The sequence below is a fragment of the Sparus aurata genome, chromosome 9 (genome assembly GCF_900880675.1).
Source record: "Sparus aurata chromosome 9, fSpaAur1.1, whole genome shotgun sequence".
In the NCBI taxonomy this organism is placed as follows: Eukaryota; Metazoa; Chordata; class Actinopteri; order Spariformes; family Sparidae; genus Sparus; species Sparus aurata.
In genome coordinates, this window is record NC_044195.1 from 22,637,610 (window position 1) to 22,709,698 (window position 72,089).

At 41.4% G+C, this 72,089-nt stretch overlaps 2 protein-coding genes across 4 annotated transcripts in view; both read left to right on the forward strand.

Moving 5' to 3' along the window:
• Positions 1–19,864: 19,864 nt before the first annotated feature.
• On the forward strand, positions 19,865–48,891 carry ikzf2 (IKAROS family zinc finger 2). The gene is made up of 9 exons (XM_030429315.1): positions 19,865–20,111; positions 21,594–21,706; positions 23,098–23,145; positions 31,078–31,179; positions 33,972–34,163; positions 35,279–35,446; positions 40,191–40,328; positions 41,165–41,296; positions 42,325–48,891. The coding sequence occupies exons 3-9, from the start codon at positions 23,118–23,120 to the stop codon at positions 43,122–43,124; spliced, it is 1,560 nt and encodes a 519-aa protein (XP_030285175.1). The 5' UTR covers positions 19,865–20,111; positions 21,594–21,706; positions 23,098–23,117; the 3' UTR covers positions 43,125–48,891.
• Positions 48,892–68,050: 19,159 nt separating this feature from the next.
• Positions 68,051–72,089, forward strand: part of erbb4b (erb-b2 receptor tyrosine kinase 4b) — a 362,141-nt gene continuing 358,102 nt past the window's right edge. For all 3 annotated transcript variants that reach the window (XM_030428316.1, XM_030428318.1, XM_030428317.1), the window contains exon 1: positions 68,051–68,478. In XM_030428316.1, coding sequence (XP_030284176.1) covers positions 68,400–68,478 — 79 coding nt within the window. In that variant the 5' untranslated portion in view covers positions 68,051–68,399. The remainder of the gene's footprint in view (positions 68,479–72,089) is intronic.

The following is a 72,089-nucleotide window of genomic DNA, read 5'->3' on the forward strand; positions in this document are numbered from 1 at the left end:
TTAGGTGATTAAATTTGTACTTGGATATGTGAACCATATTATGCAGACCTATTGTGTTTCCTAGCTATTAAGGGCCATTGCAGCTCATCTGCAGGCATATTTTTGCATTAAAACATTAAAACGAGAAAAATAAATTAATAATTCAGTGTGTTCAAACTCCAATAGCACTTACAGAGCTTTTGACAGCTTGGGGAAACATTTCATCTTATAACCTTTCAAAAGAATGCACTACCATGTCTGTACTCCAAATGGTTAAACACCAGCTTTTTGGGAACAGGTAACCAAAATGAGTCAGCTGCTTTATGGGTCATGTTATTGGTTCCTTGCTCAGCTGTAGTGCGAGGGGAAACGTATGTCTTGGCATTCATGAGTGTGTGGGTTTTGTTTAGTGTAACAGTTGTATGGTTTGAGGAGGTGGATAGGAAACAATCAAACATAAACATTAAGGTCACAATGACTAAGTGATGAAACCCTCTCAGCAGCTTCCCTAACCATAACAGGGGTTTCATGCCTAACCCAAATTTCACTATATACGGTTCTCGTCCTGTGCGTGTCGTGATTGTATGTCGAGCTATTTTAGCTCTCGGGCAAATTTTTTAACAAAACAGAAAAGAAAAAAAAAGTGCTGATTAGCATGCTGCAGTCCAGGAATTATCTCACCGGGAATACGATTAGCGGCATGTAATGAAAAAGATTACCCGAGCACCTGGATTTTTTGAAACCATTAATGAGATTATCCGTGTACAAATCAGTATTTCTTCGCTAATCCGTCAGAGCCCAGCAGTACAGAAGAAAATCTATCTTGGAGCTGCACACAGCGAAATGTCTCATCGTCTTTTCAGTTTCCCCCCTTGGTAGAAAGCTCTCTAAACAGGCTACGGTAAAAAAGAGCGTGACGTGATTTCAGTGTAAGGTTCAAACTGATTTTAAACAGATTTTTCTTAAAAATGGCCAAAACAATATTATCTCAAAAACGGTCGATTTAAGGTGCCACATATTTGTGCATTTCTTGCTTTTAATGTACAAATAAACAGTTATTGAGAACATTTTGGTGATATTGAAGAGTCAGGGATCAAATGACATACCTGTACATAGTAACCACCACAATTACACTTTAGCACTAAAGCTGAGGATGCTATTTATTTTGAAAAACAACAAGAATACACTTCTGCACGCTGTAAAACTAACCCCCCCCCCCCTCCACACAACATGTACTGCCTGCAGACCACAATATCTCTTTTATGTCGGGGTGCTGCTCTCACAAGATTTCCAGATAAAGCTGTCATGCTGCAGAAGCCACTGTGGGTATGCAAAGGGAGTTGAGAGAACGTGAGAAGGTTTCACTTGTCATCAGCGTCTCCCGGTCGCGCGGTAGGGAAAAATAGTCACATACTGTATGGGAAATGGTGGTCCACAGATTGTAAACACCCCCACTTGACAGAATTTCCAGTCTGGTTTTTGTGGTTCATTGAATGCGTAAGTGTCAGTGTGAGTTCTCTAAACACGGATGCACAGACACCTTATCAACCTTTCAAACCCCCGAGCGTAACCCCATCTCATTTTCTGACGCCTACACGGTGCAAAGTGGCGACAGTGTCAAACAAAGGCATTAGTACCTGGTTTACAACTCAGAAGGGGGCAGAAAAGATTAATTATATATCAAGTAATTGCCCAGTAGCTTGACAAAAATAATGGGTAAGATAAAAGTAACAGTTTGGGATTTATTGCAACCATCAATTTAACTGTTATCAGTTCTAACCAATTCAGGAATAATATTGTCATTTTAAAGGATAGAGGACTGAAATTCTGTCTCTCTTTTATTGTTTCTATAAAGTTTTTTAGTATTGGTAGAGGTTTTTAAATTAAACCTTGGATTATATTAGATGTTTTTACAGACAGCAAGTTTTAGCCCTCTGCATCATCTGCAGCCATGCTCAGAAACACTTCTATCTTCTCAGTTACTAATGTATGATCATTCATTTCCAAAATAAAAGCATTTAGATATGATACATGCATGTACTTGGCTTACGAACAAAAACTTGCTTCCCTCAGCTGCAGTTTGATTTTAGCAAAATGGCAAATGTTGGCCTGGTAATGTCTTAAACTGAAATTCTGCATTTCCTAAACTTTATAATAACTTAATGTCAGCATGTTAAAGATGAACTATGTAGTTTGGGTGATTTGTTTTATGCCCAAACAAACTAAATGAACTGAAAGAAAATAAATCTGAGTTTGTATTATAACGTCATTAAAATTCAGAGTTTTAATTTCTTCTCCAAAACAACTTGCTTTTTAAAAATACAATCATACATCTCAAACTCTCAAAAATACTGGTTACAATATTAATATCAGAGTTTGATTTTCTTCTCCAGAGCTGCAGAGCGCCCCTCAAAATCATCAGGATCATCATGACATCATCATCACAGGTTTTTGAGTCCTTTCAATAAAACATATTTAAAAATATAAGCATTAACCGATAACAATTGCTGTTGCTTTTGTTTTTTTTTGTTTCCCCCCCACCCAAAAAATGACTGCTCTAAACAAACCCAGTATCCGCAGTATGGCTGTTACATGCACTGTCAGTGACATTGCAGCCTGCTGCTACACAATAGCATGTTATCCCCTTGGTAATTTCCTCATTTAAAGAAGTCATTGATCTCATTTAGCTCCACTACAAACCAGTCAAGCACTCTGAGGTCGTTTTACCACATATGAGCTGTGACCAATCGGATTCACAATGCCAATGTAATGACATCGCTCATCCTGAGCCCTTGAGCTACTGTGGCTGACTTGTGCCTGAGATTCCTCTCGAACGTCTCCGAAACACATTTTTCCTTCGCTGCGACCCAAATCTGATAACGCTGGAGAATTAAAATTATCTCAAACGCTTGATGGTACAAAGTGAAAACCTCTTTTCATGAAGACGACGGATTTTTGGCCTGTTGTTTTTCCGCTTACAATGGAATAAAAGTCTGTTGTACACTTAGATCCGAGCTTTAAATGCACATTTTGCTACATAACGAAACCTCGACTTTACATGTGATAAGATCTAGTGGTTAATTGGTCGCTCTCGTCCGATCAGTGTGACAGAGCGCAGTGCTATGTCTTATACTACTGCAGAACCCTGACACAGTGGAAGGTAATAGTGGAGTGCCAGGCTGCTGGAGGGCCATTACAGCCCCATACTCTCTGAGGTGGAAAAGCAGTGATCAACAGAAATGAAATGGTCTTACTGTCATCTGAGAGTGCAGATCAGTCCGGGGCAAAGTAATGAAAACTGCTCCAGCCGCCTGACAAGGAGGTGATGGGAAACTCCACTATGGCCGGACTCCAAGGCCTCGCCAACAAACAAAAAGAGTACTTTGAAAGCGGTCGTGACAAAATAGTGGGCGGACACACATTTTCATGTTTTTTTACAAATTGGAGCGCTTCTTGACCTTGGCCATGATGAACCGTCTGCCGCCAGCCCCTGCATGGTAATTTGGTTTGTTTGCCATCTAAGCCTCGAGCAGGATCTGCTGAGCCCTTGTGGGGCACTGAAGTCATGATTATAAATCCTGGGTAAACAGTAAGCATCAAAACGCCATAACAAATCCAGAGAATTATTGGGCCTGCTTCTACGAGGCCATGTGTGATTGGAGTCTGATGTAGTACAGAGTCAGGTGATATGTCATGCCTTTCGAAACCCCTTTCTCTAATCTGTAAAGCATATTTCCACAAGGTCAAGGATGACTGACTGATGTCTGCGCATGTGTGCATGCACAAAAGGCTCCCCTGAACAAAATAGAGGCTCGCGCATAAAGGCACGTATTTGCACATTTTTTCTGCGCGCACACATGCACAACAACAAACAGCATAAATGAAAGGGGCAAGAGTGGTGCGGGTTTGCTCTGCAGGCAGATGTGCTCCCCGAATGTTTTCAAAGTCTCTGTATTGCCTCGGTTGCTGTTCTGCAATTTCACAGCTCAGGGTGTGCAGACATGGTGAGAATAAATTAAAGTCTATTGACCTTACTTTGTCTGCATCCAACTTTAAAATGAATTGCTCCCAATGAAAAATTAATCAACGAGCAGTAAATAAATGTCAAAGGGGGACCGGGAGATTTTTTATTTGCAGAAGTTGAAGGAGATGGACAGGTGTACAAAATTGAAGACTAAACATACAAATATTTCTGTGAGGAACCTGCTGAACCCACCTTTTCCTCTCTCTCAAGCTACTCCAAGGAAAGAGAGAAAAGAGAAACATATCACAAGAATAATGCTGTTTGCTAGATAGCTCAGTTAGCCATGCAGCTAGAAGCCATGAGCTGACTCTGGGAATCTGGAGCATCTGGGGTCTGTTTGCATTTGTACTGGAGCTTTGGATATCTGGGAGAGCGAGGTTTCTTAGGCTAGGCTACTTGAGGTACAAAGTTGTATTACAAAAAAAACAGGCTAGGGCTCGCTGGTTGCTAACTTCAGTATGTCTCTGCAACACAATACAAATACTACACACTTTGACATGACTTCAAAACTGTTAATTATTTACTTTCTTTACTTTTAGTTGATTTAGTTTTAAAAGGTGCATTATTTAAGAAATAACAACCTGGCAAATTCATACTACAAACAAATTGGGAGCAGCATATCTCTGCTAACTACTGCTAACTGCAGCTGCAGTCAGCTAGTTAGCCCAGTTAGCCATGCAGCTTGCTGTCTAGACTGGAAGCTAGCACAGGAGCTTTGGACTGGACAGGCCAGGAATAGCCAGTTAGCATGCTAACTTCAGTGGATATCTCTGTAATACGTAACATCATAACATCATAGCATCAAACTATAATTTCATAGCATTATGTTGACCATTTTAGCTAAATTTTGACTAATCTTCGACCAAAATTCTTACATATTGCACGTTTAAACAATTTGCATAGATTTTAGATTTGATCTTTGATTTTATATATTTTGAAAAGTCACACAAAAATAGCAAAGATTAGAGATTCAATCCTGGGCAAACTAAAGCAAATTATGTCTTATTAACTTTGGCTGAATATACCAACATAATAAGTGTCCTTTTTCTTGTCCTTCTGCCTGTCTGTGAACAGAGATGAAGATGTGTTAGACAACAATAAATCTATATAATATATTGACTATTGTTTCCGTTGGCTTCCTGGATGCGGGGGGAAACCTGGTGTGTTAGAGAGGCTGGAATATCTGACCCCGTATTGAATTCCAGTTGAATCAGACGGAAAACATAAATCACAATCAGCCTCTGTATACAATGTGTTGCTAAAATAACAGATGTAGCTGAGTTGTTATTGTACTGCAGCGGTCTGTTGAGCACTCGACTGTATATCGACCTCTTGTTTTCAGTTAATAGATTCAGTAAAAAGCCTGGCGGGGCTTTGAGAGGTGTTGGTGTTATATGGGGTTGAGTTGCTGTCGGTGACTGGGAACAGTTAGTCAGTCACCCATGCAGGTGTTGCCACCGGGACTAAGGCCTCACGGACGACCCAGCCATTGTCGGAGGGTAACGGCAACATCTTCTCAGCCTGCATGTCTTGATCGTTCTGTCCGAGCATTTATCCCTGTGCGATGTTCGTACATATAGCATACATTCATCGCTGTTGGCAGTATTTAATGCCATGTTGTGAGGATTGTATCAGCTGTTGTTTTCTGCTGTCGCAATATGCTGCACAATTTGCCTTTGTTGCGTCCGTGTTGTCGCCGCCCAATAAACACTACAGAGTGATTTGGAAGTTGGATCGTGACACTCTAAACAGAGATAAGTATCTAAAGAGTTGATGGCAGAGATAAAAACACTGTTGCCAGGATCCTGCCGTCTGCTCAAACTAGAGCTAAAAAAAAAGAAAATGAAACAGCTGCGGAGCCAGTTGAGAAGCTGTGTCTGTTCTTACAAAATGGAAGAAGCACTCAGAGGAAACATTAAAAGGACAGCAGGCCACGTGGCCCTAGGGAGGGCAATGTCGGTCAGTTCACCACTTTGGTCCAGGCTGCTGTACCTCAACGACTACGGTATGGATTGCTTATATATTCAAGATGCTAAGAATAACTCCTGACTCTGCGTTGCATATCCATTCCATTGCTGCTCTGGCAATCCGGACCCTTACGAAGCAGATACTCAAAGCTTATATTTCTGCTGAAAGCCGGGACAGGGAGCATCAGTTCAGCCAAATTCAGCAGAGAGCAGACAGGAAGTCACACAAACAACAACAGCAACAACATCACATCAACATTGTGGTCATTTATAAATGTTAGCATGCTAACAAGTCAAACTAGGATGTTGAACATGGTAGCTTTGGCAGGTGCTAACATGTCCCTGTAAGTATATATGCATCTGCCTAATTTCAGTTAAAAAAAAAAACCCTGCTTATACCCACTAACGTCTGGCTTTTGTGTGTTGAAGTTCAGCCTGCTGGCTTGTTAATATTTTTCCTCCTGCCACCATTCAGTCAGCGCTGAGTTTGAAAGAGAAACTGAAGATAAATATATTGAAAGAGTTACCGTTGCTTGTGGCTTCCGTGTGGTCGGAGCCTCGACAGCTGCCTGATCGGTACTGCGCATGAACAACTCTCAGTAAAGTCTCACTCTTCAGCAACTTCAGTTATCAAATCCAACAAATTGACGTGTTTAATTCAGAGTATTATTGATAAAGAATTGTTTTTATTTTTATTTTAATAACCTTTATTTATACAGGTAAAATCTCATTGAGACCCAGGGTCTCATTTACAAGAGAGACCTGTTCCAGGCAGGCAGCAGCAAAACACAAAGTTACAGACCAGCTGAACATACAGGAGACACAACACAGAACACACACAAAAAAAAACAAAAAAAAAACATTGCAGTAGTATAGTGCAAACTACAAAGTGCAAGGAAGAATAGAATAGGACTGTTATGTACATGTGCAGACCCCCACAGACTGTCTCATCAGCCTTCCTACAAGCAATTTGAAGTCCCCTAAAGGAATAAAGCTGGACAGCTTCAGCCTCTGCTGGAGGAAGTTCCAGGTTGCAGGCGCAGCGTAGGAGAATGCCTTTTTGCCAAGTTCAGTACGAACTGACGGGGTGGCAAATAAGATGAAATCCAGGGACCGGAGGCTGCGATCGGACTGTTTCCGTGTCAAATAAGTGGACAAATAGGAGGGAAGCAGTCCGATAATGGATTTATAGATAAATAGATACCAGTGAGTGGGTTCTGCGCATGGAAAGTGAAGACCAGTTTGTAAGAGAGTACAATGTACAGTGATGTGTGAGGGGTTTACAACCAGTTATGAATCTCAAGGCCCCGTGATACACGGCATCCAGCAGTTGCAGGGAGTGGGCAGAGGCATTCATATATACAACATCACCATAATCCAGTAGTGGAAAGAAAGTAGCCGCAACAATATGTTTTCTGGCTTTAAAAGAGAAACAGGCTCTATTTCTGAAGAAAAACAAGTTTAGCCTCTTATGGATGTATTCTGGCGAGGAATATGATCTGCTGCTTCCTACCCTTCCCTTTTTCTCTGGGGAAAAAAACTCAGAGAGGCCAGCTCGTCTACTCGCAATGTGAAAGGAATTAATTACCGATTATTGTCGGGTTTATACATACATACACTGTCAACGTCGGCTTTGTATACATTGCATTATACATGCCAATTTCTGTCTAAAACTGGTGTTGCACAGTTGCTTGCATGGCTGTAGACTCTTGTTTGAAACCAAATTATAGATAAAATGTCCTACTGGTTCTAACAGAAACAGACATAAGACCTTTTCATAACATTGTTTAACAAATAACAAATGCATGTTTCTTGAAAAGTGTCCTGTTTCAAGTATTACTTGTACATACATTGGTTTGTCATAACAAATGAATAACCAATGCTGATGCTTGTCAGCAGTGTTGTTTTTGGCAGCCATTTTAGATTTAGTCTTAGTCTTAGTCTTTTGGACTAACACGCTTTTTAGTTTTAGTCAAATTTTAGTCATCTTAGTTTCTTTATGTGATAGTTTTAGTCCAGATCTAGTCGATGAAAACTCAAGCAGGTTTTAGTCTAGTTTTTGTCAGTTTTTGTTAAAAAAAACAAAAGAAGTATAGTCTTTTAGCAAATTAATTTAGGTCAATAAGTACATAAGATCTACAAGCTCACACTGTGTTGCAATGTGTTGAACTTGTAGATCTGCTATTTTCACAACTTATGTGTGACACTCTTGTATGATGAAGTAGGGCATCAATTCATGAAAAAAAACAGTTGAAATATGTTGGAAAAAAAGTTGAAATAGGGAGATAAAAGTTTTCTGTCCAACAGCACTCTCCAATACTTATGGATTATATGTAAAATACATCCATATATCTGGGGGTAGGCGTTAACATGTGACGTGACGTGAAGCTCGAAGTTGGGCAGTGAACAGTGACGAATTTGTCTTCAAAATAAGAGCTTCACATTGCACCCCATTGGAGTTTAGAACTGGGATATTAGTGGGGGGCTTTTAATTTGAAAGTAGCGACCGTTCCTAGCTTGCCGCAACAACAAGTGGACAATGAAGACAGCAGAAATGTCATGCATTTTGAACGTCTGACAGACCACCCACTAGCATTTACGTCCATTCTCGTCTCGTCAACGAAAACTCACACACTTCTCGTCATGTTTTAGTCATCAAAGAGCCATGTTTATCTCATCTCCGTCTCGTTATCATCATGAGAAAAAGGGGCGTCAACAAAATAATTTCATCATCGTCATCATTGACGAAAATAACACTGCTTTTCAGGTACAGTCATTCTTGGGTTTTAAGTTTTAAAGGTGCAATATGTAAGAATTTAATGGAAAACATCAAAACGTTTATGCATGCTAACCAGCTAGCCCTGGCCCATCCAGGTCTAAAGCTCCAATGTCTGGACTGCTAGCTGCACGGCTATCGAGCTAAAAGCTAAGTACAGTAAGCAGCATTTAACAGTTACTCTGCTGATATGCCTCCCCCTCATGAATTTGACAGGACACCAATTCCTACATACTGCGCCTTTAAACTGACAAAGTATCCATAACTCCACCACTGAGTACAAACCACCTAGATGAGGTGGTGCCATGCTATGACCTAGAGGCTTTTAATAAAGGCTTGCCTGCCTCACGTTGAAAGATTAATTAACTTATGATTGACACAAAGCTAGACAAGGAGCAATGAGTGCTGCAATACAGCCACCTACTGAAATACTGCAGCGTTGATATTTGCATCAAGGTGATGAAAATTCTATGTGCATAATATTAGTTCCAACATGGGTTGCTTACCTGTCAAAACGTGCCAACTCTGAATCATAATATTTAAATTTTTAATGCATCCGAAGCTCTCTCCTCCTTTGAAATGCTGCGCTGAGGTTCATGCAGAATGAAGTGCACAGAGCACGGCGGGTAGTTCAGGGGGGCCTGGGTGATTAGAGCGCTCACAACAAAAACAGGACTGGACTGGGTTTTTTCCTGTTTAGAATTTCTCAGTGGTCATTAAGTAAACAGAGCATTGGCCAGCCTTGATCAGCACCATTATCACTGGTTGCATCTTTAAATTCTGGCATAAAATAATCTGTGTGGGCAGCTTAAACAACCGCCTACCCTCCACCTGCAAGCATCTATACACGAACACCGCCCCCTCATCATGATCACCACCACCATACATCCATGTGCAGTGTTTAAAATGCGCAATTGGGAGCGCCCTTTAAAGATCACTGTTGATTTTAATGATCCGATCCGTAGCACGTGCACGTGGCAGACATGCTGGGTGCCCTCCCAATCCGAAGTGATCGTCCATCAGTTTGAGATATGAGGCTTTGAACTACAGTCACTTTTATGTTCTTTCCACAAGCTTCAGCTTCGGCACATTATCCTTTTGAAAAGCATGCACCATTCAAAGCTTGTTTCACCGGTTCTGAAGGTATAAATAGAGACACCGCGGGCCTTTTAGTGCTCTATTGTTAATGTGCTTGCGGCCGCTGTTATATTACTTTATATTACAGGTTACTTCTGAGCTGTTATATCAGCTGTCTGGAAAACATATCTTAATGGGTTTTGCAGAGCTAAATTGCCTTTTGTGTGGAATATTTGATAGAACACCAGTGCCCTCTGTCAGCCCCGACTGCATATCACATGTTCAATGTTTTTTTCCTTCTGTTGGCTGTTTTGGATTCTGTTCTTGTGTTTGAGGAGTCTTGCTGCTTTACTGTTTATGAGAGTTTGATTTTACTGTAGATTTACTGCAACGTTTCAAGTTTCATGATGAAAGTATGACTTATTTTTCTGCAAGTGATTGTATTTTTTCCTCAAAAATAATCTTTTATATAATTGATTATATATGAGGTTCTGTACGTTGTTTGCTATGCAGTAAAATTGCCAACAAGTTACCCCATTTGACAATTAATGTTTGATATTTTTGCTTTTCATAGCCCTATCTCAATTTATACATTGTGGTTTTATTGTCTATGTATGCATGGAGGCCTAATACATGTATATTTTGCATATGTACCATGTTTCTGAGTATACAATTCCCCTGTTAGCCACAAAACAACACGTGTCTGAATTACGCTGACCTGTTAGTATTTGTATTTTAAAGGTACACTCTGTAGTTTCTGAAAATTAAATCAGAAACTCAAAAAGAAACTTTCAAAATATTAATATGGTAAAAGAAAAATAAAAAAAACGAAAAATAAATATTTATTTATAAAAAAAAGCTGTTCTCAGAGGAAAATAAGGTCCCCAGAACACTGTTTGAAGCTAGAAAGGTGGCAGGGTCCGCCACATGGAAACAAGGTTAAATAGAATGAAATTAAGTTGTCCTTAAAGGTCAGTTTGTTTGTTCAGTTTATTCCATCATGAAACCAAATATAACTTATTTAGTTTGTTTAAGCATGAAGAAAACTAAATAAACAAGCATCACAAGACAAGACGTTTCATTCCAAAAACTACATAGTGCACGTTTGATGATGGATTATGTATGTATATACATATATATATATATATATATATATATATATATATATATATATATATATATATATATATATATATATATATATATATATATATATATATATATATATATATATATATATATATATATATATATGAGGGGAGAAATGCAGGAGCATGCCAAGTAAAATAAAATAAAATAATTATTTCTTATCAGAGACAGAGCATGTTGAACCAGGATGTGACATGTCACCACAGAGTCGTGCTATCACAGAACCTGTGGTTGTATAGGCATAGTTATTTATCGCCTCATTTTGAGGTGAAAGGGTCCCTAGGCAGTTATCGGTGTTTCTTCACATGTGTGAAACTGAGAATTAATTGTGGGCAAGAACCCGAGCACTCTCTGCTTCAGACTCGATGATATCTTTATCTGCTGAAGACAACGCTAGACATTTTCCAGTCTGAGTCTCTCTGTGTTATCTTTTCTTTCCATAACACAAAAACAAAGACAAGCAAATATCATTGTGGGCTGTTAGCAGCAAAATCGCCCACTTTAATCTATATCTTATGAAAAGAAGAAGAGCGGGTCCCCACTGGGGACGTTAATAAATAAAAGGCAGAGGCTGCATCTTTCATCGAGGTGAATCCATCAAAACGTTTGATGTTTCCTTGAGTTGTAGCACTGTTTGATACTATATATCAAATAACATTTCTGCTCTGAAACAGTGGTGTTTTGTCAAATCTAGAGAGTCTAGAGTGGATGACTTGTCATAGATCATTGTCAAGCGAATCGATAATAAGAAGCAGATAACATAATAGTGCAACAGTACCAAGATAGCTCCAAACTCCAAACCATTTAGAGCATGCATCATCCACAGTTAAAGGTAAATTATTGATATTACACTGTTTTTGATAGACCTTTTTAATGGTGGACATGTTGACTAGTCAACTGCAGGTGTAACTAATAACAGTAATGATGTGCCCCATTTCACCTCGGTGCATTTCAGCTCACTGGAGTGGCTTACACCCAAATAGAATAGAGCAATCGCTGATGATGTAAGCTACAAATGTGCTTTCCCTCTAATTGATGACAAATGTGTATTCCACTACTTGCATATACTAGTAGGTCCTTCATTGTGGCATTTTAAGGTGAAATGTGTTTTCTGCCTGATCACAACGCGGGACTATGCGAATTAGAAGTAGTCATCTCTCTCATTGCTGTGATGCTTTCAGGGAAATGCAACATGCTGGTAACTGTCAGATATGGATCAAATAAATGGAGAATTAAAGAAGCGAGCCTCCTTTTTTGCACCGCAGGTACGATTTGTAATTAAGATTTTAAAAATTTGGCCAGTAAAAGGCTGAAAAATAATTTCCATTTAGCGTTGATCATAAATAATATTTTTACATGGATGCGACAGTTTAAGAAAATGTACAAAAAGTCAGAGCCGTTGCCTGTGGTTAGTATCGGTGGTGTGTGTGGGTGGACGCATGAGAGCGAGAGAGAGAGAGAGAGGGTAATTAGAGAGGTTTAGCTCTTGCTTTGCCCTAAATAAGAAGAAAACTAAAATCTGAACGCTTTATCTGTAATATCTGTAACAGTGTCACAGTTCATGACTCTCACACTCTCTTTGCTCTGGAAGAGATATTTCTGGAATGTTTCAGACTTTGAGTAAGTATCTCTCCACAGAGGAACATCTTAACTTAATGTGTGAATAGATGAGCAGCTATGTGTTTTTTTAAAGGAGACAGCTGCACTGTCACCAGGTTCTGAGTCCTCGTCGGTGCACCGACACCAGGTGGAGCCAATCAGCTGATCAGCGCCTTTTGCTTGAGTTTACACAGATAGAAAACAAAAAAACAAAAAAAAAAACATCTGAATACATTTTAGAGATATCAGGGGCTTCTTACAGCAGCGGACTATGCAGCACAGGATCATTATAAAGGCTTGTATACTACATGGAAATGTAGTATACAAAGAAAATGGCATTTGGCTTGAACTGATGTTATGCCTTCATTTAACCACATGGGGGAGCTGCAGGAGAAGAGAGCTGATCTGCACCTACACACGCTGCTTCTATGTACAGTGCTGCTTCTGCTTTTATTACTTCTACCGTCCCTTTTGTACAGTTTCATAGCTACAACAGACTACATGAAATACCGCAAACTACTACCATAACAGTATTTCCACTGTTGCAACTCCTACTTAATAAGCAGCAGAACCTTAATTTAGGTTAATGTAGAAATACCACGGTGTATTAATGATCCATTATGAGTTAAAGTTCTAAATTTAAACTGTCATTTATGTGAAAAAGCAGTGATGGAATGTAACAAAGCACATTTACTTAAGTCTTGTACTCAAATACAGCTTTGAGATACTTGTACTTTCCTTGGATTTCAGTATAATGCTACTTTATAGCATAAAAGTAGCATTATACTATATCACTACATTTGGAGGCAAATATTGTGCTTTGTACTCTTCTACATCACTGTAGTTGCCAGTTACTTTACACATTACATGCTGCATCGGAGCCAAAGCAGCGTGCTTTATCACTTTAAAAAAAACAACAAAAAAAACAGATTCTGATAACCAGAAAAATGCTGAAGATCAGATCCGATAACCGGCCAGGTCGATTATGCCACACCAACACCAGGTCAACACTAAGTATACAGTCCACCCATAAATGTAAGTTTGATTTACTTTTAGACAGTAGTACATTTATTTCCAGAGAATTACTATTAATACTTAAGTAAATGCTATATTATATATGCATTGTATTTTAACACGTTATATTCACTTTTTACTCACGTTTTTTTTATTTTCGTGTACTTTTTACAACAATGTTAAAAGTACAGAAGTCTTATTATCATCATTTTCTTGAAGTGTCAAAAGTAAAAGTACACATTATTCGGAAGGGCTCCTTTCACAGCATCATTACTATTACTATTACTGTTTTTTTTTTTATCACTAACAAAATACAGATACATGTAAGAGTATTTTAGTGTTGTTGGTGGTCAATTACTGGGTAGATAACGAGTGTACCGCGGCAACATTTCATGTAAGAATATCAGGTTTATATGTTCGAAGTTGGAAAATGAATGTAGTTGCATTCAAGTACAGCTCTTAAATAAATGGACTAACTATAACTTATACCACAACTGTGTTAAAGACGTGCTCTGCCACCAATCCACCTGACACACTCTTGAATATTGGAGTGTACTTTATGTCTTTGACCGTCTGCCCTCAGTGGGATTAACCATTGTTATTTTATTCTAAGAACCTCGAAGGATGATCGAAGAGAGTTTAGACTGTTTTGCTGTTCAGCTTATAGAGTGCACCGTCGTCGCAGCAGAACTTCAAAAAGGACGAAGGACAACAGACTTGAACATGTTTAGATGACACATTTCATCTTCCCCTCAGTGCTCCATAGACGGGTAATCTGATCAGCAGGGTCACTGTTGCGACAAGAAAACCCGCTAAATGACTAGTCACTGTGTGACAGCTGAAACCAGCATAAGAGGAACCTCATAGATACAAAAAGCTGATATTTTATGTCCAGCTCTCTTTGCTGCAAGATAAAAACTATACAGATAAAAAAACAAAAAAAAAAAACAAATGAAGGCTCTTGAGGTAAGATATGCAGGGTAATTTAAATCTTCTACTTATCAGTTTCTATATTGTTTAATTTAACTTCATTGTATTTAGATTTTTATGATAAATATATGACCTTTATGAATGTTAGCAGATTCTGCAGGCAGGCTTCATGTAGGCAGAATCATTCCCATAAATATGTGTAAACTGTTGCCCTAAATTAATGCAGATCACTGTGACATGCATTTGAGAGTCAGGTGGTAAAGTGCATCTCTGTTGCATGAAAGCATTCGGACGCACACTGAAGCTCGCTGTAACACAAAGATTTAGTTTTCATTTGTTTATTGTAACCCACCAAAGAGTGAAAGGTCACTTGATGCTCCTTCATACTGTGCGCTGTCTTAACGTGATGAGTCTATAATGGGTGGCCGTAACAAAGAGGAAATATTGTGTTTCTACTGTGATCTTGTTTTTGTCTTTATCTCCCTTTTGTCTTTATTCAAGGTTTCTTACAGAGAAAGACTTTGGATATTTGTTTTGGGACTTTCTATACCTGCCGCAACTTCATATTTTTCACTCTACTCAAAAAGGTCTGCAGAAGCATGGAGTACCTACCATTGCAATATGGTACTCTCTGTTATGTATATTTGATAGTAGTTACACTTAAAATTGATATTTTACAGCATACAATAAACTTATCAAATACATTACACACTCCTTTTTGTGCTTGTGAGCCTTTACAAAAAGCATAGTGTGTTTTAGGGATCTGCTCAGGTGTTTTTATTTAACTCTTAAAATAACCAACATTTGGCAATTTTTTTTTATATCAGGTTAAAAACCAAAAAACACCAAAATAAATAAAAGCAGAACTTTGCTTTTTCTACTTTCTTATCCCATTAATAATCTCACAACTGACTATCTTATGACAATTTGGCGCTTAGACATGTTTGATAATAGGTTGGGTACCACTGGATTAAACTTACTAACTGTATATAAAGTAGTTACAACTAGCTCGACTGAAACCTGCTACAAATACAAAAAGATAATATAGTGTATTATTATACTGTACAGCAACCACAATCAAAACAATCTTACTTAGTAGAAGTAGTTACAGTCATTTACAGTCAAATGACACCATTTGACTGTAGAACAAGAAGTTTTACTTTTGACAAAAGTACATTTTGTACTTTTACTAAGTAAGGTTTTGAAGATCTATTACTTTTATATATCTCACAGTTTGATATTGGTTTTATTACATCAAGGGATCTGACTGGTTCTTCCTCTGACCTCTAAAATCATCGAACTTAGTACTTGTTCTAAACCTATCCACCAGAATCAGCGTATAAGTACGTATGAAGAGAAAAAAATAGGCCATGCAGTTGCAGAAACTTGTGTCTCTGCTTGGGTCGGTGGAAATGAGTAGCTGTTTTCAGACACAGACATAGCATATATATATATATATAAATAGACAGAAAGATGCTTATCAGGTAAAATGAGGACATCTGCACTCAGGCATCAATCTCCTTAAAAGGCTAACTCTAATTTTTACACATTAAAGTGTGTTTTCAGGTCTCGGGGAGCCTTACTGCATATGTGAAAAAAAGGAGTTTAAAACTTTTTGAGGCTCCAGAGGAAGCTCATAAATTGCCTCCAGTGATGTCACTCAGTGCCTTAGTTGCATTATGGGTAATGAAGGAAAAGCAGTGCACTAGGTACCGTTAGACTCATTCTGGACAGTCTAAAAAGAAAAAATCTAAAGTTGATCAAGCACAATCAACACATTCTACTTCCTTTTCAAAACCTACACTACCCACAATGCAACTTAGCCACTGAGTGACATCACTGGAGGTAATTTACTGGATTGTATGCAGCCTCCTCTGGAGCCACAAAAGGCTTCATTCTGCTTTTTCACGCATGTAGTAGTACGTACTTCCCGAGACCTCTAAAAATACTTGTAATGTGTAAAATTGGTGGAATTTCCCTTTTTCTTCCTTCTATGTAAATGCATTTTTAAACCTAATATTTTTCTGCAGGTGTTTGCTCTGCTTTGGTGCCTGCGCTGTCTCTGAGGTTTCTGATCACAGTGGGTCGGCCAACCAGATCTGGAACACCTGGGCCCGGTGCTCTATATGACAGTGTGAGCCCTCCTGTGGTCAGTGTGAAAGCCTCTCCGTCGCCTGTGCCTGCAAACCCCCTCCATGGTTTGGTTTTTACACTTAAAAAACACCCTACACTACATCATTCACACAAAATCCACATTGAAACCGCTGATGTCACCGACGACCGGAACTCGCAACGTAATTTACTTCTTAGATTGTAATAAATAATTCAGATTTGCTTGGCATCAGTGCGCCACAGTGCACAGATCACTTATTTAGAGGTTTATTTTGGATGAAGCTACATTCAAGTCAGTATTAGATCTTTATTTTAGCATCTTTCAGGTCCTGTTGAATCATCATTTGTTGTTTGTTTTTATGTCAGACCCCCTTCAGAAATGAGTTAATCGAGTCTGATTGAAGCAAACTGCTACTGTGGTGACTTTTGTTAGCATGCTACCGTTAGCCTTCTGCTAATAACACAGTTTGGCCTTTCAGGGGCCTTTTTTGGACCACAAATCAGCAACTAAACTTCTCCTTACTATGCGGCTACATATCATACTATCATCATCATTAGTTTTATCTTATTATAGACTCAAGAGTCCGACCGACACATCAACAGGCACGATATAATCTTCTTACTTCAGCTTTTCACAGATGCATCAGTGTATGATACTGATTTTTACTTTGTTTTCAAAGGGGAGAGGAAGTGAGGGGCACAGATAAACAGACATTTATTAAATGGCGAGACTGCCTTGGAGCTGAATGTGCAGCAATACACAGTACGAAGTGTGCAGCGATGTTCGGCTTACAAGTCTCCATGCATAGGTTTATTAACACCGGAGAAACAAAGAGTTCACAAGAGTTCATCAGACGAGTTCAACCAGTCATGACTCATTCTGGATTAAAGAGGCTTTGATTGGACATGAATTAAAGCTGCGCTGTGTCGTTTTGGAGAGGAATTTTTAATCAGAGGACAAATATTTTCATCAACTGCTTATTTATGCCGGAACAAACCAAATAAACAAACTCTCTTCGTTGTCATGACTAGATAAACAAACTGAACTGCAGAGACAACAGAGTTTTTTTTTTTTTTACAGTTTTTACATATATGTGGCGGACCCTGCCACCTCTCTAGCTTCGAACAGTGTTCCTGGGACCTTGAGTTTGTATTATTACCTCATTAATATTGTAAATATTAGAATTCCGAGTTTGAATTTCTTCTCCAAAACCACTTGGCGCCCCTTTAAACGTGATAAGGGCTTTTTTATATTTATATTTATTTATCCATATTAATTTTACAACATACTAAAATCAGTGGTTTGAATTTTTTTAATTAATTCTTTTAAAACGTCACAATATTAATTCAAACATGTTACACAATTAGACTAAAGCAACACCCCTGTAACCCTCCTCCACTAGGGGCCGCCACAGGAGAGTCAATCCCGGAAAGGTACACAAGGCTAGCCTCATTTACAGCAACTGCCAGAAGTCCAAGAGGAAAAGAGGAGGACACCACTGAAACAATGTCAAACAACACTGTGCTGCAAGTCACTATCTTAAAGTGAAAATCTCACCAAAAAGCAACTGAAGCTTTATTTGTGATTGAATATGAGACAAACCTTCGTGTAAAAGCATAATTACGACAAAAGAGGCACTTTTACAGGCAGGAGAGTAATGGTGGACCGCTCCTCAAGCTTTCCTGTTAGGTCGCACTCTGGGATCGCCACTTTTGGTCTGCCATGATGACGGCAGCGCGCCAGAGATACAGCTACTAACATGAGTTGTTAAAAATTTTTCCATTTTCTCAATGCTCGTGTTCATGTGTAGAGACCCTGGTGACACTACGAGCAAAGTTTCATGTTGTGTCGAGCCTTCTTAGTGTTTTAAAAATAGCTATTTTTATGCTAGCGTAAAAGTGCCCCTGCACAGCGAAACAACGGTAAATCTTAAAAGCGCCTCTTTCTTCGTAATTATGCTTTAACACGAAGGTTTGACTCATATTCAATCACAAATTAAGCCTTGATTGCTTTTTGGCAAAGTTTCACTTTAATGAAAAACCAGGCAAACACGACAGATTGATCTTAATAGGTCTGCAACCCTTAGTTACAGGAGCTAGCTAATCTACGCTAGCTAATCACTTTATCTAACGATGATGCAGGCTATCTTATTCTGATTTCCCACTTTGTGTTGATCACGTCATTATCTTATGAACAGCGATAGCTTGCCTGCACATGTTGCTGCTGCTTCGGGCCACGTTTTAGGTCCTGGTTACATTTTTGTCCTAATTTCACACCAGCAGCCACTTCTACTGCAGGTGCTGATGGAAAGCAAAGTGTCCTCATTTGTTAGTCAACATTTATCGGTGCAGTTATTTTCCGAGAACAAATTATGTTTTTAAAGGTGACGGGGGCCAAAATAAGACATGAAGACTTGACACAGAGATGACTGACGAGTCTGCGCTACTCATCTCGGTTATAACTTGTTGTAAAAACCATTAAAGGATCCGATCACAATCAGTATGTTAGGGATTCATGTTAAAGGTGCGCAACGTAGTTTTGTGGAAATCTCAGTCAGCAGAGAAAAATCTTCATTGACGTATTGATTTTTTAATGCCTAAACAAACTAAAGAAAGACTGGCTGAATAAATAAACTGACCTTAAAGGACAGCACAATTTTTATACTGTTTTACTTTGTTTATATGTGGCGGACCCTGCCACCTCTCTAGCTTCAGTGTTCTGAGGACCTTGAGTATTATTACCTCATTAATATTGTTAATATTAGAATTCCGAGATTGAATTTCTTCTCCAAAACGACAGTTTGCATCCTTAACACGACTAATCATCAATTGATGATGAAGATGAAAATACAAATTAGCATTTCTGATCAATTCAAACAAACAACTGCATTGAAACTGGAATGATCAGACAGCATCAGCAGCTGCAACATGTGTAGTAAAACAAACAAATAATTAATCTAATAATTAAATAAGTAAAAAAAAGAGGGGTGGTCACTGTACAGACACTAGACTGTGATCCCTGCGGAAACACTTGTAGGCTGTGACAGTCCTGCTGTTGTCTCCACAGGGAGACAACCTGGCGGCATCCCTCCATCCCCAGCTTCATAACCTAATCGATTACCGAGCAGAGAAAGGCAGACCAGGTCCTCACACTCTGGGATCGGTTTCTGTGTGTGTGCGTGAGTGTGTGTGTGTGTGTGTGTGTGTCAGACTAACTTCCCAGAATAGCAACTCGGGCGGGTTGTCTGCTGCTCTGCTGTGCTGTGCTGTGCTGTGTGAGGAGATGGAGGAGGAAGTCAGTGGTGGATTGAACAACTGTTGCTTTTGCTGCTGTTGCTGCTGCTGCGGAACCAAACTACCTTCCAGTCCGCGCTGCATGGCGCACGTCGGGCTAGAATGAAGCGTGTTCGCCAGCCGAGGCGTTTCAGCCGGGATCAATGCGATCAAGTTCACGGGATTATAAAAAAACTCCTGGGTGTTTAAGGTAAATAAAAAATAAATAAAAAATGTAATAAGAGGGTGAGAGAGGTACACACAAGTGCATGACTCGGTTTTTTTCTTTCGCGTTGACTGGCCGTTCGCGTCGCCGCTCTTCTTTTAGTATTATTATTCGACTCTAGCGAGCTTACAGACGCTTTTTTCTTCTCTCTGAGAGGCGCATGTCTGCGGCAAAGGCAGACAAGGAGCGTCTGTCTGATGAATGGAAAAGCCAGACGGAGCTCTGCTGTAGACTGCGGTGATCGGATAACCTGTTGAATTGCAGCCGTCAGTCAGTCAGTCAGCTCACAGACAGAGGAGGAGGAGAAGAAGAAGAAACAAAAAATCACTTAACACGAGACACACAGCACACTGACAAACGTTTTTTTTTCTTTTTCTTTTTTTTTCTGACAGGTTATTCTCAGAGACGCATTGTTTGGCCGATGGGCATAAACGCGCCCCTCGCTGTCTGCACATCTGCACAATAGTTTTTTTTTTATTTATTTTTTTTTATTCCACCACGTTTATGCTGCCGACATGAATCTTTAATCTCGCTAAAGTCACGTTGTGAGACGCACAAGGAAGTACTGTTAAAAAGTCTCCTATAAATTGGAGAAAATAATAAAATATAGATTTTTTATTTTATTTTATTCCTATTGGTTGAGCTGTGTCGAGGCAGGCTGGCCATGCAGCTGTTAATGTGCCACTACATCACATTATTCCCATTCCCCGCAGCGGCGCTTTAAGGAAAAAAAAAAAAAACAAAAAAACGCGCGGTCCGACCTTGAGTCACATTTCCACTGTAGACTCTCAAACATTGCCCACACACACACACACACGCTGACACACCGAGACCTAGGATTTCCAGTCTCTCATGCTCGTCGAGAGCAGTCTCGGGCTGCTCCCTTTACTCTGCCATGGTTAATTCCTTAGGAACCGGTGGATCCAGTTTGATCCATCCCTCTCTTTCTTTCCTTTACCAACTTGTTGAGTCTTCCCTCCTACCCCCCCCTCTTCCCCTCCCCTCTTCCTCCTCCTCCTCCTCCTCGGTGTTCCTACTGTAAGAAAAAAAGAAAGCTGCCTGACACGAGTCTTGTGTGACTTCTGATGAAATGTCGCAAGTTTAGAGTGGAGGTGCGTTGTGGAGCTCGGTGGGACGTCGGCGCCTCCTCCCTTAAAGTGGAAAAGTTGACGGGGACGCGCGCAGAAGAGACTTTGACGCAGCGGCGGTCACCTGTCGGATTCCGTAGATGCGCTCCTTTCCCTAAACTTTTTCAATCAACTGACTGACGCTCAGATTTGTTTTATTTATTATTTATATATATTTTTTTTAAATTTCATCGCGCCTCACTCGGATTGTGACCGAATCATGCCGAACAAAAGCGTTCCTCTTTCATAAGGTTGTGAGAGAGATCGCTGGATGAGATAAGTTAATTTTGACTTTTTTGTGTGTGTTTTTTTGTTGTTGCTTTGTTTGTTTCTTTAAAAGGGAGGTGGAGACGACTTCGCAATCCCCCTCCTCCTCTCCTCTCCTCTCCTCTCCTCCCCTCCGTCCTTGACTGAAATTACCACCACACTCTGCACAGGGGGAGACGATTCAAGGTAATTATGTGGATCCACATTTTGTTTAAAAAGTCGATTTTTCTTCTAACAAAAACTTTCTGTGACTGTAAAAGCGACCAGGGGTTTGCTCCATGTAGCCACAAGAATTGACTCAGACCATCTAGGAAATTGCAGCTGGCTCTACAGTCAAGATTACCATCATCTTGTTTTTTTTTTTTTTTTTTTTTTTTTTTTGTTTTTTTACCACCAACTGCCCTTACAAAACATTAAAATCCAAAGAAAGTGAACAGTGATGTGGGGCATTCCGGCATTGAGCTTGGAGATGTTACACAATTGAAAAAAAAGAAAAAAAAAAAAAGTTTCTTCAGTGGCACTTTGGAGTTATTTTATTTTGTGTGATGAAAAGGATCACGCCTCATGATCTCAAAGGAAGCCAGCGGTTGTGCTCTGGCACGAATTTGCTGTTGCATCTCGACCCAGTATGCATGTAGATGTAAATAAACTTAACACTTTTCTCTAAAGACCGGTGCAGTCCCAAATAAGAACACCCGTAACACTCTTAACTTTGTGTGTGTCTGCTTAACGTGGAGACAGCGATGGCTCGAGAGGATGGAGATGGACCCCAGACATCTGTGAGCTCGCAGTTCATAGAAATTAGAGCCGACTTACAAGGAATTAACTACTTGACTTCCTTAAAAAAAGCCTTTGTCGCACTTCGACAGATGTTGTTTAAGCAGACATCTCTGCCCCGCTGCCTGCCTTTGCTTTCATTTAAATTCACGTCGTTTATGGTGTTGATCGGTCGGTCAGTCTGACACCAGTTTTTGACAAAAAGTCGAATTTAACGACTTAATTCCTCCCCTTTTTAAGACAGTATGGCTTGTACTCTGTCACCTTAGAGATGTCTACATTTATATCTGTTCCTCAGCCTGCTTTAAATAAAAAGACCCTGGCTGAGGCATCATTTGGATCTCATACATGATTATGTACATTCAAGGGAGTCCCTCAGAGACCGTGCCAGCTATAATTTAACTTCTGTTTAGACGGGAACGTTTTCAGAGATAGCATGAAACTAAAACTATTAAAATAGCCCGTAGTGCAGCTTGCTAAATATACGTGACTGCCTCTCTGGTAAGACAACCACACGCACCAGAGTCTCTGCTGTACTGCACCTCTGTAAACTGGAAGCCACGCTCCCTGAAGCTGCGTGACGGCTCGGGCTTTGACGTGATTTTACACTCAATGGTCGTCTTTTACAGGTCCACTGTGTTTTTTTTGTTTGTTTGTTTGTTTTTTTATGAATACTGATCGCTGTTGCATGCTGTTCATTTTGACCCCAGAGCTCAGGCTGCACACTTTGTGTAAAAGTGATGTAAAAAAAAAAAAAAGAAAAAGTCACAGTGATTTTCCCTTTCTTTTAATCCCTGCAGCTCTCCCTGCAGCACTTGAAATGGAGGCTCCTGATGGCTACTCTGCCAGTAAGTCCCCATGTCGCTTGCACCTACATTCATGCACATTAACAGTGTCTGACCAGCGCTTCATACCCAAAGAACAAGGGGGTTTATGCTTTCTGTATCGGAGTGTGTGTCTGTGTTTTGCTGTTCTGAGTATGCTGGAAGTGATGCCGATGGTTGGGTCCCTGTGTCTTTATTGTTGTGCGGCATTATTCACTTATTTCGACTCTAAAGTCTCCTCCAACCTGATACAAAAACACAACAATTTTTGCAATCACAGACCTATAAACACAAGAAGGGATTTTCCCCTAGTGCAGCCCTTTTCCTGTTCACCCCTTAAAGGTAGAGAAGACGATGCATTAGCGACATCCTGTTGAATGCAGCAGATACTGGATATGCACTTTGTGGTGCTCCATTGCCCTTTGCTGGTTTCCTTTGGGCAGGTCGGTTGAATAGCTTCCCTGCCTGTCTTCTGTTTGCTTTGACATGCAGATCTAAAAACAGGTAACGCGTTGTTTATGACCTCAGTGGGGATTTTAAGGTCTCCATCGGGGGTTTGTGCTGATAGGAACACTTGGCAGGCGGGGTAGGGGTGGCGGCGGAAGAAGAACCGGAGGCTCTTCCTTTCCTTGTCCGCCTGTGGGTCGCTTTCAGAAGCAACAGGGTTTGGAACAAAGTCGTCTGTTCCGTCAGCACGAATCTTCGGAAAACACACGTCTTGGAATGCAACCCTTTTTTTGCATCCTCATCCGCTCCCGTGTCTTCAACGATATGCTCGATACATCGGCAAGACGCTGCTGACGATGAGAGAAGATTTAGGTCAGACGCGGCACACCATTGTCACACTTATCATCTTCATCTCACACACCAGTAAAATCACCCTTACATGCAAACATATTTTTCTACACACCATCGACACACAGTGTCCCACAGGCAGTGATGTAAGACGAACCCAAAACTCATACTCATAGATGTCATGCTAAAATATGACTTTTGTAACAGTGAAAGTCACTCATTCAGTTAGGACCTGAGGAAAAGTCAAGTACCTGATGTTAAATGCACTTTAAAAAGTAATTGTCTGGCAATAAGTGTACTTAAGTATTAAACATAGATTCTAAATATCTTTACATGTTTGTATGTACATAGTACAGGTATCGGCTGACTGATTGTTGTGATGGAGGATTATCAGATGCACAAGTCAACATTTTTTCTGATTATCAGAACCAGTGGTTTTTTTTTTGTTTGTTTGTTTTTTTTTTTTTTTATCTGATTGCCAATATAATACATTCAAAATGAGAATTGGCTCCTGCCATCTGCAAAGTAACTAGTAACTAAATGTGTTAGATGGTGGAGTAAGACAATGTCTGCCTCCAGAGGGAAGTACATGTACCTCAAAATCATACTCAGGTACTTGAGTAAATGCACTGAGTTACATTCCATGTCTGCCCGTATGGTGGTCTCTCCTTCGTATGTAACTCAGCTCTTCAGGGCTGCAACTAATGAATATTTTCATTGTTAATTGATCTGTTGATTATTCTTTCCATTGGTCAGTCGGTGGTTTGGTCTATAAGATGTCAGAGAGTGTTTCCCGAAGCCCCAGACGAGGTCCTCAAATGTGGTGTTTTGTCCAGAACCCCAAGCTTTCTATCACAGAGGAGCAAGAACGGATTTGTCGTTTATCTAGACAGTTAGTGAATCATTTAATTACTGGCGATAAATGAATTATTAACCGCGGCTTTGAAGCTTTTAAACTCACATTGTACACAAGAAAAAAAAAACAGGATGTGTGAGTCAGTGGAATAATTGAATACAGTGTATCAAAGAGAAATGAATACAACAGAGAATTGAAATGTTTTTTTGGGAGGTGATATGAGTGCATACAGTATATACATCCACTGCAAAGGCCAGAATGGGTTCAAATTCTGCTTCGAAGGCACAAGTCTCGGCACATGCATACAGTATGTGTGTGTGTGTGTGTGCGCAGTATCTGAAAGTTACTTAACTTTTACTGAATGTGCTTACGTGTATCTCACAATTGTGCAGACTTGAGGCTCTGATCGGGTCTGTTGGTATCAATCGGATCTGGCAACGCTGTCCATTTCACAAACATACCGACACAGAAATCGGTATGTTTGGCACGCATACCGTTAGCTAGCTTAGTGCTAACATCTGTGCAACTGCAGAGGCGGGAAGTAACAAAGTACGAACACTCTGTTACTGTGATTGAGTTGATTTTTGCATGAATGGGATGCAAATTTGTGGATTATCTTTATCTTGCGACATTGCATGCTGCCTTCCCAACACCACAAGACAGATTTCAGTCTATCAGTGCGTATAACGGACGGAAGAGGTAGCGAGCGAAGTGATGTAGAAGACGTAACAAGACGGAAACAGGCAGGGAGGGAGACTCGAGCGGGTAGAAAAGGCGCCTTAGACAGCAGCCGAGAGATGTGGATGAAATTGAACCGGGCAGCCCTGCCGACGATGCTAGAGCAGATTCTGAGAAGTAAGACATTCCCCGCCCATGGCCTTTGTTTGAGCGAGCCGTTTGAAGTCGTCGGCAGGTATCTGTACTTCTTCTTTAATGAAGAACGCGTGTGCTTTTGCAACCTCTGTGTGGCTGTTAGAACGGCTGCTGTGGGCCAAAAGGAAAACAGACTGCAAAAAAAAAAAAAAAAAAAGAAGTGGTCAAACTCACGGATGAAGCAAGGTGAAAGGTCTCTGCTCACCACACAGTGCGGAAAAAAACACATTTCAGTCAGAATATAGAGGTGGTCTTTTCTGACTCAGAATGAGTGTGAGACATGCAGCCTGACAGTGTACCTAATTGCATGAGATTGACAATATCTGTGGTGATTTTTTATTGAGCAAACACGCAAAGAAGAATGGAGGGGTGATATTTGTGAATAACCAGAGCGGCCCCACTGTTGCACTGACGATGCATGGGCATCTCTATATGATGGATCTGAATGCTTTTCTCAAAGCGTGCACCATTGAGCAGGTGCATGCTTTGTTTTTCATCTTTTCTGTTCAATAATTAGGAATCAAGACTTTAAAGAGCTTCCTTCCTGTTTAATAAACCAGGCCTCCCTTTTGCATATAAACTCACCCACCTCACACACTATTATTCCAAACCACATTCGCTGTCACCGTCACAGTCGATGTCTTATCTCCGTGCCAATCGCACACACAGATAATCATTTTTCTTTCTTTTTTTACACGCAAAAAAAACACTTGTTTCTTTATCACACACACCATCGTAATCCGTCACGTTATGTGATCGCTTTCGCACATAAATGATCCCACTCTTTCTCATGAACTTTATTCTCTTTTGCACGTGCTTGTCATCCAGCCTCGCATGCTCGGCGCCTGATAGGTACGTCATGAGAGGATTTCACCCGAACTTCTGGACTTCACACCTTAGAGAAGTTAGATATTTTCAATCTCACTTACACTCACCTCACAGTCGTTTTAATAAACAGTTGTTTCTCATTCTCGCCCCTCTCTGGGTAGCCAAATATCTGCCAAGTATGATCATATTGACCTTGTTATTAGAGCATTTAAAATGTTGCCTGATATCTGCGTGACGATCCCTAAATAATACTTTTACGTTTTTGTTGTTTAAGCTAATTCTAGTTTGACAAACTGAAATAAAGACTTCACCCTCTTGAATCCTAAAGGTCCAAGTTCTTAAGTGGTTCCCTCCCTCCAAGCGTTTCCCTGTGGTATTTCTATTGCCCCTGCTGCTGGCAAGACAGCGTTAGCAATGTGGCTGCCGCTAACAGCCTGGCTACTGCCCAAAGCAAAGAAAACAACCGTATAAATTCCAAATTAGACTTAGAAATCCAGACGTTAGAGCTATTAAAAAAGGCAGAGTAAAACACCTGGCTGTATCGATAAGTTGTCAACTTTTAATACCTACTTTCGAAACTGTCTGGAGTCCCACTGGTATAATGCATATCCATAGAGTGAATGTCCGTCTGTTCGCTCTTGTCTAACCTCAGTTTCTATCACTTTACCTTCTTGGCCCTCTCAACCAGTCGGGTTCTTTTTTTTCTTCTGCAGTGTAGAGTTTCCACAGTTATTCCAGGTGCATCACTTTACTTTGGGATAGCGAAAAAACGCCTCTTCCTCTTTTGGTTCCACAATGGCAGACGTGCTTTTGTGCTGTCAATCGTTTTTTTGGGGAAAAATCCAGCCCGGTGGGCAGACCACATAGCACAGTAAAACAGATTGTGTTTTTATAGTTGTTACACTGCAATAAGGTAATTATAACTGAATGATAAGTTAGAGAAAAAAACTTTTCGTTTTGCCAGAACAATGTTTGATATGCTTCAAGGGTTAACTGGATATTCCAGCTTCTCTTTATCCTCCTCGGGTTGAGGGTCACTCATGCTCAACTACCACCTTGCTAGCAGCTAATTACATATGTGACAGTTGCCTAATGCAGTCGGAGTGGTTTTTTTTTAAGGAAACGCAGCGCTGACCTTTTTCCTTTTTTCTTTTAAAAACAGAAAAAAAAAAACAATCCGCTCGGGTTTCCTGCTCTAATGAAATGGCATTAAATTGTATGGACAGGTGCAAACCTTTACTGCGTTATGTACAAAGCCAGTTGCGAGCGACTGAGAAAGGTGAGGCAAATTAAAAATAATGAGCTGCACTTGCGGTTGTCCTCATATCACACAAACTATTGTTATCTTGAACCTTGAACCGTAAAGTTTTAGTTCTTTTAGCGAGATCGGTTGGCCCCCAAACAGATCACACGTGATTTGAGGTCCTGCGTGATAATCTGAGAGGAAAAAGCTCGGTCTCATATTCAAAAGACACAAAATTACGTCTCTAAAATCGCTCCGCTTACAGCGCTCACTTTCCAAACTGGCTTATTTAATAAATTCCATTTTCTCATGCTATTAATTATTAGTTATCTGCAGAGGTGGATTACACCAGGTTGTTCTGGGTCACCCACACATTCACCGATATAGATTACCACAAATAGAGCAGTGCACTAAATCACCTCGCAGTTAGAACCAGGTGTTCCTATAATACTGCTGGATTTGGGTGCATACTGTACAAAAAAGCCTATTCATGTATTCAAACACAATAGTTATCTTCAAGTTTTTAAAAGCTGTTGAATGTTGTCACTGGTCTATCGAGATCTATTTCTGTTTGTCGGGTCAGCGATGTGCGTGTTGATGTGTGTCTTTGTGATACAAGTCTCAGTCTTAAGGAAGGCTCAGGGTTTGACAGGAAAAACCAGCTCCCATACTTTACATCCAGTAAGTCAGAAAGGAGGGCCTCGTCACTCCGGAAAAGAATCTTATCCAGTTCCTCACGCAGCCAGACTCACTCTCGGAGCTGTCTTTCAAGATGCAGCCATTTTGTCAATCTTCTTCGTTCCTGCCATCACAAGCAGGCAGACGGAGCTTGACCTCAGTTTGGTAGGTTTACTGTCACTGAACCCAGATACCAATTCATAATCTCGTGCTGTTCTCTGAGTTGTAAGTTGTGAGACCAGAAACTGCATTGACCATTCTTAGATTCCTGAGACGACGACTGTGGGAGCTACGCATTCATTTAGCGCCGCTAGTCAAGTCAGCATTTATTACACCTACAAGTTTCATGTGTACACATTTGTTCCTTTTCCATTTGTCAGCACATTAAATTTATCCAAATTCGGCGTATTACTCAAAATACCGTCCCCGTCCCCCCCCCCCGCGCCAAAGTCTCGGCTGTCTGACGTCCTGATCTGACTGTTCGTACAAGATTGACTCAGCATATGTGTGGCACCAACGCAAAGAACCTTGTTTCAATCCATCCGACCTCATGCGTGCAAGGTTTGGTTCATTTTAAGCAGCTCTGTTCTACTTCATAAGGCATCATATTTCTTTTCTTTTTTCTGCCAAACATTAGAAGGACCAGGTCCCCATTTCAACACATGTGTGGCAATGCATCTTTTTCACAAGCTCTGCGGATATTTGACCAACACGCGCAACAGTCAGACAAAACATAAGCCCAACTGCTTCCTTTGATTGCCAGCAATTGCCTGAAAAAGTACTTTGATTTGATTAGTATGATATGTGTGAATTTGATATATATCCGTGGTTTTGCCGAAATGTAGAGAGCCAGCATTTTTTACCCCTGGGGGTATGTGAGGGAAAGAATTTTGCTTGAAATGTCACGCAGCAAAGAAACGTCTTCTAACAAGATTTCACGGCTGTGCCGATATCTCTCTTTGCAATTCTGGCAGGTATTTTGTGATCCAGGAGCCATCCCATTGTAGATTGGGATGTATGTGCCCGTTTTATGTTATCTTTTCAAGGGATTGTCTAGAGACTAGAGTTTGTGTTTTCTACATTAGTTGTCTTTTATTTATTTATTATCAAAGACACCATATTGAAAGCATCATTCATAAATCAGCACACCTCTGATGGATTTTTATTAAAGAGATAATGACACAATCTATCTCGACCTGTTCATTCTTTCTAACAATAACACTGTGCTGGAATCTTTTAATGGAGGGTTCTAAATTTAGCATTTTAACCCAGACAGCCCAAAAACTATTAGTTTATGCTTGAGACAACCTAGCCACGGTGCTGCTAGGCAGCTGTCAGCGTGTGCTACAGTAATGGAAAATCCTTCATGACAAATCTGGGCCACTCCTGTCTCCAGGACTGCATTGCCAAGGGATAGCCAGCGTCGGTCACCTGAGATTTCCTCCAACCCCAACCTGTGCAACCTGAGCCCAGGCCCAGGGATTGTGTCATGGACAACGTCTCCCAGTATGCCCCGCTCAGTTGGCCCGCCACAACAATGGAACAATACCACAGAAGAGGTTGTCAGACTAAGAGGAGCTGTCACAGCAAGAGGAGATCTGACACAGATTTCTTTTTCATGTATGAGGGATCATTGCAGACATATTCAGCACTGACAAATTGTAACAAGGCCTGTCGTGTAGCAGTTTCAGATGTAGCACGTAGCACGTTCCTTTGATTTTTGACTGAGACTTCCTCGGCTACGGCTTTTTGTTACATCAGTTTTAAAAGCATCAGACAGTCTGGTCTCATTAAAATGAACACTTTCCCCGTTTTGGCTCCGTTTCCAGCTTGCTTGAGGAAAACCTTTAATTGCGCTGACGATTGAGTGACAGCTCACTGTGGTTCCTAAGGGATCTGACACCTGGGTCAGCAGGGGTGTTTGCCTGTTGCCACCGTATTGTTCTGATGACCCTGACGGGGCCGGACTGTAAGGGGATAAGGGATTGGTTTGCTCTCCCTCTGAGTGGACACAGGGCTATCCATAGCCCGGGTTCTGTACAGACTGCTGAGAGGATGCAATCTGATCCACATTTGCTGGACATCAGGATCCCATAGGTGCATGAAGTCAGTTTAGTTTGTCGCCCTCTGCACCGTGACTTCCATCGTGACCGCTCAGGTGAGGCTGAGAAGGAGATCTGAGAGGGATGAATTTAATAATTTTACACGATGCCTCTCACTGCTTATTGTGTGAACTTTTGCTTAAGTTCGACTAACTAGAAACGTTTCCGCTGTTCAGCTTTTGTTCACCGTCTCTATCTGCGCGAGAATGACCCTGATCCCAAAAATACTTTGGACGCTGTGCCAAGTGTGAAAAAAAATTGAATGCAGTTATGTGCAAATGAAACAAGCCCACATATTAATATCTTATATACAAGCATGGAACAGCTTGGAAACCTTTGCCCGTACTTGTTTGTGAACGACTGGGCCTTTCAAAGATGCCCCTTTTACACCCAATCATAATGCAGTCACCTGTCACCAACTGTGTGTCTCATGTGATATACATGTCTCACGTCTCATCAGCCACATATGTCTTGTGTGTATACGTGTGTGTAAATACACAGCTGCATGACATTGTGTTTGTTCCACAGGTACTGTATTGTACAGCATAATGAAGATCGCTATGTTTCTGTTTGTCTCCCAGGTAACGGCCAATGCTCTCCTGGTGAGGTGAACTCGAGAATGTTGGCGGATATGTCAACACCTAATGGACAGACAGTTCCGCAGGGTCCTAATTCCCCCAGTGGTGAGTGCTCAATCAAGAGATAACACATTTCTGCAGTCTGCCAGGAGCAGCTACCCTACACACACATGCACACACACACACACACACACACACACACACACACACACAAACAGACAGGCTCTCCTGTATATATACTGTTGTAATTCGCTAGATCAGTTCATTCTGATCATTGTTTTTTTGCCTTTGTGAAATCTTCAGCACTTTCACAATAAAAGACTTCTGCGGAAGGGAAGGTTACTTTATTTCCTCTGAACCCGTGGAAGGCGTTTCACACGAAACAGATGGAGGGTGTATGAAGTCAGGGTTTGTTGAATCGAGCAGATGAACGTGGCAAATGTGAGCAGATTAGAAAACAGGTGCTCCTGATGGTTATGGGGGTTTCTCGCAGGGTAGGTTGTCACCACTGCTGTGTGAGTATGTGTGTGAATGAGTAAACGAGGAGGGGGGGGGGTCTTTGAAATTGCAGTCCACAATCAAAAGCAAAGACAGACTTTGGAAATTAAAAAGAGGTTTTGTTCTGAGACGCCATATTGCAACTTGCAACATATCACACTTGTTGTACAATATTGCACTTTCGCAGAAGTGTTGCTTGGTTCCTTTCAGTCTATTGACCTGATGCTTCAGATTGCATCTAGCGATGTCACTGTGAGGCAGCAAAATGAGAAAAGGGGGAACTAAGCGAGACAGGGCAGCTAAGTGAGAAAAAGGGAAGCTTGTTTCCCACAAGTTTAGAGATACAGGGAGGCGTGCAGGGCGATGGCGTTCACAGGGAGATACTCTTCGCTGATAAGAGGTGTAGTTGCCCAACACGATTTTTTGCTATTTGAGGTTAAGTTACACAAGAAGGGATGCATCACCTTCACATCATCTGTTGTAAATAAGCGTGAAGCGTTGTCAAATTTCACCTGAACACTTACACTTACGAGCTTAAAACGTAAGCTGTATATCAGCTGACCTGTCAGAAGAGTAGAATTATACCCTTTGGGCTGGGTTGAAGGTAACAGAATGTCTTCTTCAAACGCATGATTCGCTTTCACTCAGCCCCTCAATGTCGTGTGATTTCTATGGACTATGATACTGGTGCTGTATCCAGAAGAAAGAGGGAGATGTACCAAATAAAGCATCTCAATGATTTTTTTTTCATTGCTGCTTTTGTCGTCGCAAACGTTTTTGATTAAAAAGTTTGTCCTCATCGGACCACTCTGTGCATTCCGCTCTGCCACACTGGAGAGACAGATGTAAAGATGCAAGGAGCTGAATAGCAAGGACGTTCAGGTCTGCTCCGTGTTGCCAGGATACAGCTGTCGAAGACAAGGCTCGATCACAACGTGGGTATTGGGATAAGGGCTGCTTCTTTACAAACTGTGGCATTGGAAACGTACAGTGTCTGTTTGAAGAATGCGGTGGCTCTCTGGAATTTTTTCTCCTATAGTAGAAAACGTTACCAGTATTTCCAAATGTGTTTTACGAGCCTCCGAGTGTTAAATGGATGTGGCTCCAGAGCCCGGGGGGACAGATGATGGATGTAGTAAGATGGGAGGCTTTAGTAAAACAACCACATATGCCCCAGCAAATCCCAGAACAGGATCATCAGGATCAGTAGGTTTTGCCTGCATAGTGTGCAGACGGTTTCGTACAGCCCCTTGCATCCCCTTCAAACAATTAACAAGACCAAGAGTTTGTAAGATTGTACCATTTGCAGTCTAATTATCTTACCTCCGATCCATGACCAGGGATCAAGCTGAGCTTGTACTGTACGGGTGGGAATCACAAGTTTGTTTCGGGGGGGGAGGGCTGTATTAAAAAAGCAGTGCAGTCCTCGCGTGAAGCCCGCAAATGGTTTCGATATTGTTGCGTATGACTGATGTGCATAGATAGATCGATAGATATAACCCTAACCCTAAACCCTAAACACACTTATGTGCATAGATAGATCAATAGATATAACCCTAACCTTAAACAGGGCTTTGTTTAGGCATTTCCTCATTTATCCTTAACTGTCATCTCGTGGTGCTGTGCAGAACAACATACATCTTTTTTTTACAAATACAATTTTTTTTTTTTTCAAACGTCCTCTTTCTGGCAGGTTGAACTGTGTACGGTTGTAAAGTCAGAGTGACTATTGGGACGTGGTTGCAGGTGAATGAAACTAGGTGTAGCTGCGTTTGCCAATTGCCATCCCCCGTGTCTTTATTTTTCGTCTACAAGTACTACTAATTGCTAGTGACTGATAACTAGAGACTGCAGGTGGTGAATAGTTTCCCGCCACAACCGCCCACACACACACACACACACACACACACCCATAAGTTCCACACACGCACACACACACGCACACACACACGATTATACACTCTCTTGCCCTTGTCATCCAGCCAATCTCCCATTGCTTGTCAGGTGTAAGCTACAGGGCCTCTGACACTCCCTTTCTCTCCAGGGACAGCCAGGAACCAGACCAGCCTGTTTCTCTTTCTCTCCCTCTTTCCGTCTTTTCAGTGTGTCAGTCCATCCTAAAGCTGCCTGTGATGCATTATTTTGCACATTTATCACACTCAAGTGTTCATTGTGGATCAACCTTTCATACTTTTGGCAAATCCAGTCCATCCTGACAGCTCATCTAATGCCTTTATATTTGAAGTCATGCATCACAGGGCTGGCCTAGGCTGCATAGTTGCTATAGAGAGTGTTGTATGGTAGAAGTATGTTTAGGACACTCCCATAAAACCTGCATTTTCTAAATGTGAATCTGTGAAGACTTACATCTCAGGATTGCCATTGTTTGCGTTTTACAGAACTGACAATTAAGCAAGAAGAGGAAACGACAGAGGAGGCCGACAACAGAAGCCCAGCACTTGAAGAAATAAGCCAGACAGGGGAGGAAGAAGGAGCACTGGAGGAGTCAATGACTGGCAGCCCGAACGATGTACAGGATGGGTTATCTGGACCAAATGTGACAGCTGACGCCGGAAGTCGACAAGCACACGGTACCAATGAGTATATTTCCAAATGCCATTTAAAGTGTGTAGTGCCTCAAAGAGGCTGCTTGTTATAATTGACGCGGTTATTTCACGAACATCTTTCACGTATTAACAATGTCTTCTAATGATTGAAATCAGGGCGGTGTGTACATTTCCCACTCCTCAGAGAGAGTCAGACATCATTTGTTTTCCTCCTCAGTGGGTGTGGAGCGCTCGCTGTTTGTTTTTTGTGCGTTTGCTGAAAGACAATAGCTCAGACTTGGAATTATTATCAGGGAAAAAATATCCTTGGAATCCCCCGCAACCTGTTTCCAACTGACGCCACGACTTCTCAGGTTGTCACAGCATTAGGATCATATTTCTGTTTTCCAACTGGCAGCAGATCAAAAGATTTTCCATTAGAACAGAGGATAGTAGCTGCGAGTCGCCGAGGTTTACAGAACAGCATTGTTCCCAATTAAAGTCTGCCATTCATTACCCATTCATTACTCCAGAGAATATATCATTTACTATAAAAAACATACACAGGTAAACGGAGTAAAGACATGTTGTCGTTGTGGAAGACGTTCAATTAGTTTCGATTTTTTGAGTTTGATTTGATTCAGTTTAGTTAGAGTGCTATCAGTTTAATTTAATTTAAAACAATCCAACATTTTTTCTCCACTTGTATAACACAGGGCAGCTCACTTCACTTAAGGCCAGTTTATCTCCAAATGCTGGCACGCACAACTACTTTACCAGAGCGGATACAAAAAAACAGTCTATTTTCACATTGTTCGAGATAAATGAAAGGGTTGATAACTGTAAATGGAGATTGGATTAAAATGTTTTTTCGTTTTTTTTTTTTTATAATTGCCATTAGTGATCACAGAAGTAGTTCAAAGATTTGTGTGTTATTTGAGGGCAATTTCATAGACTTTAATTTAACTCCTACAATAAATAGCAGCCATGAGTGGTTAGTACTTTTTGCACATGGGGAGACAAAGTTAGCTGTCAGTTATGAAAAAAGAAAAGCTAAATGAGTTCAGTTAAAAAAAAACTGTCTGCAGTGTTCTTGAAACTTTCTAAAAACGACTCCCGCAATGAGTGCGGTATTGACTTCCTGTGCCTGCCTCTATCAGGCGACAGGCCGTTCCAGTGCAACCAGTGTGGCGTCTCCTTCACCCAGAAGGGAAACCTGCTGCGACACATCAAGCTGCACACCGGCGAAAAACCCTTCAAATGCCCCTTCTGCAGCTACGCCTGCCGGCGGCGTGATGCCCTCACCGGCCATTTGCGCACTCATGCTGGTAAGACTCCTCCTCACCCTCTTCTCTTTTTTACTCATCCACTTCTGTTACCCAGAAGAGACGTGTCTTTCATCAGAAGTGCTTCAAAGATCTGGGGGAAAAGGAGACCCATGACATTGACGTATTTATTTTTGAATGAGACTCAATATTTGGGACAGACCCCTGTGTAAGGTTTGATATTCTGTTTTTCCCAATATTGTGCTTTTGTTTGCATGTCCATACTCTCTCCCACTGTGAGTGTGTGTACCTGATCATTGCAGTTTGCCTTCCACATAATGTAGGAAAAAAAAAAAAAACTTTGAAAATCAATGATCTGAGGACTAAAATGTACCTTTCATAAAGAACATTTTGCATCAGGAGGAAACTTAGAGGCCCCTGCCTGGTTCAACATAATGCCAGGCTTTTTGATCAATGTAATTATTATTTATTTTATTATTTTTCATTTGTAAGTGCCTCTTCATTTTTCTCATCAGATTTTTTTTTTCTTTGTGTGACTAAAGAAGAGCTAGCAGAAGCATGGTAGCCACGGTAGCCATACCGTACGGTCGGTTCCTCTGTTTTGCATTGTTGTTGGATAGACGCATTTTTTTTTTGTTACTTTCTTCTGTATGTGAGTGTTATAGACGGTGCTGTGAGTGTTTTGTGGTTAGGCACCAAGGACATGCTGTTCCTTAGTAGCTTGACTGGCTCAGGAGGAAACTATCTGTCTGTTGAGAAACACATGGGGAGCGTCTCTCAACTGTAACCCACTTTCCTATCAGAGAGGATGTGCTCGCCCCTTTTTTTTTTCTTGCTCCTTTGAGATCAAGGTCAGACAATACCGTCATTTCTGCCTGTGATGCCCCCACAGGGGTTACTCATACGCAGTTCCCTGTTTAGAGGCAGGCAACGTGTGTGTTTGGTTGTGAGTCCATGTGTTTGTGTACAGTTTTTTTTTGTTTCTAATCCTCGTTTCAGTTGCTTCTTTAATGAGTTTTCTTACTTTTCTTATCTCCACTTCTGTCCTTCGCTATCAGCGATGGCCATTTTCTTACTTTCACTTCCTCTATTGTTCAACTGACCCCCTCCCCCCCTTTTAGTTCCCTTGAAAAATCACAATTAGTAATTCACAGCTGGCCATTGTAGTTGGAAATATGAGGATTCTGTTGCGCTGCCATGACGTTCCTGGACACACGGGGGACTCTCTCCTCAGTCGCTGGATGCTGCAGAGCTGACAGCTCTGGCCTGGTGCCTTGCCAGGAAGAACAGGTGTAGCCAAAAAATAGAGGGAAATGCAGCATTGACAGAGAGGTCAGGGAGGGAAAAACGTGCGACAGGAGCAAGAGATAGTCAAGAGTGTCGAAACAAAAGCACGTTGAATTGGGACTGATATTCCTATGGTCTGGTAGAATATTTTAATTATCCATTGAGGAGCGGGATAATGCAAGGCGATGCTTGAGAGGCAAAAGGATTTCACACTTTTTTGTACGACAGACGATTTAAATTCGAGCAAGTTCCTGTTTATTAGCCAAATGCAATCAGTCAAGTGAGTCTGAGTGCACAGTGTGGATCATTTACATGACTAAGAATAGCAGCTGAAAGGTGGATTCTTCAGGTCCATCCAACATCTGCACAAGGTCGCGTGTGGGCGGTTATATAAATATGAAAAAGTAACGGAGTCTATGTCGTGTGTGTGTGTGTGTGTGCGTGTGTGTGTGTGTGTGGACGAGAGCCGCCAGGCAAACGAGGCAGCGCCGCTCGACTGAATAATGCCTACTCCAACTGTTTTACTTTCATGCAACGAAGACAAGAAAAAAATGATTTCCATGATGACGTTTTTTTTCGTTCAGAAGTTACGCTCTCTCACTACCCAGAATGAATATTACTGCAATGACCCCGCAGACACACTTACTCACGCTTAAATAATACCGAAACCTTTTGTTATTAGCCACCACTTTTCCTACTCAGAAAAAAGATAATGAATCCTAGTTTCGAGTTCTGCCAATACAATGTCATTCATAGACCACAAGAGTACTGAATGACACATATTAGCAGAAAAAAGAAAAAAAAAGGCTGTTATCATTCCACATGATGACTGCTGATGCAAGATTTGGCCGCGCCATTCTGCGACACTCGCATAAAAGCAGTCAAGGTAGGAAAAACGTTCACAGACAAAGGAATATCCAGTTCTGAGTAACTTCGATACTTTATTGAAAAAAAAAGAAAAGAAAAAGAAACTAAACATCCCTCTCGGTGGGAGAAAAACACTCAGGTTCACGTGTGAACTGTCACCTATGTTTCAATGTGTGTGTGCCTGTGTGTGTGTGTGTGTGTGTGTGTGTGTGTGTGTGTGTGTGTGTGTGTGTGTGCGTGTGTTACAACCTCCACCGCCTCAGACTGAAACGTGTTTGGTTTCTCTGTTCTCACAGTGACAAGAGCACAGGATCATCACATCTTTCTTCTAGTAATAGCTGTCCCCATTATGCCAGTGAACGTCTTACTATACCGCGTTGCTAATGATGGCGTCTGGGTCACACCAGTGTGCTGCTGTGGCCTCAGGTTCACTCACCGAGTCCCTTTATGAGTCATTACATTAGTTTTGAGAACCTGTTTCCTCAGCAGTGTCAGCCTGCGTAGGGTTTTCTCTTTAATACTGTATGTCGCAATTACGTTTATACACATTTTTGACTCAACTTCTACCTCGCTGTGGAAACAGCTCGTGTACATTCCATCACACGAAGGTGGTGACCAATGACGGCACGTAACTAACCAACTACATTTACTCAAGTAATGTATTTAAGTGCAGTGCTGAGGCAATTGTGTATAATACCATAGTGTTTACATTATCTGCTGCTGTTTTCCTCCCCTCCACTACATTTTGGAAGGAAATGTTGTACTTTTTACTCCACTACAGTTAGCTACTAGTTACTTTGCAGTTTACTTTATGCATCAGAGCGAATTCGCACATTTTTAAGTACATGTGTTGCCCCCAAAAATACTTTTGATACTTAAACTGCCAATAGAAGAGTTTTTTGCTTCAACTTACAATTATGAATTAAAGGCTGATTGAACAATGTAATGGATATAGAATAATTAAACCATCTGCATCAACAACTATACATGATAAAGTGTGTGATAAAGTGCCCTCTAATCATGATTTCCTGTGTGCTGGTGGTCCACTGCATACAACCGGTGCCTTATTCATTTCTATTCGCCCCTGCCTCCAGCACATAGGATATATGATACAAGTTGGAACACAATGGGGGACAAACTATTGCCACCTTTAAGATACTTTAAGACTAAGCACTATTTGTTTGGGTGACTTTCACTTTTACAGTGTAAAAGTACAAAACTACCCTTCTGGTTACTTTTTACTTTTGGGCCTGAGGAATATTGTAAATCCTCAGATGCGTTGCAATTCTCCCCAGAGATGATTGTGTCCCAATGCAGAAAAGACAGGAATTGAACATGTAAAGCCTAATTCTCAACGTCATGATCACCCGTAGCAATTTTGTAAGACCGGTCTGTTGGCTGGAACCAACTGGGAGACGAAACATTGTCTAGATGTGAAAACGTGGTCGGGCAAGATACTGAACCCCATACTGCTCCTCGATGGCTCTTCCATTCAGTGTGTGAGTGTGTGTGAAGCACTGAGCGTAGAAATATCGCTGATAGATTTTATTAGGAAGCTCCTGATGAGCCGCCCGACACCTTATGTAGCATCAGTGTGTGAATGAGAGTACGAATGGTTGAATGCAGCAAGTGCTGTGAAGCACTTTGAGTAGACATAGAATGGAGAAACACTTAACAGCCGGTCAATTAGCCATCAAGTTGACATAAAACAAGTGTCAAGTGTTGCTTTTATAGCTGGCTACAGCTTGACTTTGTGAAGAGTGTAAGCAAAGACAACAAAAGTAAATTGATATGTTTATTTAAATGATTAATCATCACAATTGAGATATGTTTTAAAGGTAGCAAACTTTGAAAAAAATAAATCACGCATAGAAATCAAAAATTTGAATGCATAGAGATGAAACTGATAACAGTTTCAGAATCACATCACAGCCGTCTGAATCATAATCCAATAGAAACTGAGGTGCAGAGAGATTCCCACCCCCTAGACACCAGTGACCGGATCCGTGAATCACTGGTAAACTCGTACCTACGCATGTTCCAGGTGGAAATTAACTTATCTCAACCACAGCAGTCACACTTGGATGTTGGATGGATGTAGGCTAGATGGGGCGGATGGCTTGACCGAGATAGATGTAAGAGATGTGCCTCCATCTTTCCACTTGTCTTGGTAGGAAGAAATGGAATAAAATAGAAATGACACAATGAATCACACTCCACCTCCATAGCAGTTTAACTTTGGAGTTTGTTTCCTACCGCCACCATGGGATGCGATTGTTCACTCATGCTGTGCCCCTGCAGCAGTGGGAGTTTTTGCTGTGTGTTTCAGAGACCAAAGCGTTTTTTTGAAAAGGCAGACGCCATGCAACTATCTGTGTCGCCCACAGCCTCTTCTTTGTGTCTGGCAACAGTTGTGTGGAATCCTCACACTAGTAGTGGAACATCCATGATCTCAGAGGCTGGGTTTGTTTGTACTACTGACTGTTCACGGTATTTACTACTACGCACCGCCTGTAAACGCTGCAGCAGGTTGCATTATCTCATCGGACGCTACCCACTCTTTCTGTCTGCGCGGCGGTGAATGAAGTTTAATATTCTCTCTTTCTCTCTCTCGAATGTCTTCACTTTTTAGTTGGCAAACCACACAAGTGCAACTTTTGTGGTCGGAGCTACAAACAGCGCACTTCTCTAGAGGAACATAAAGAGCGCTGCCATAGTTACCTGCAGGGCATCGGCTTGGATCCGACCGCCAACACTGGCCCTTACACAGGTAAACGGTTTTACTAAACCTGAAACTGAGAATGCGAAGGCGGCATAATGTGTAACGGTAACTGTAGTACAGTAAAGTTGGATCTCACAGGACAAAAATCTGCATGTACACAGCAAAGGCCTGTATGAAGCATCCACGACTATGTCAATTCTGCACAGAATGTTTTCTGGCTTTCTAAGTTATTATTTGCTCTATGTAATCTTTGTTAATTTTTTATTTATCTGTTAAAACATTTGCACGACTCTCATAATGTATGTATATACACTTAAATGCTTCAAAAGGTCATTCATTTATTTATTTAGTCTTCAAAGAATGAAAATAATTCAAATGAATTGAGGCTAAAATGATTAGAGATAATAACAATAATAATAAACTGTATTTATTAACATTTTTCAAGGTGAAGGTTGAAGCAAGATTAAAACATATTGACTGGGGCAAATCAAAACAAGCAATTCAAATGACAAACAATAAGATGAATACTAATAATGAAACAGATGTGTTGGTAATAAGATGGTGTGCTAGAATTAATAAAAGGCTTTTTGTGAAAAGACTGAAGTGATTTAAAAGAAGTCACTGACTCAAACAACATTTCCTCTGGGATTAGGAGGCTTTGTGGGTGTATGGCAGAACTGAAGTTTGTTTAAAGATGTTTAAATTAAATGCCATAATCAAAAATTTATGTTTTTTACTGAAAGCAGAATTCTTATTTCAGTTTAATTTTAACATTTTAAGAAAAGCGATCTGTTCGATTTGACCAATTTTACTTTCGAGTGTCAACACCCCACCCAATGCGTTCTTTCCCTCTCTAACTCCCTCCACCTTCTCGAACTGTCCAGGTGAGGGTCCCACAGAGCAGAGGCCCATGGCGGAGGCCAACACCATGGCCACGTTCGAACGGCCGCCTGTTATCGAAAGGCTGCAAAACAACGTGGGAAAAAGGAAGAGCACCACGCCCCAGAAATTTGTGGGTGGGTATCTTAAAAAAAAAAAAAAAAAGGCCAAGAAGAAGTTTTTCTCTGCTTTAGTCATTGTCCTTGAGGAGCAGTATTATGTGACGCATTATATAATCTGAATACATTTCAACTCTTCCAGTGTCTTTTTGTGTCTAAAGTAGAGTTGGTGGTTGAGGAGGATTTGTTCTGTTGAATTCTACACTGATGGATTAACATGCAAATCATATATGGTGGCTGGCTCTGACCTCAACTCATGCAGCATTTCAGTGGATTTTGTTGTGAAAGAAGTGTATTACTTGTCCAAGCAGACTGTAATTTTGACTTGACAGTAGCTTTGCAGGACCTTCATTAAACTGTCATCACGTAATGCTATTATCACTTTTATGCTGATAGCAATTTCAAAGTTATTAACATGTCTAACTGTTTTTCTGTGCTTATCGCTTTGAGTTTTTTCTCCCCTTTCCTTGCAGTGTCGGATCGTACGGTATTATATTATAACACACAATAGACCTGCCCTAGTAACGAGCACAGATTCTTTCTCTGAATTTGGTTTAATTTGCCACACTATTAGAAAAAAAAAAAAAAGAGAGAGAGAGAGAGAGATTGAGCAAGCTAGAGCAAAGCTGTTGACTGAGAGGCAAGGAAGTGTTTTTCACTCTGTGGTTAGGTACACCTGTAACTTTGCCATTGCTCTTATCGAGAGAAAACAGCTCACCGCATCCCTGTTCTGGAGGGGTTAAACAGCGCAGTAGATGGATGGGGCTTTCCACCTCATTAGATGCGTACATGCAGAACATCGAGTGCAAAATAACAAAAGCCAAAAAAACAAGCCCTGAAATATCGCAGAGATATAAGTTTGTGAAGTCAAGTCTTGCTCATATTTGTACAGCTTGTTCTTCTCCTTTTGTTTGTAGCTACAAGCAAGAGTGTCGCCCTCCACGTCTGTCAGTGCCTCTTCATTTATTATGTCTTGTGTCGTACATGTTGAAATTGTTGAGTCGAGTAATTTCTGTGCAGTCATAGTGTTACTCTGTTTCATGCAGGTGAAAAGATGTTACGGTACAGCTATCCTGAAGTTAGCTATGAGATGGGCCTCAAGTATGAGAAGCAGGCAGAACTGCTGCCGGCCCACATGATGGACCAGGCCATCAGCAATGCCATCACATACCTGGGGTCGGACAGCATTCGGCCCATGCTTCACCATCCAGGTCCCCCTCTCTCTATGGCGGAGATGATGCCCATCAACCCCCTCTTCCACCATGTCATGCCATTGGGCCAACGAACAGAGCGTCCAGGAAACTGTGACGCGCTTCCACCTCAGCCACATGACCACCCGGGCCATCACACCACAAATGGCCCGACTGCTTTAAGCAGGCTCGGCAAGCTGCCCCAGAAAGTGCAAGAGGAATCTCCTAACCACAGTGGACTCGACTCAGCTGACTCAGCTCGCAGCAGCCCTCAGGAGAGGCAGGGCTATCATGGCAGCAACCCCCCTCCCGGCCTCAGGTCTCGAGCCAGTCCAGCTGTGATGTATTCAGGTGAGCGGCTATCAGAAGCATCACCCAGAAGTGGGGCAGGAGTGGGGACTGGGACGATGCGGGCGGCCACAGAAAGGCTCGCGAGCCATGAAGGGGTTAGGGTGTTTGGACGAGAGGGCCAGGAGTTGCGGGCCTTCCAGTGTGAGCACTGTCGGGTGCTCTTCCTGGACCATGTCATGTACACCATCCATATGGGCTGCCACGGATACAGAGATCCACTGGAGTGCAACATCTGCGGTCACCGCAGCAGAGACCGCTATGAGTTCTCCTCTCACATAGTCCGCGGTGAACACACCTTCCATTGAGAGGATGGTAGGAATTAAGGGAAAAGGCAAAGAAGGGAAAAGGAGCAATAGCCTGATATCCGCCCTTAACCCCTGACCTCTGAGACTGCACAGTTTGAATGACACTGTAGACAAGTGTAGCACAATCATAGCATAGACTTCTTTTTAAGCTACTTATTGTGAATCTGAAAAGTTGAACAATCATATGAAGGTATGGGCCAAAGACACATTTTCTACATATTGAATTAAGATTAATGTAGAGGAAGGAAGGTAAGTTGTTTTTGTTTTTTTCTCTTAATGTTCATGAAATGTATAACAGAGCAGCTGTCAGATGACATTCATTTGATCTTACTGGATAACGTCTCCTCGTGCTTGTCCTGTCGCCACGCTTTGTCAATGAAACATTTTTTTCACTCTCAAGAAGTAACAAGATATACTGTAAGAACATGTTCCTGTCTTGTGGCCTCAATGCACCAGAGACAGTTTATTAAAAGAAAAAATGAAAGTACAACAAGTTGTACAACCGAGGTGAAGACTTCAGGTAGTCTCTAACATTTAATTTCAAACCTGGAATCTCAAAAAGTTAACGATCCGATCATCACCTTGTTTCCACCTGGTATTTTTAATGCGTTCTTATTAACACTGAGTTCTGATCTTTGTCCTTGTGATGAAAGCCTCTGAATCAGTGATTTCAGGTAGCAGCAAATCAGCAAGTCCCAGATTCCTTTAGAAAAGCATAGATTTTTTTGAGTTGTTGAGTTAAGGGAAACTTAAGACACCTTGACAACATGGTCTGCGACAAATTCTTAGACATTTGTGGCAGCTTGTAAATTCGGCAAATGTAGTGCATTAAGCTATCCTTTTCCTTGTGTCATTCTGTCCCAGTGTGTTGCATTACTAGCATGTGAGTTACACTATTCTGTGGAATAAAGCATCAATCGAAGCTTTCGTGGCGCAGAATAGACACGTTATCAGTAGAGGCATGTCGCTTTCTGCCTCCTCACTTGCCCATTCTCTACTTTAAACCAAGTTTTATACAAAGTAAAAAACAAATAACTGCATCAATGCATTGTCGAGTACGTATTCAGCAGGTTGTATGGATCGTGTGTTTACGCCGACCTAAGATCCAAACACTATGCAAGCTACACTACCTCCAGATGTAGTCAGGCAGATCCGATCGCATTAAAATGCATTTGTCCTTGTCCGGATAGCACATCCAGGTATAGATCACATTTTAATACCAGGTTTAAATTGGGTGTAATAAAAAAAAAAGAAAAGAAAAAGCCATACTACCATATATGAATACTTAGCGGTGTGGTATTGCACATATCGGAGGATTTTTTTTTCTGTCTTTTGTTTTTCATGACATTGCAATGGCCCATTTTGCTCAATGGTTTTCCCATGAACAATGTTGTAATACAAACAATGATAGGGTCCTCTGGTGCTGGGTGTTCTAGCTGCAAGCAACTTGGTGTCCATGTGGGCTTGATTGCCAGAGCTTTCTAAATGTGTCTATCTTCAGCCATAGAAAGTCAAACAGTTGTGCCATCGTTTAAATAGTATTTGGTTCTGCTTTAGTAATGCTGCTTCTCACTGCAAAAATTATTTTGCAAACATAAATGACCTTATTAATTACAAGATGTTGCGATTTAAAAAAAAAAAAAATCATTTGAAAGTACATCGGACTTTATCGTAAGCTCCTAATAATGGATACAACGAACACAATTTTTAAAAATGTTATTCCATTAGTCAACAAGACAACTCTGAGACTTTGAATGTTATTTAATAAGAGTGACAAATAAAAGTGTTTGTGTACAGAAATAGAAACAAGATTTACATATGTAGCCTATATCACAACTTACTACAACGTACACAATTTGTAGTACTATCTTTTCCACAAATATTAACAAAGACATGTTACAAATTGCATTTGAAATTGTTATTGTTTGTATCGACACCTCATTTGTGAAGTTAGTGAAGTCCCAGACCAAGCTAAAGCTAATGCTAACTCTCTAAAAAGGTTATGTAGCCGGCTGATTGCAGAAAGCTACCTCTTACCCAATTTGTAGGATTCAGCTGAACCTTCATTAATTCACCTTGACTGTTATTATGATTGTGCAGTCGGGCTATTTTTTCAGTCTTTGTTACGCTGCAGTAATAGCCCAGGTATTCTTGTTGCCAAAAGTAGCATTTCTAGCTAGCAAGTTTATATTTTTGAATTACCGTGCATGTTTCCACGATCAATCACTTAGTCTTTACCTGCACCACAATTGTTTTTCCACTTATCAGTGGCTGGTAAAGCACTTGTGCACCATTACTTGCACAAAAGAGACCACCAACTTCCTGCTGCCGTATTATTTGCCATTTTGAAAGTCAACAATTTTTGAAAAGGTATTACTGAATAAAGCTGTTCGGATGCACACTGTATACCATATTTTAAAGCATTTAGCAAAAAAGGCTTTTCCTCATGAAAATTGCACACATACTGAAATATATTAAAAATCACATATATTTTGACATTAATATCTACATGAATCATTTCCAAGGCAAATGTTCTCAGGTCAAAGTTTTACATTTATGTGTGGACTCATTAACATGTGATTATAAAGTCAAATCTTTCTAAACTTAAAATCTTAACCTCTATCTCATGAAACTGAATTTGTTGCTTGCATCTTGACTTGTTTCTCGAAAATCATAATTGGCATCTATTTATTTCATCTTTACAAGGTAAAACAATTGGTCATGTAGCAAAAATCACAAAGCAAAACAAGGAAGTAACAAAAGGTGCAGCGTCACGGTTCCTGTCAGCTCTGTGACCTTTAAAAAAGTTAATCTGTCATCACATTTTCTTTACTAAGCTGCCAAGCTGTTTGTTTTCCCTGGTTGCTCTTATGAAAACTACAAATCCTGGTGGCTCGTGGGTCATGTTGCTTGCAGTTTGAGCACACAGATTCCTAAACTTTGCTTTAAACTAGCAGGCTTACAAATTTATATCCAGCCATATAATGACAGAGGATGGCAAATGATTATAATTAAGATGGCTTTACATGATTAAACTGAAAGTATAATGCAAGATGCTTTATTTTAATGTATACCAAAGGGATGCAGGAGGCGAAGGGTAAGGCATAGATGGCCTTTCTCTGATGTACTTCACTTTATGCTTTATGCCCATCTTTTCGATCCAACCCATTTTGTGATTCAGGCTGTGTGGATGTCTGTGTGTACATAATATAAGTGTTGTATTTTTTTTTCCCCATTGCTTTTGGTGGGGGTCCGCTTCATCTGGGCTGTTTTCCAACTCAGCAGACACGCTTACATGTTCGGCTCCAAATGCGGTCTTTCAATCCTTTTTGAATGTCATGACAAATACAGGGAAAAACATAACAGCATCCCTGCACAAATACCTCTTGTGAGGTGTCCTTGGCATTTTAAAATGTCTTGTAGTGCAGCTTTAATTTCGACCGAACATCGAAAAAAAATTACTCTCTTTTGAAATAGACCAGATTTTAGATGCGTACGGTGGCCGTTTGGCTTGATTATCTCCTTTTGTAAGAATCAGATTGCTCATTCTCTGCTCCTCACTAACACCATCTCAAGCACACACACACACACACTAACGCTTCCTCTCTCCCGTAATGTCGCCACATTCTTGTATGACCTTGTGCAGAGGGGATGCAGAACGAGACAGCTTGAGCAAGAGGAAAAGTGAGAGTATGAGTGTGTGGCTAACGCGTCGTTCTACTCTGAAGGCACTTGTCAAAAGTGTAGCGTTCCACATCACCTCTGTAAACATGCTCAGACATTAAACGCTCATGTATGCAAAGTGGAAACGGCATGTAGGAGATAAGCCACTTTTCCAAGTCTCTTGTCCATCGTGCACAGTGTGTTGAAGAATAACAGATTTCGGTCCACAAGGGTCTTCGCAGCGCTTTCATAGTTACTGTCTATCTGAAAAAGACTCAGATAAGACTGTGCTTTGTACAGTTGGCCATGCACTTTATGTCCATGCCCTGACTAAGGCAGCATAATATATATATATTCATATTTTTGTCCACATTTTTCTCTCCTAGCTGTTATATTAAATCGAGAAAACAATCATTGACAGAATGAAGGTTAGTCTTTCCTTTGAAGGAACAATCCTGGAGACACAAATTTAACAATGCTGTCTTATGAACATGTTCCTTTTTGTTGTAGTAGTACTTACAAACAGTTTTGGCATTACTAGTTCGACTTGGCTCAGCATAAACAGATTATTCTCTAAGGTTAAACTCAGTGATATACTCCTCAATGTTCCGTGTCTACTTGTTATCAGAAGGCAGCTTTTTCTCTGTTTACATGTTGCTTCTCTTACTGGTGCCCAGCTAGCATAAAAAAAAAAAAAAAACTTACTGTCTGTAAAGTATTGGCACTGGAAATTGTTTACACCTTGCAGCTGTGATATTGACTCTATACATTCCTCTACTATATTATTCTTGTATATATTCATTATTTGAAGCCTTATATGTAAAGACAGGGGTCCTCCTCAAACAACAAATCCTTTTATTGATCCCGCAATCAAATGTAAGTTAAAGGGGCACTGTGTAGTTTTTGGAGAACAAATTCAAACTCAGAATTCTAATATTTACAATATTAATGAGGTAATTATTCAAACGCAGAAACATTTATTTTTTCCAAAAGTGGATAAACAAGCTGTTCTCAGAGAGAAATATAAAGTACAGAGAACACTGTTTGAAGCTAGAATGGTGGCAGGGTCTGTCACATATGAACTAAGTTAAACAGTACAAAACTGTGTCGAGTGTGTTGAGTGTTTATTTAGTCTGTTTAGACACGTGAAATCAGTCTCTTCTGATTAAAACTTCTTTCCAAAAACTACATAGTGAACCTTTGATGCTACCCTGATTTTTCTTTCTTTTTTGATCACCTTTAGAAGGAATACAAATAGACAGAGAAGAACTAAATTAAATTGAACGGGCTAAACATGGCAAGGGTTTTGTTCACTCTCTCACTTTTAATTTGTTCTCCTGGTTATATTTGGTCCAACCTTTGGAGGCACAAACTTAGTTTTTCTCTGCCTCGTGGTAACGTAATGAGGACAAGCCTTACTTGTACACAAATTATTTTAAATGATGCAGCCATATGAGCAAAATAAGAAAGAAAAAAAAACAAAGGTCCTCTGTCAGCCCTCCTCGTGAGCGAGGAGTCTACTTGAAAATCAAAAATCACTGCTATTGTTTCCGATCGCGGGGATGTTTTTTGTAAATTTTGAAAAATGCGTGTGCTAAATGTCTATTTTTCTGCTGAAATGTTAATGCAACTAGTTTTGTGAACCTTTGTGTGTTTTTTTAAGTTGATAAAAAAAAATGTTTACAAAAAATGTAAAAGACTGGGTTCAGGTGAAATGTATTTTTTAAGAATTAATATATGAAAGGTGTATATTTTGGCACTGAATATCGAAATCATCCAGAAAACGTGTGCTGATCGATCATCTCTGACATTGATAACAACTTTTTCTGATGTGAGGGCTCTCAGGTATTTGCATAGGTTGTGTATTTTTATGTCCTAAAGTATGTGATTTATTTATCGAAAGGAACGCACACTGATCGAATTCCTTTGGTAATTTCTCATGACATATATCAGCCCCAACACTGAATGTGGTGAAGGAAAGTTGGCGGACTGTTCAGCCCTGTTTTTGCGACATCAGTGACATTACATGAAGACACACTGCTGTGAAGAATACAATGTATATTTTTAAGGCATGGGTTTCTCTCTATTAAAGAAGTGGATTTGACTGCCTTGGCTGTTTCGTGAATTTTGACAAAGGGAAGTCAGACACATTTGTTTTATAGTGTTCTGTTATTATATTTCATGCAGCTGCAAGACTTTATTGTGAGAAAAGAATGATTGTTGCAAAAACATGCAAACTGAATGGATTGAACGTGTCTGGAGAGGTGAGTAGAACACTTACGTGTGGTTTTTATTTGGAGTCGTTATAGGCCCCAGTAGAATTTAAATTATGTTATTCATGGTATTGCACAGTGAAGACAGACATCCAGTCTTGAACTGACTGAATGATCAAGTGTCACTTCTATCTCTGTGAGCTCAGAATATTTGAATTACCAAAGTGTGTTATTTGAATGACAGTCTTTTATCATAAAAGTGTGTTCCTAATAGCTCAGCCCTGGTTGCAGTAATCTTAAATTCCCACCACAGTCTGTCTCTCTACTGTTCAGCAGCTCAGTGGCAGATTTCAAATTCACCAGCTGCTCTGCACAATCATACAAAAAATAACACAATGTGTGAGGTCTATTTTGGGCCGATTTCTTTTTCATTTCAACTATAATAGGCCAATTTCCTGGACATTAATTATGAAAAGAGAAAAAGGTAATTGCAGCGAGACAATTAAGTCCCACTCGTGAAGTGTTGGGGTTACGCCGACAGTGTAACAGTTTGCAGACGGCATGAGCCGGTGTTATTTTTATTTAGGGTCAGATTACAATCAGTCGTGTACTCCTTCTGGCGTGAAGCAGAGCAATATAAGCTGACAGTCAGATTTCACTTTCTGAATACATTTATTTATTATTTTTATATATAATGTATCACAAATACCGATACATGAAGCGACTTTGCAGAACATTGGCTCATTTATTGCCCAAAAAATGTAAATAAATAAAACTAAATGTCAGGCAGCTCCAGTTTCAGCACAGCGGCAAACTGTGCTTTATTATTTTGATTCGATCCTCTGTCTCGACATAAAGAACAATATCTAGAAATAGTGTCAGTGCTTTGCCTCAGTTTGCCGTGTAATGACTGGTGGTTGTTCCTCCCCAGTCTTTGTCTAAGAACAGGTGGGCGCTGAATCCTGTTGAAGCCTCTAAATGTCAGAGCAGTCTTCTTCACCCCCTTACTTCTTTAATCTGTGTATTGCGCACGCGCACACACATACACACGCGCACACACACACACACAAAATCAAAGCTGCATGAAGGCGGTAGCAAAACTGAGAAGTGTAAACGCCTGAACAGACCCCAAACTGTATCTTTTCATCTTGTGATTCTTCTATTTACCTGCTTGTCGGTTGATTGTTTGTTCTCTTCCAGATTATATCTCTGTTTGACTCATGCATGTCCCTTTTAAAAACGCAGGAGTGACACACCTGCCCTCACTGTCTGGTGAAAAGCCCTCTCTGAAAAAACATTCCTCGCATTGTAGGAAGAAAAAAAAGTACAACATTAGTTGATCGGTTTGTAAAATAGTGCCATAACTTCACTGTATAACTGTAAAAAGACTGATGTTATGTCAAAGATGTCTTTCTATTATGTTGCAGAGATACCTAGCACGCTAATCAGCTAGCCCCGGCCGGTACTGCTTAGTAACACTACTATTTACTACAAGCGGCAATAGTCTGATAGCCTCTATAGATTCAGCAGGGAGATGTAAAAGCAGTGAGTTTGCTACTCGGTGAACAAAATATAAGGGAACATAGCAAAAATGACCACTGAACTCAAGTTTCTATCTTTTCTATCTTCTAGGAGCTTAACTGCCTCGTTAACTCATCGTAAAACACACTTCATACCATCTTGACATAAACTAAATTATAGTCAACACTTACCGGTTTTGGTTCCGACCAGCAAATCAGGAGCAGTTTGGGGTTCAGTATCTTGTCCAAGTACACTTCGGCATGCAGACCAGGGGAATCACACCAGTGACCCTCCGATAACAAGACGAAAATATCCCAGTGCTAGATTCTTTCTTTGCCTGCCGTTGGTGCCAGACATTCCCTCCATCCTCTGCCTCTCCATGCCTCTCCTTTCTACACCTGTCGAGTCTTCTCGTCCCCGGTGTCATGGTCCTGATCACAATTGCTGTAATCACAGCTGCAATTTATCTCATGTCTTAAAACTAGCGAATGGCAGTCTCAGAGGCTGTAGATAGCAGATAGCTACGGCAAAGAGTAGCTAGTCTCATACAGTGAGCAGCAGTAAGCAGTTATGCTGTCCCCTTCAGTCTTGAAGCTACCTTTGAATTCTGGCCAACATGTACAAATGATCTTTGATGTTCTTTGTCTTGAGTAGTGTGGCTGTGTCATCGTCACAGAGGACAAAAAAAATGTATCTGAAATTGTTAATAATCTTTGTTTACTTGGTGCAAAACACAGACTTTGCTCTTTGGGGTACAGTCAACCATTTGTTCAATTTGGGGCATTTTCCTCTTGCTGAGAGCTGAATCACCGCTTCATTAAACGTTTCCCAGTCATTACTTTTAGACCAAGGTGATTCAGGTGACGAGTTCTTTGTGGTTCAACAACCAATGAACTGGCTCTCAGCCATGTAAACTGGTTCCAGATCGGCACCAACACTCTGTGGGCTAGATCAGCTGATTATGTCAGGGGCTGGGTTATCAATTTAAACAGCTTAAAACATCAGAATAAAGAAAACTGATTTTCACTGTGGACACCAAATGGAAGCTGCAGTGGTCCGAGGAGCAGTCATTGTTTGGATGCTGATGTAGCAATGCCTCTGCCAGGAGAAACACATACTCCATCACGCAGAGCTGTTGTAGTCTGAAATAGTTGTTCCAAGCAATGGAAAATTAGAGACCGAATGATGTGACTCTACAGCGGCTCTCACGCCCATGTAAAAACTGGCCCTTGTTAAAAGGTTTGCAGGTTGAACCAGCTCTGGACCAGCACTAGCACCAGCCCAGAACCGGCACTCACACGCGATTGCATTGTATATGGTATTTTAAACCACCATGTTACAGAATGGTGAAGGACGGTCTGCCAAGGATCGCTGAAGAAGTGAAACATAGTGCTCTTCATACCTCAGAATGCACCAAAGCTATTTGCAATATGTTAGTGGTTTGTCTGCCAAGTACAGAGCTTTAAGTGTGAAGTGAGGGGTGTTCTGTTGTTTCATAAAATAACAGTTTCCTGATTGTTTCAACGTTCTTTGGGTCTCAGGGCTGCGATCTGGAATTCAATGTCATGCAATTATATCCTCGGCAAAGGTGACGGCACGTGGACCTGTGTTATGCATGAGTATCACCACGATGTGTAGAAGAATTCAGCCAGAGAGTGCTGCTACTACTTTTTTTTTTCTCTACACAGGGCAGAGGGCTGAGACAGCTTTGTGGTTCTGGTTATGAGACTTCCTTTGTTGGGTATCACTGCCCATGCCTCTTCTTCTTCTACTTTCTTCTGCAGCTCCTGTTAGACAATAAAAGCTGTCTGGTGGTGTAAAAAGCTTTGGAAACTCTCACTACCCCACGCCTACGCACACGGACACACTTTACACACTTTACACACTCATATTAACACCCAAACACACCCTGCGGTGGCTCTGGAGACTAACGATAATGTATCCAAGACATAGCATTGTGAAAATGTACTGTGAACAAATGTGTTTTTTATAGGGAGAGTGTAAATTTCGGTTGGGTCCAAATCAATATAATTTCGATATTTGAAAAAGAAAAAGAAAAAAAAAAGAATGAATTTCTTTACCCACAACCCATCTGATCGACACAATCACACGGCACAGGTTTCAAGAGTGATGTACGGTCTTTAAGTTAAGAAATAACACCGTGGATCATCACTGTTCGAATCACTGCTGCCTCGGTCTACGTGGTGAAGCCTGTTCCTCTCGGTTTCAAGTTACAGCGCAGGGAGCAGCTCCAGATCTCTTTCAGCCGAGTGTGAATCCACAGCGAAGGGTTGTGCAATCACCCGCTGACAAGTCCTATTCCTGTTTTTCCTGCTAGGTAATGGTGGATGTTTGGACTGGCCCTTAACACCTCACGCACACACACACACACACACACACACACACACACACACCGGCAAAGACATGCACACACATGCGTGCGCACAAAGCAACAGCCCGCACACACCCAGTTCATTTCTGTTACACACCCTTATTCTTAGAAGTTAATAAGGTTTGTTAGAGCTCTGTAGAAATGTTGTATCACGCACACTAGCTCTGTGTGTTCGTGCTGCTTGTATTTTGGATGTGATATGAGAAGTTGCAGTTCAGTTATTGATCGGTGGCGTGTCAGTGTTGGATCATTGGAGGTGAGGTAGAGGAAGAGGTGGTGTTGAGAATCTGTGGGGAATACTGGGGGTCACAGAGCTGCGTGGCCGTGGGTGGACTCAAGTCATTCGGCCACAGTGGCAACCAGTCCAATGTTGGCGGTAAAACATTTCTGCAGAACACCGATTCATGCACATTTGTCCCTGTCATACTTATCGTGTTCACATTTCAACAATGTGGGTCATATCACGGTCACATTACGTGCTTAGGACGTGACTTTCATACCGGGAGGTAGAGGGGAGGGTGGTGGAGTTAATCTAGGTGACAAAACTGCTAAGCTTTGGTGGCCACTGTTCAAGTATCGCCTTTTGTAAGCAGGCGACCACAGGATATTTTTAGGGAGGCCTCGGTACTATTTGTAGCCGTGTCTGAGACGCAAGCAAAACAGAATATTTTTGATGGGAAGTGCGGGTTTCCAGCCATGTTTGTGGCAACCAAAGCAGTTTGGCAGATTTTAAACCAATACATGACCTTTTCCTAACCCCTGCACCCCAACATCCAGAATAAATCTTTAAAGTCTTTATATGCAACACTTTGGCCTAAACAAACTGTTGCACATCAGCTCACTGGACTCCATCACAATATTCAAAACTGCTCTTAAAACACATCTTTTTAAACTAGCCTACTCACTTTAACTGCATCAACCACACCTTATGTCTGTTTCTAAATGTCGATCTTAAATCTTTACTTAGCTCTGCTCTATCAAATGTCTTTATTGTTGACTAGGCTGCTGTTTTTATTAATGCTTGTTATTTATTGATTGTTTTTGTCCTTATGTAAGGCAACCTTGAGTGCCATGAAAGGCGCCATCAAATAAAATGTATTATTATTATTATTATTATTATTATTTGACTGTTTTTTTAAAAACAAAACACTTAGGGTTAGGAAAACATCATGGTTTGGCTTAAAATACCTGTTTTGGTTGCCACAATAATGGATGGAGATGGTTTGACTTCCCGTTCAAGTCAAGTCAAGTCCTTAGTTCTTAGACAAGTCCCTGACCCTTTTGCGTTTTGACCCGAACCTCACAATAAAAAAATAAAAACATTATGAGGGTTATTTATTTCATCTCAATCAAATGTGTTATCAGGTAAACTTTAGCGAGTTAAGAAGTGCTGTCAGAACAGATTCCATCCAGGTACCGTCAGCGCTCGCAGACAGGCACCAAGTTTGATGATGAGCTCTGATGAGCACATCTTACGTCCAACAGTTCGCTTTTTCTCTTCACATGTGAAATTCGAGTAATCAAACGTGATGACTCTTGGCAGGATGGCGTGCAATTATGATGATCTGATTAGCTAACTGTGAGGTCCTGTCACGGGAAGCTTGACTGACAGGGCCATCGTCCAATCATGACAATGCCATTCAAAGTGTCCGCTCACATACCAGGGCAGAGTTGTAAAGGTACTTGTGATGCCAACCTTAACAACAGTGAACATTTTTGACATTGCAAATGTGATATTCAAAGCTGCAAACATGAAACACAACATAGACATAATCGAGTCATGATGTCTCCAGTCAAGTCTTTAACTTCCATGTCAACCCAGTATGGTGTCAGCAGTGAAATCAAGGGGCCTCAAAATCTTTTCACGTTTCACAAATATACAGATGCATTACAACAGAGTTGCTCAGCGAATCATATGTACCGCTACGTTTGCAGTCGAAGCTGCTAGTTTAGATTTTTGAGGCCAAGCTTTTGACACCCTGCACATGTCGGTGAGGAAGACTGTCATTGCAGAGGCCTCCTGGTATGTATGTTGGGTTGATTTGTGGTCGAGCGCTTGAAAGAGCGAGGTCGCAATAATCGTGTGGGGAGGAAGGACTGTGGGGGAACTTCCACTTTTCTTTCCTCCGCTTCTAGCCGCGTTTTTTTGCACAGCCATGTCTAGAGGTGGTGGTGGTGGTGGAGGGGTGGGGGGTGGGGGGACTGTGGGGTGAACAACATGCACAAAGAGATTGTAAGATAGTGAAGAGATGCATTTCAGGCACACAAAAAAAGAAGAAAAAGAAAACAGCTGCAGCTGATCCTAGAGAAGACAGACGAAGAGGAAGGCGGTTGAAGAGGGAGCAAAGCGAGGGGAAAGGGAGAGAGAACGAATGATAGAGAAACTAAGAGGGAGAGAGAAAGAGAGAGAGAGAGGGATGGTTGCATCTAAGAAAGGGAAGGAGAGAACGTGACAGAAAGAGAGAAGGTGCAGGGTTTTGTAGAGCGGCGCGCACCTGCTGATTGGCTTGAACCGTGAAAACATACCGGGAAGCGAGACACGGTTTAAGGGCCGTCATGAGTTACAGGGTTTACTGGGATGTGGGGATACATGCACTGGTGGTTTGACATAAATGGATACACAGCTGCGATGAGCCGAACCGAAAACAGGAAACCAACGTGAACACAAAACTTTTTTTTTTTTACATAGACAAATAAAGAGAAGGAAGTTTCACCACCTCAGTCCAACAATCAGCCTAATATGAAGACTGAGGAAGAGAAAACACGTGTGTGTTCACTGCTAAAATGTCTCCACTGAGAGTGTTTTCTGTTTTTTTTTGTTTTTTTTCAGAGGTGGGACCTAAAAGGGGTCGACAGAAGGAGTCATGTTCGAAAAATGATCACAAGTGATTTAAAGGGCAACCACACATACTGTAAACCAAAGTGCAAAAGTAAATGTCACCCCTTTATGTTATTCCATTTGCATCACTTCACTGCTGAATGTGGGCTACACACACACGCGCTGTGTGTGTGTGTGTGTGTGTGAGCCGGCCCCTCCCTGCGCTCAATCATCAGTCGTCATCGCATCAGCTACGCTTTCTGTCACAGCATCACACCTCGCCTATGTCTTTATACTACATTACCTTTTGTGATGACAGGGTTTCTGTCAGAACACTCAAACTGAAATACGTTTTTGAATTATGGCACCTTTGTGCTCTGCTTTGTAGTCGGCGCGTGTTCAACCGTCTCAGAGGCAACAACACAGCGGATCACCCTCACAGTTGTTTTGGCATTACTGTATTTCTCAGAAGGAGCTGTTACTCAGACTGAAGTGCTGTCACTGCTGGTAATTCAATCATGATGTAAATGATTTCTCAAATGAAAAGACAGGGCTGGGAAAAAAAAAACAAAAAAAAAACAACCAATAGATTTTTTAAAAATGTCTTTGCTGAGAGATCAAATGTTTCGTTTTCTGAATAAACATCTTGTCAGGGGGCTGGAGCTGAGGTTTGTGGAGAGTTGTAGAAGTTTGCGAAACAAACTTAAAGGTGCACTCTGAAGTTTTGGGGAAGTCATTATTCCCTAAGAAGAGAATCTTGACATTGAGTGATTTTGTTATGCCTAAACAAACATTAATAAACATTAAAGGACAACATAATTCCCTACCGTTTTACTTTGTTCATATGTGGCGGCCCCTGTCAGCTTTCTAGTCTTATAGAAAAATAAATACTTCCGAGTTTGTCTTATTACCTCGTTTATATTGTAAATTGTAAGTTTGGAATTTCCTCTCCATAAACTGCACAGTGTTCCTTTAAAGCCCCTGTACAGAGTTTTTAACTGGATATAGAAAAGCCTCTGCTTTCTGCTGATGTGTCTCTGTTACCTACAACAGCAAATGAGCCCATCAGCGTGAAGATACGCTTTTTCTAAGTAGTCTAATTCTATACCTCTGAAAGGCATTGGTCGGGTCGGACCACTGACGAAACGATTTACGGCAGTCAGACCGGAACTGACGACATCTGGATACGGCATAGCTGTTTTGTTGCTACGCTAGCCAGTGCTAACCGAGCTAAAACTTTTGTCATGGCTGATAATGAGACAAAGAAAAGAAAAAGAATTTGAACCGAAGACCAACGAAAGGCCAAGAGGGAATCCGATCGAGCTAGGGCTAAACACGGATAAACATTGGCGATTCCTTCCAGAGATGGAGAGAGTTGCGGGGCTTGAAGGGAGGGTCGGATCCAGAATTTGCCCGATTCCTCCTAGACAGGTTTGTAAATTTTATTTCATTTATGAAATGTAATGCGGGACGTAGTTTACAGCAATACATGAATTCGTGTTATTACAGCAAAGCTGGCTAACGTTACCACTAGATTAGCTCTAGATACTACACTCGTGAAAACGACAACAAACGTCTTAGATCACGCATCCATTTCAGCTGTGTGTATCAGCCCAGCCGACCTGCAACGATGCATCGGTAATATCCTCTGTCATTATAAATGATTCAGTTTCTTACTTAGAACAAAACATCCATCACAATCACTGTGACTTTGCTGTAACGCTAGCTCTGTAGCACCGCGGGTAATATATATAGCTGGGAAATTGCAGTGCAACAGCAGCATTACTTTGTTTCACCGGCGGCATTTTATATTAAGTAGAAATACAAATAGACACAGTACCTCGTCCATATGCACGCTGCAGATAGCTGCTAAAAAAAAACAAACAAAAAAAAAGTTTTCAAAGCAAGTCACGTCGTCTTTCCGACGTTTCCAAAACAAATCTACACGCGCCGGCCAGACAAACGTCTTCACGACAGTGGGCGCTAGAGCTCATGGGAAATGCAGTTTTCATTCCGGCAAAACACTACCGCTTTCGTCCAGCGGGGCCGCCAAAATCAACACTAAATGAAAAGTCTGTACAGGGGCTTTAATCAAATAACTCCACATTAATTAGATTAGCTCTCTCTCTTGATTTATCACCATTTACTCTGTGGAGAAACTTCTCCCTGTACTCTGGACGATCAGCATTGTGCACATTTAGCTTATCTCTGGGGGAAAAAGAAGGAGAAACAGAGTGGAGAGTATAACAGTTGGCTCGAGTACTTTTGGCACGCTTCACACCTTTTTTTGTTGGTTTTTTTTCAAATGTCAGCACATATTATCTGCGGTTGCAGGCTCGGTGGGTCAAGAGAGGAGAGGTTGAAGAGAAGAGTGAAGGTGGAAAGGGTGACACACTTGTAACCAGTGCTGCAAATAGAGCACGGCGTAGAGGAAAGTACTTGATGTCACGGCTTTCAGAAGTGAGGAATTTACTACAAGGGAACAAGAGAATGTCCACAACTCTGGGGTGGATTCAATCCCGTTATTAAAAGTTGATAGTTTTGAAAGTAGTGATTTTCTACTTTACTGTCTTACTGTAGCTTAATTAATTTCAAAGTTGTTCAGTATTTTTCAGGTGAAATTGGGAACAAGAAATTGTGTTGTTTTTTTGTTTTTTTTATTGTTTCTGCGTTAATGAAATGCACCATTTTGCTTTCATTCCCTCAGTGAGGTTAACCGAGGTCACCTCAGCCGTCACGCACCTCTCTAGTTATCACTTTTTTTTTTTTTTTTCCAGAGACTGGAACAATTATTGTCTCGCAGCTGACAGGGTTACAAGAGCTGAGAGAAACTGAACTGTAACAGACAGATAATTTATGTTATAAATATATAGGCTGCATAACGTTCTCTGTTCTCAAGTTAAAATTATAGTAATCACTGTGACAGAACACTTGACAATCATCATATATGGTCACCGGTGTGAATTATGCTTCAGCTCCACAGCGGATTCATTAAAAAGAGTGACTTTATGGCCACAGCCGTGAAATATTTCTCCAGTCCCGGCTCTCAAGGCGATGTCGACGATGGAAATATGCTGGGAAATCCACCTGAAACCGATTTACGATGATGATGATGATGTCACATATCACCATGCTGCTGGTCTGACTGGTTTATAAAAATCACATCACACCTCATTTTGTTGCTGTGACAATTGTTTTCAATTAGAGTCATGTGCTTTGTTTAGGTCGAAAATTCAAACTCATCCCAAAACTGTGACTGAGTTCTTCCAAAATGCGTGTTCGGGGTTTTGAAATAGGTGCAACTGGGAAAGTCAACACTCAGGTCCTCTGACCAATCTCAGCTTTTTCCTGCTCAGAGCGAGAGACTGACTCGTAACATTTCATGCCGGGTGACTTCGCGAGAACATAAGTTACTGCAGAGCCGGTTTATTTATGGAGCTTTTTTCACATGAGCAGCCATGTATTCATCCACTGTACATTATCTCCAGACTGCTCGACTTGGAAACAGGAAAGAGGCCTGTTTGTTCAAGCAGCGAGTCTTTGTTGAGTCCAGTGATGGTTTTACGCAACACAAAACTGCCACATGTTTTGAAACATGCCTTAGTTACCTTTGCATCTGACTAATGTCACATTTACAGGGTCTCTAGAGGTTTTGACTTTGTGAATCTGTTGCTTACTTTGCCGTTAAATATAATTTTTTGTAAATTATGTTTTCGACTGCTGTTAGGCTTTTTGAGAGATCAAGAATTCTTACCTGCGTTGTCTCACTTACACTGCATTTATCACATTCTCTCTGTCCACCCACTCACATAAAATACACACACACACACACACACGCACACACGCACACACACACATTCAAGACCATATAACAACTCTCCCCCCCCCCCCCCCTTTTAGTTCATTATGCAGTAACTGTTTGATATCCACTTGTGCTCAACTTCAGACCCTTTCTCTTACCGCCACCCAGTGGCGACTTGTTGCAATCAAATATGAGGGGCCAGACATCATGCCATCTAGCTTTTGGATACAAATAAGATTATATGTAAGGTTTTCTTTTCATCATAATTTCAGTTGAGATATATTATGACCAGATTTTTTTTTCGTAATTGGGGAGCTTCTTTTTTCTATTCTGGCATCTGTCCTTGTGTCAATTCCACATTTTCCGTTTCATTTTCAAACAGTTTGATTCGCAAGGGGAACAGATGCTTACATCGCTACAGCAACTGAGAGAAAAAAAGAAAACAAGTAAAATACAAGAACTACAACAAAAACTGTCCATTGCAAAAATAAGTGTGAAATAAAAAACACAAAATATACATAAACAGAACACATTTGGCTTTGTTCTTAGATGTATGTGTATAAATACAAAAGGGTACTAAATAACTGTAGACAAGGTAGAAAAGTGTAGATTTTTTCACTTAAAAATATAAATACAAATAAGTGATAAGTGTATTCACACTGCAATCACAATTGTCAGTGTGTTCCCCAGGTCTTTTGAGCAGACCTCACTGGGTAGTGCATAAAAAGAAATTGAAAAAGATGGTGCAAAGCTAAAAACAAGCACAATGAAGGTAGGTGTAAACATTCACTACTGTCTCTCTCTGTCTGTCTGTCTGTCTGTCTGGAGTGACATAACAACCAGAGAGACAGCCCTCCCTCCCACCAGTGATAACAACACTTACCCCGGCGTCCTCTAGATGGAAGCAGTGTAAAGGAAAACACCATTATTCCCTCCTGTCCCCATCAACCCAACAGAGCTGTGGTGAAGACCGTGCCAGGCAGCCATTAATAACTTGAGAAAAGTCCTCTGTCTGCCTCATCCTCAGGTCTCACTTGACACGGTTGGCCTCATTTGAACTTTTTAACGGCCTGTAATTTGCAATGTAAGCTATCCAATTTACAACACCTTCACAACGGCGCATGCTAACCCATTATTCATCACTGCAGTGCTGGCTCCAGAGACAGAGAGACTGTGTGTGTGTGTGTGTGTGTGTGTGTGTGTGTGTGTGTGTGTGTGTGTGTTTGTGTGTGTGTGTGTGATGCTGTACATGATATGGTTACACTGTGCAATGAGACAAGAGCACACCTTTCAGTAAAGTCGAACACACAAAACCACTCTGGACTTTTATCCACAGCTTGAATCAGCACATAAAAACAGAAAAAGCCTGGTCCATATAGTCACACACTGCTGCTCCCAGTCCCCTGACTGCTTCTGAGCCACAGAGGCATAAGTGCTGCAGGCACTGATATGACTGATAAGAATGTTTAAAATCTTGTGTCACTTCAGTGAATCAACTTATGATAATCAACATATGAACTCTTGCCCTGCAGTTCTTTTCTCACCAAAAGAAAAAAAAAAAAAAAAGAAACATGAGGCATCGCCCTCACCCTAAAACTGATCCGTTTGGTTTTGAGGTTTTGAGCAATTCCATCACAACCCCACAGCAGAATTAGCCCGCTCCACTCAGTGGACAGCGAGCATTCGTCAGCAAACTCTGCAGTGAGACGCGACTCAATGGCAGTCAACGTTTTCCCCTAATGGGAAACAATTACACACTCAGTGGCTTCTTCACTGACTTCTGATGAGACTCATTCGCAGAGGAAATGGCCACGTAATCATGTGTGTGTAATGCGCTAACGCCGCTTATTGCTCACTGAGTCAGGCTCATGCAGAGCTAGTCAGAGATGCAGTTGACTCTTTAGCCACCACATGAGTTTTTGCTGAGAGGGAAAAAAAATGTGATGGGAAATAGCTTTAAGTGTACAACACGCTCCCTCAGAGAAATGCCTGTGTTGTCTCGGACCTGTCACTTTAAATGTATCCACACAAACAAGTCTCCCACAAAGCCAAATGATTCCTGTTGCTTCCTCTTTCTCAGGAGAGTGACTGTGTGAATAGATTACACTGGGGAAATAGGCACTTTTTATGATTCATTCCCAACTGGACGACTGCACTGATGTAAACATACCCAAATTCCTCGTCCATGGAGGCATTTGGGTTGTCGTTTTTAGCTTTAGTGATAAATTCTGCGGCATAAAAACCTGGTTTAGCTTTAGGTCATCGCTCTTAAGTTTGAGTCAACCACTGAGTAATCCTTCAGTAATTTGAATAAATTGAAATCTTGATGTATTTAAAAGGGTTCTGTAGAACTTCGTTGTGTTGGAAGCTGGTCATTAGTCAGAAGAATCCACTTCTAAACTAATGTTAGCAACTGTTACACTCACACTTGCTAATGGAGCAGAGAGAGGCACTGAGATGAAGCACTCGAAAACATGCATGAAGCAACCACTATGGTAACGTGAAATGTGTCCTTTTAGTGGAGGAAACATGTTAAAGTGCCCTTCCAGTGGAGAAAACACAAATGCCCTCTATGGTTTCCTTATTAAGTATTACGACTTTCTGCGCACCGCATACAGCTGGTGCCCATTTTTTCCCCCCTTCTCCTCAAACAACCTGAGTCCACCACTGAAGATGCATTCTTTGGACTGTTGCAGAAAATCCGACCCGAGTCTTTCACAAAGAAATCCACAGTCTGGCAGCGTTGAACAGCTACAGTATAGGCAACAGAGAGAGAACCGGGAAAGGTCTCCTTTTTCACGCCACCTTACAAACTGCTCACACATGGCCCATAAGAATAAATGATTAATACATGTAAACCGCTACAAATTCTTACATCAGGCCCCTTTAAGGTTATCACTATCAAAGTCAAATCTTACAATTTAGCTTTCTTTATCAGGTGTTTTCATGGTACAAGCATAGATTTCATAGTACTTGAGCCCTTCAAACTGCAGCAAAACATCATTTTGTGAAAAAAAAAAAAAAAACTGCGTGTAGAAAAATTGTACAAGTTGTCATTATCAATCACAGAACATCTCTTATGGTTAACTTCCCGAACATCAACAGTGGCTGTTGACATGTGTGATGGGTTGTTTGCATGAGGATTTCATGCCTGAACCTATGCAACGACCCTAATGCCATGTAATCCTGAGGACGATTAATCACCTCATTGTGGCTCCTGATAATAAAGTTATCTGTCATCAGCAGCAGCAGTTATTATTGAGATAATCAAATCGTACAAAAACACGACGCATCTCCGTGCTACCATCTCCACTTATCGGCATTTTGAGGTCTATTCAATCTATCTGTAATCTTCTGACGTGACTCGCAGACTGGTTTGTTGCACAAATATTCTCATTAAGGCTCCGTTACGCAAAGTTTTCCTGGTTTGCATGATGACAACAAATCCTGCATACATCGTGTTAGTCATGCATGCAAAGCTGATGCAAATAGGAAGCAACAGTGTCACTTTTTTAAGGCTTGGATTCAAGCCGAAGGCAAGTTTCGAGTTAGTGGTCTAGACTATTTGCTGGTGGGATATTTAGTTGTTGGAAGCATATAATTATGTTGCACATCAGGGATCAGGTGAACATATGAAATTAGCCAGATTAGGTAAAACCAGTGTCTAAATTAACTGAAAAAAAACTGTATAATTGTAATAAGTACACATGGGTCTCCATGAAAACATAATAGAATTTCTTATGTCTAGTATATTTATATTTTGTGCACGCAGGCGTTCTGATATTGATTCGACACTCCCCTCACTGTGTAAGAAGACTGAAATACTCTGAGGTGTTGTGATAGTCTTTTAGCTCTTTTGTTGCTTTCCTCGGACTACTTCAGCATTATCTATTCAGCAAACCAATTTTTGTTTTGACAATAACAAATGCCTCTAAGTTTTCACCGCCCTGGCATCTGAGAAATGGAAATATTTTTTTTTTTGGAAAGAAGTATTCATCTTCTTTCTCCCTTATACTAGTTTCTGGAGAGATAGGGACACTCAGAGATATGAAAGAAGACCTGTGGTGCCTTCTACCTTCAGGGGATCTTTTGTTTAGATAGATAGTCACTGAATGCTGTCTCTCACACTCTTAACATACTGCTCAAAGGACACTGTAACGGATGTGGATGGAGGAGGTGCGTCTGTGACAGTTCTAAAGGAGCACTATTTGGTTTTGTAGAAGAAATTAAAACTCAGAATTTGAATCTCTAAAATATGAATGAGGTAATAATACAATAAGTTCCAAGGTCCCCAAAATGCTATGTGAAATCGTGTTGTCCTTCAAGGTCAGCTTATTCATTCATGAAAATGGGAAGTGTTTGTTGGTTGGGCATTAAAAAAAAAAAAAAAAAGATCTTACTACAAAGTGCACCTTTTAACTGCATATGAATACATATTTTAGTAACATATCCAAAAACATGTATCTCTTTTGGTGAATTTGCAATCAACAAATCCTTTCTTGCTGTCTGACTGTACAAAGCATTCAAACACGGTCCGGTTATTTCCAACAAAAAAAAACCTCATTCAACACAAGAACAGGATATAAAATCGCTAAAATACATTAGGAAATGATTAACGAAAGAGTCAGAGTCGGCTGTGACTAACTTGCAAAATCATCGGCACGGAACACGTATTTCAATCCCTTAAACTTCCTCCATCTTTGCAACATGTGGCTGGGACAGTTTATCATACTGAAGGTTTATCTAAGTGTGGGGGAGAAGTGCTGTGCTGCAGGGAGAGATTGCCTTTACTTGCTCGGCACCAACAGAGCAAAACAATGTGCCGCATGATAAAAAATTGCTTCATAACTCTCACATTGTGTGTCTGGCATCATTATGAGGCACAATAGCCTCTGGAGGGGCCCCGACTTTTATTGGCGTGCCTCTTGCAGCAGCAAAGTCTCATCCATTAAACAAATCAGGGGGTTATGTATTAGATTAGCTGTACAGCAGGCACTGGGGAACGCCTAGAAGAACACATGAAACCTCGTCTCATTCCCCCTCATAATCCCCTGGAATAAAATACCTAATTGACAGCATTAGGGTGATACTGTCAGAAGGTGCCTCTTAAAGCGTAATGTATAATGAAAATACACAACGCTGCTAAATTGCATTTTTTGGTATTAAAAATGATAAACGGCAGCCATTTGGGGCATATTTAGAGCGGAGCCTCTCCTCGTAGCATGCTGCCAGATCTCATTTTTCCATATTTCTTAATAAATTTGCGGTGTCAGTGATATTAAAAGCTCATTTCTGCTGAGGAATATTTAATAAAGCGCCTGTGTGATAGGAAGCCAATGTCATGCAGAGAGTCAGGAAACTGGTAGGTGGCAGCTTGGAACGCCCACCCCCCACCGTGTCCCTCCGCCGATCCTGTGACCTGTGAGGTGAGAAATGGACCGCCCCCCACTGGTGAAGGGTCAACACTGCAGCGGAGGTTCAAGAAGTGCCCCTCACAGTTCAGTGCACTATTCATTCTGCAACCAAGCTGAAAAACAGCAGAGCCTTTTGACTTTCTCCAAAGTGAAAACTGTCTGCATCCCATTTTCTTAAAGTGTTGGGTACACTTCAGCTCACTGTTCCAGGATGAGACAAAAGCATCGGGCCAGGCAGTGGGTGTGTGTGTGGGAGCGCAGTATGCCTCCCTATTAAAGGCACACAAAAGCCTTGAATGATTTTTCCGGGGAGGAGTGACCTGCTTATAGCTAAAAGAAGGATGTTTATGGACTGGAGAAGATTATTACTCCAGCATACACTTTGATCTAATGGAAAATTAAAAAGAAGGTAAACTGCCTCCTCCGGTCATAATAAAGCTAAGGACCACTTTGAAAAGACCATAAATATCATACTTTTGTTCCTTAAAAGACCCAGCTTTGACGGAGTGTGCCTGAGGTTGATAGTACTTGTTATGGCGCTGAAATATAGCAGCAGTCACCTGAATGAAATGTCGGCATTTCAGGTTTCTGCAAACCGCGACCATGTTCAAATTTGTGCGTGTCACACATGCATTGACGACATTTCTACAGTGCGTGTCCTTTCACATTTACAACACTGCCAAGCCAGAGACCACAGTTTGAGACTGCGTTACAACATTTATTAGCATGAAACCACTGGAGATATTTTACAAGATGTTTTGGTGATAGAGGTTGAGGAGAAGAAAGGCAGTCAAATACACCAAAGAGACAAGATCGTCAAACCACTGACCACTGTTCAGCACTTCATTCCAACATGTGTAAGCGTGAAACCACTGGATATTTTCAACAAGGCATGAGGACATTTTCCATTGGTGTGTGTGGCATCAGAGGTGGAAGGGACGATGGTTGAGTTAGGCTATGCGACAACACTGCCAAGTGAGAGGCCACAGTTAGGGACTGCGTTTCAACATTTGTGAGCGTGAAACCGCTGGACATTTTTAACAAGATGTTGAGACATTCCATCCATGTTTTTGGTGATAGAGGTTGAGGAGAAGAAAGGCAGTTGAATTAACCAAAGTGACAAGACCTGAAAGCCACTGACCACAGTTCAACACTTCATTCCAACATTTGTAAGAATGAAACCATTGTTTTTTTGTTTTTTTTCAAGACGTTGGGACATTTTCCCACCATTTTTGGGTCGAAAGAAGTGGAGGAGAAGGTGGTCGAGTGAAGCTGGGCGACAAGGCTGCTAAAGCCACTTACCACTGTTCCAGCCTGCGTTTCAATATTTGTAAGTGTGAAACCACTGGAAGTTTTTGACGAGGGACCAAGGCATTTCAACATTTGCGAACTTGAACCCACTGGACAATTTTAGGGAGACGTCGGGACTGTTTCCAACCATGTTTGTGGCAACAGAGATGTAGGGTAAGGAGGTCGAGTCAAGCTAAGCGACTACGCTGCCAAGCCACTGACCACAGTTCGAGACTGTGTTTTTGACATAGGTGTGAAACAGCTGGAAATTTTTAATGGAGACCTCGGGACAATTTGCGGCCTTGTTTATAGCGACAAAAAAACATATTTAACATATTTATGAAAGCCGGGACATCTCCTGCTGTATTTGTGTTGACCAATACAAGTGTGGCCATTTCAAACTGAAACATGGTCTTTTCCCAACCCTAACCTAATGACAAGTGTTTTTTGTGCCTAAACCTAATTCCAACATATGTAAATTACCAACATTTATTCTGCCAATTGTGTTGATATTAAATCTAAAAATCAAAAGACGACTGTGTTTCAACTGGGATAGGCAGTTAAGTTGTGCAAAAATAGGTAAAAATGCAATTAGTGTACCCGGTTATATGGGGAAATATGTTAAAGTGAACACATCTGATAAATAAACACAATAAGAAAAGTATTTAACACACTTTATGTATTCACCTTACTGATAAACTAAGCCTGACCAAACATTTATAAAGTATCTCATGCCTTTTAAACTCCATTTATGTGTGTGTGTGTGTGTGTGTGTGTGTGTGTGTGTCTGTGTGTGTGTTTGTGTGTGCAGAGAACTTAGGGTGGGGGAGAAGAGTCAGAGTGCAGGATTTCTGTCCAGATGTGTGGACATATTGTAACTCCGGGAGGCCCTCACCCTTCTTCTAGAGTGCAAAAGTATAGGCAGCAGCTGGTTCCGAAAGTAATAACCTTTTGTCACACTGCTTCCTTTGCTCCCATTATCTTACTTATTTGCCTGCCGCTGCAAAGTCACTGCTTTCAAACTATTACAAATAGCCGCAGTGAGCACAATAATATCACTATCTAAACGTTCTATTTGACTTTTATTTGTGTCATTTACACAGAGCCACCCCCGGGAAATGATTACCCTGGATATGGAGAGATATTGCCTTCCGCTGTAATGTACTTTGATAGCTGAGAGAAAAATGAAAATCTTTGCTTAAGATGCAGCGTGAAAAAAGCGGTCCTGGGTTATAATTTTGCTGTCAAAATGCCTTCCTATTCACTGCCCGGGCACGTTGTGTCGCAGTCTTGTAAAAATGCAACTTCAGATAGGAGTAATAAATATTTAGAGTCACTTGATCAGTGGCGAGATGACAATTTAATTCACTACAAACCTGATAAAAACATAATGAAATCTATTCTACTACCAGACATCACTCACACCACACTCCCAGAGCACGGGGCTGACAGTTCAGCTCAGCGTTAAATCGACAACACGGAAATATGAGACTATATTTTATCAATTCTGGATAAGACCTTCAAAAGCACATGATGGCACAGCCACATATAAGTGATATTCAGCTCTATTTCACTCATTACACCTATAAATCCTCCTCGCGGCATTCGTCTTTACTGTGTTCGGTGTGACAGGTGCAACGGAGCCGACGCACGAAATTCATGGCATCTTTTTTTTTTTTTTTCTTTTTTTTGGCACCTTGCGCCGACCAATGGCAGCTCGCGCGGAGTCGTGGCTGGCGGGCTCCGGGGGTGATCGTCGGGCACCTGTGCCAATCACAGAGTCAGTAGGAGGAGTTCAGAGGCTCGGAGGTGTGTCAGAAGAATACGAGTCTACAGCTGCATAGTGTATCCAAGTCGGGGAGTAATGGCATGAGTACTGCTTTTTACTGTTTAGACAAGCTTTGCAGTGCGCGCGTTGGAAACTAATATTCGACTCTTTTCAGCGCTCACGCCGGTCGCAAATAAGACCCGCAGACGCTGAGGGGACGAGACGGAGGACCGTCGGACAAACTGTAAACTTAAGTCACAAAGAAAAAAGCGACCAAAGTCCCCAAAGTCACAGGCTGAGGAGGCTTCAGACGATCCATCCTTTCTGGCTGTTTCAAGGAAGGATACGCTGCTGGACATGTGAATTTTAAAGGAGATACTTGCCAAGCACAAACATGAAACCAACGACTGCCCCGTGTTGCTTCGGCTTTCTCCTCGCTTGCCTCTTGTTCGGGTCGAGCTCTTCACAATCAGGTGAGTGAACGCCGTCCGTCCGCTTCTCCCGGTGCGCAGCTCTTGTGTGTCCGCGGAGCCGCTCGGCGCGCACTGGGCGCAGTGGCACAACTATCCATCCAGGCTGCGTACTTTTCTCCCCACAGTATTGTTTTTTTGTTGTTTGTTTGTTTCTTTTATGCATGAAACAAATGTATTCAGGCTCGACTTATGAATGCTGGCATTACACTTTCATGCCAGCGTCCTGGTATTGGAGGAAATAACACCTGAGGAGAGGCTGGGTGCTGTGATATTGACACGCAGGTGTTGTTTGGCAGGTTGTGCCAGGAGGTATTTCTCTATTTATCAGACCGTCTCTGTCTTCTCTGTGCACAGAGCGGCACTGTTGAAAATCTGGAGGGAGAGTGTTTCATGTCCATCACACGTGTCCTTTGGACACAGTGTGGACAAACACAGAGGAGTGACAGCCTCGCGCTACAACAGGCTACTGTGCTCATGTCTTCCCTCCTGTGGATAGACAGGCTGTCTGATGCACGACTCTGTTTTCAGAAGTTCCCTTCTTGAAATTGTTCTCTCTCCCTCCAGACTAGTTTAATTCTAAACACCGACAGCGAGGGTGATCAGCTGTGACCCCTGCGTCGTTTTTTTTCAGTTATTGGAAATAATGTTTTGCAGGGACAGCGGGTTGTATTTACTTCTGCGCTTCACATTCGTCGCTCCAAGGGCACCGATTTGAAGTCGCAAAGCGGAGACTGTCGTTGTGTCTCAATACTCATCATCTGCACAACTCTTTTCACCTGAATAATAGGGCAAACATTGATCCATATGCATCCCGTAACAGGGTTTAAAAAAAAAAAAAAAAAAAAAACACAGCAAAGCGGATTACCGTGAAATTACATTATTCCTCATTTCATAGTAAGTCTCCCTCAGGGACTCTGTGGTGGACCACAGTTTGACAGTCGCTTGCAGCGCGCAGCACTTTCACACTGTCGGCGGCGGCAGTACCGCTCACACAGTGCAGCGGCGCTCTTTACGCACAGGAGGGACGTGTCGGTGCGCGAGTGAGCGTGAGAGAGTGTGTGTGTGTGTATGTGTGTGTGCGTGTGTGTGTCTGAGATGGAGTTATTAGAGGGGCTTGTAAATATCCGCCGAATTGACAAAACCTCCTCAACCACCTCCTCCTCCTCCTCCTCCTCCTCATCATCATCACCATACTTTATCACCTTCATGCACGCAGATGAAATGAGACCAGAGGAAGACGATTCACACAACATCGCTTAGTGTCTCTAGTTTCCTCCCTCTGCTGTGAGTGATGGTCAGTGCAAGCCTCGCGTATGTGAAACTATTCGACCACCTATGTAAAGAGACGAGACCGAACACCGAAAAATCACGCGAATTATAAATTAAGAGCACGAATTGTTGAAGCATCTTTTTTTTTCTTTCGAGAGCTCTATCTCGTCGGTCTCGCTGCTTAAAAATCTCACAAGAATTAAGTAATGTAATAAAAGAATAAGACATTTTTCGATGTATTTATTTGTTTTGGCGGAGCTTGTTTGTTTCGCAACGTGTCCCAAACTCATCAGCAGTGAGTGCGCACAGTTTTTTTTTTTTTCGCACACAGGCCCACCGCTGTAACCCATGTATCCTGTGGTTAGGTAGATCCTCCTCCAGTGGAGCCTTAAAGGGAGCAGGAGGTGGTGGATGTTGACGGAGGCAAGGCGATTGTGATTTGGGGCTAAATTGATTTGATTAAATCGCCCCATCGATGATAACGCAGTCAAATGAATTGTTCCAAAAAAAAAAACAAAAAAAACGAGCATGTAGTGTTTGCTGAGCTGTTTCACCTGTTACAGGAAATTGGAGGCCCCCCTTAGTTTGAAGGAAATGGCATGTCTTCAAGAAAATAAAAACATGTTTTCACTTACTTTAGCAGCCAACCTTCGATGGAGCTATCTATTTGTCGAGAATGATGTTTTGGAGCTTGTGTGTGTGACAGGAAATGAAATAACATCTTTTTTTTTTGCAATCAAAACACTTTTTAAGACACTTTTTAGGACTATGCCTCTCGCACCTGTGTTTCAACTGCTTACTCGATGCATTTCAATCCCCAAATCTTGTGAAAAAAAATCTGTATGTGGGACGTTGAAGGAACACAAATTAAGTTCTGTCCGTGAGAGGGGAGGTGGTGGATATGAGTGTGCATGAGCATCATGTTTGTGTCACACCTGTTGGTCTGTGCGCTGTAGCCTGAGGTTTGCGCGAGGCGTGACGTACAGCGGCGCACGCACGCTCAGGAGCACGCTGGCACAATCGCATCTCCCTCAGTGAGTCACCCAAAAACCCAACACTCCTTCACAGTGTGGATTGATGTCATGTATCCCTTTCTCCTTGTGGTTGTCATGAATCCAAGCAGCTATGAGAATCAGAACCCTTCCCCAGACCACCACTGAGTTTATGTTTACCGCAGAGGAGCTCACGCATTCTGTATCTTTCCCAGCCCACCGTGTAATCCTCAAGTCCAACGCAACAGAAATCACCTCAACCGGAGTTAATTTTCCACATGCCAGAGGGCACGTGTCTGAAAAGATGCGAGCAAGGTTCCCCACGCTGCACTCTGCTCCTCATTTGACTGCAGCTTTACGCAGGAGCTGGAGGATAGAGGACAGAGGTGGGGGAATGCATACATCTGCCGATCCTGAACCATATGGCCGCGCTCCAAAACTCTGTCTCGCGGTTATGAATATTCACATTTTTTGTTCCTGTGCGCAGGAGTGCAGTCAAGTCATCTGTTCTGAATGCAACTCTGGGTGATTACATGTGGGGTGGAACGGCGGCTTGTGGATAAACTGCATCCGTAAAATGACACTGTTGTACAGCTCGCAGCAGGTTTCCCCTTTCTTTGATTTAATGTAAAATTTGAGTTGTGTATGGTTTTGGAAGAGTTCCGCTCGAAAGATGGATGGACTGCCTCCTCCTACCCTCTACGGCACCCTTGATTTTATAGTGGCACCCACAGTTTACTGGACCGAGGTTGACAGTGCAGCTCCAGTGTGTGGCTGATATGCGAGTTCAGAGTATATCAAAATGTTTACAAGGGGAATCGAGCGAGGAACAGAGAGAGATTCAGCTCGGAGAAAAAAAAAGGAGAGTTCTTTCTCTTTTTTCCTCTTTTTTGTTCACTCTCACCACGCTGCAGACCCGACACTTCGTGTACACTGTTCTCCGTTGTGTGTATTTTCCTTTTTTTTTCCCCTTCAACCCATTCTGAAGCATAGGGAAAGAATGGTGTTACATTAAGCGGGCCCACACAGCTCCGCTCCATCACAAAGCCCTCTTACAGTCATATCTTTGCCCGTTGTCGCTTGATAAAGGAGCTTTGACCCTCCGCTGCCACCAGGCTTTTTTTATGAGAAGAATGGCAGTCTTTGATTAGGTGGTGATCCGCTTCCATTTGTTGGAAAAAGGAATGTGAACCTCTGTGCTTTCATCTCCTCTGTCTCTGTCTGGGGTGAGAGATGAGGAGCGACCTAACGCCATCGATCCACCGTATGGAAAAAAATCTGTCAAACTAATGTGATTTAACGCCGAATCCTCCTGTCTTGCTCTTGTAAATGTGTTTTTTAAAGCTCATC

Bases quoted from the DNA above. Each gene is read 5' to 3' on its own strand.
- ikzf2 (XM_030429315.1), top strand. From the start codon at position 23,118: ATGGAGGCTCCTGATGGCTACTCTGCCA. The intron at 34,164-35,278 runs GTACCAATGAGT...TGCCTCTATCAG, and splicing joins CGGAAGTCGACAAGCACACG to GCGACAGGCCGTTCCAGTGC. The intron at 35,447-40,190 runs GTAAGACTCCTC...TTCACTTTTTAG, and splicing joins CCATTTGCGCACTCATGCTG to TTGGCAAACCACACAAGTGC.